The sequence below is a fragment of the Lampris incognitus genome, chromosome 11, assembly GCF_029633865.1.
Source record: "Lampris incognitus isolate fLamInc1 chromosome 11, fLamInc1.hap2, whole genome shotgun sequence".
NCBI lineage: Eukaryota > Metazoa > Chordata > Actinopteri > Lampriformes > Lampridae > Lampris > Lampris incognitus.
The window spans coordinates 8,436,113-8,507,503 of NC_079221.1; the positions used below are offsets into that span (position 1 = coordinate 8,436,113).

The 71,391-nt window shown below is 45.5% G+C and overlaps 5 protein-coding genes across 11 annotated transcripts in view; 2 read left to right on the forward strand and 3 right to left on the reverse strand.

Annotated features, from left to right (window-relative positions):
• The window catches only part of casq2 (calsequestrin 2), a 14,059-nt gene extending 13,161 nt beyond the window's left edge, over positions 1-898 (reverse strand). Inside the window, exon 1 of the mRNA XM_056289228.1 lies at positions 402-898. Coding sequence (XP_056145203.1) covers positions 402-638 — 237 coding nt within the window. The 5' untranslated portion in view covers positions 639-898. The remainder of the gene's footprint in view (positions 1-401) is intronic.
• Positions 899-8,165: 7,267 nt separating this feature from the next.
• Positions 8,166-38,070, reverse strand: LOC130121255 (potassium voltage-gated channel subfamily E member 2). 3 transcript variants are annotated; one of them, XM_056290132.1, is made up of 5 exons: positions 37,937-38,070; positions 25,641-25,688; positions 11,054-11,122; positions 9,517-9,559; positions 8,166-8,684 (listed from the first exon to the last, which is right to left on the reverse strand). In XM_056290132.1, the coding sequence occupies exons 2-5, from the start codon at positions 25,679-25,681 to the stop codon at positions 8,352-8,354; spliced, it is 486 nt and encodes a 161-aa protein (XP_056146107.1). In that variant the 5' UTR covers positions 25,682-25,688; positions 37,937-38,070; the 3' UTR covers positions 8,166-8,351. The 3 variants fall into 3 exon arrangements, with proteins under 3 accessions (XP_056146107.1, XP_056146108.1, XP_056146109.1); XM_056290133.1 differs by lacking the exon at positions 11,054-11,122; XM_056290134.1 differs by lacking the exons at positions 9,517-9,559; positions 11,054-11,122.
• slc5a3b (solute carrier family 5 member 3b) lies at positions 29,232-38,075 on the reverse strand. The gene is made up of 2 exons (XM_056290131.1): positions 37,937-38,075; positions 29,232-35,787 (listed from the first exon to the last, which is right to left on the reverse strand). The coding sequence occupies exon 2, from the start codon at positions 35,487-35,489 to the stop codon at positions 33,354-33,356; it is 2,136 nt and encodes a 711-aa protein (XP_056146106.1). The 5' UTR covers positions 35,490-35,787; positions 37,937-38,075; the 3' UTR covers positions 29,232-33,353.
• Positions 38,076-40,299: 2,224 nt separating this feature from the next.
• Positions 40,300-56,024, forward strand: LOC130121087 (ATP synthase subunit O, mitochondrial-like). Of its 3 annotated transcripts, none has more exons than XM_056289923.1 (7): positions 40,300-40,365; positions 43,509-43,559; positions 44,082-44,192; positions 51,421-51,550; positions 54,707-54,819; positions 55,383-55,469; positions 55,790-56,024. In XM_056289923.1, the coding sequence occupies exons 1-7, from the start codon at positions 40,339-40,341 to the stop codon at positions 55,898-55,900; spliced, it is 630 nt and encodes a 209-aa protein (XP_056145898.1). In that variant the 5' UTR covers positions 40,300-40,338; the 3' UTR covers positions 55,901-56,024. The 3 variants fall into 3 exon arrangements, with proteins under 3 accessions (XP_056145898.1, XP_056145901.1, XP_056145899.1); XM_056289926.1 differs by having other exon boundaries at positions 40,330-40,393; XM_056289924.1 differs by lacking the exon at positions 40,300-40,365 and adding an exon at positions 40,376-40,414.
• A 12,352-nt stretch (positions 56,025-68,376) lies between these two features.
• dop1b (DOP1 leucine zipper like protein B) overlaps positions 68,377-71,391 on the forward strand; it is a 41,225-nt gene continuing 38,210 nt past the window's right edge. For 2 of the 3 annotated variants that reach the window (XM_056289175.1, XM_056289177.1), the window contains exon 1: positions 68,407-68,470. The gene's annotated coding sequence lies outside the window, so the exon portion shown is untranslated. Of the gene's footprint in view, positions 68,887-71,391 lie in introns of all 3 variants that reach the window. The other variant, XM_056289176.1, reaches the window with a different exon arrangement.

Consider the following 71,391-nt stretch of genomic DNA (forward strand, 5'->3'; position numbering starts at 1 on the left):
GGGGAAGGGGAGGGGGGGGGAGCTCCCTTGAGTGACAGACCTCACCGTTAGGCTATGTGCCTATCGGAGTACCACTGTCCATCTACTGTACGGTAAATCAGTGTTATGGGTCTGGTTAATGGGCAGAGATGACCTATTCACCCAAGACTACTAGTCTCCACTTCGTGTCACCCCTCCAACCAACCAACCAGTGCCTAGACACTATCATACCTCCTGATCGTATTCAGCCCTCTTTCCTCTCCCTTATTTGGTGGCATTCCTCTCAGACTAGCATTCATTGTCATCCAGATTTGTCACATCACACAGCTCCGACCCCTCTGTCCCATTCCACAAACCAGCATCTCTTCTCTCCCTCTCCTCCACCCCTGCTTCTGTTTCAGTTCTTTGCCCCAATATCTTACCTCCAGCACCAGCTCGGTCATCTGGTGTTTTTTTTGCAGCTCCTTGCCCTCTGGTATGGGCTCGTGGTAAAGAAGGCACAGCATGCTGTGCTTCTTCAGGACCTTCTTGTAGTTCTTGTCATTGATGTCCACAACGCGGTCCTTTCCGTCGTACTGGGGGAACTCCAGGCCTTTCTCAGCAGGGCTCAGCGGCAGGAAGCTCAGGCAAGGGAACAGGAACAACCACAGGGAGCGCATGGTCCACACCCCGGCAAGTCAGAGGAGTATACGGTTGATTTCGCAGTGCACACAGCCGTACCGCCGGCAAGGTCACGAGTAAAAGTGAAAGGAAGTGACGGCGCAGCAGGCTGTCAGACGAACGCTGTTCCTTAAGAGGGACGTCCACTTAGTCGCCCGTAGTCCAACTTCCAAAATGGTGGAGCCAGAAACCCTGTCTCCCCTGTCTCTCCGGCAGAGACAAAGGGGAAAAGAGGAGCAGTGTCAGGGCCTGTGACAGTGTCTGGGCTGGATGCCGTGTCTCACCCCCCCCTCCCCCCGCCTCCCAATCACTCATGCAGGACAGGACCATTTTTAGGAGACCAGTTGTTTGGAGGCTAAAAATAAAAGGGTGAGCACAAAAAGTGAGAGAGAGAGAGGACAGGAGAGGAGCCGATAGTCATTTGCGCAGCCCTTAAGCACATTCTCTCTTCATCTCTCCCAGGCATCCGCTGGTGTGTGGAGGGGAGTTGAGCCCCAGAGATTTGGGGGGGTTCAGTTATTTTGGGTCGTGTAAGTCTTTCTGGAGCAACAGGCGAAGCGGGTAGGAGGTTGGTGCCGGAGTGGAAAATGATGCTATATTATAAGTGACAGCTCGCAGAACAATCTGCCAACAGGTGTGCAAAGGGCAACAGCAGTATCTCCACGCTAAGGAGTGTGCGAGTGACAATAGGGCGGTTCTGCTGCAGACGTGGCCTCAGACAGCTTCTCGTGGACATACATGAGCGTTTACAGCGTGCTATCAGAAGCAGGCCTCGGTCGGTTGTAATTTGCTCCGAGAGGAGTGGGATGCCCGATATTTTACGCCATCTGAAAGCCCCTTTAACATGTTTTCTGGGAATTCATTTGACACCACGTTGATCGCCCTGATGCAGTAAACTCCACCCCACGTGGCGCCCTAAGTATTTTATATGAAACGCAAAGTGTTGTGCTTATTCTCATTAGCAGTGATTGGAAGAACGGTGTATTTTATCCCCTTGGCACCTTTCGGCACACTCAAGGTCACCTTACAGAAAGAAGAAAAACAACAGCCAACAATTAACACGGTTAAAACGCAATCAAATTAATGGTGAGTACACGGGCGTCGGGGTAGCACGGTGGTCTATTCAGTTGCCTAGCAACACGGGGATCGCCGGTTCGACTCCCCGTGTTGCCCCCGGCTTGGTCGAGCGTCCCTACAGACGCAACTGGCCGTGTCTGCTGGTGGGAAGCCGGATGTGGGTATGTGTCCTGGTCGCTGCACTAGCGCCTCCTCTGGTCGGTCGGGGCGCCTGTACGGGGGAGAAACTGGGGGGGAATAGCGTGATCCCCCCCCCCTTCACTACGCCCCCCCCCATATCCTCGCTGTCAGATGGAAAGAAGCGGCTGGCGACTCCATGTGTATAGGAGGAGGCATGTGGTAGTCTGCTGCCCTCCCCGGATCAGCAGAGGGGGCGGAGCAGCGACCGGGACGGCTCGGAAGAGTGGGGTAATTGGCCAAGTACAATTAGGAGAAAAGCGGGGGTGGGAGCAGCTGATGAGTGCGCGACGCACGAAACAAGCTTGTACTGCTATGCATTAAAACTTTTATTTCCTGTATCTGTGTTGATATATATATATATATATATATATATATATATATATATATATATATATATATATATATATATATATACACTACCGTTCAAAAGTTTGGGATCACCCAAACAATTTTGTGTTTTCCATGAAAAGTCACACTTATTCACCACCATATGTTGTGAAATGAATAGAAAATAGAGTCAAGACATTGACAAGGTTAGAAATAATGATTTGTATTTGAAATAAGATTTCAAATACAAATACATACATTTCGATGTTTGTGCTGTCCTCTGAAGGGAGTAGTACACACCGGTGTAGGAAATCTTCAATTTCTTAGCAATTTCTCGCATGGAATAGCCTTCATTTCTAAGAACAAGAATAGACTGTCGAGTTTCAGATGAAAGTTCTCTTTTTCTGGCCATTTTGAGCGTTTAATTGACCCCACAAATGTGATGCTCCAGAAACTCAATCTGCTCAAAGAAGAGCCCATCCAACCAATCCAAGTTGTGGGAGCTGCTTCTGGAAGCGTGGGGTGCAATTTCTCCAGATTACCTCAACAAATTAACAGCTAGAATGCCAAAGGTCTGCAATGCTGTAATTGCTGCAAATGGAGGATTCTTTGACGAAAGCAAAGTTTGATGTAAAAAAAATCTTATTTCAAATACAAATCATTATTTCTAACCTTGTCAATGTCTTGACTCTATTTTCTATTCATTTCACAACATATGGTGGTGAATAAGTGTGACTTTTCATGGAAAACACAAAATTGTTTGGGTGATCCCAAACTTTTGAACGGTAGTGTATATATATATATATTAGTGGTGGGACTTGATTAAAAAAATTAATCGAATTAATTATGGACTTTGTAATTAATTAATCGTAATTAATCGCATTTTAATCGCATATCGATATTTGACACCAGAAGCAACATTTTTCAATTCAAACAGGTCTTGGTAGATGACTAAATCAACGAATAGACACGTACATACGTTTAAACAACAAAATCCTGTTTGTTTTGTTCAAAACAAGTTTGTTTTGTTAACACTGTACTTTTTGTAACCCCTGATCTTCTACCACTGAAAGGGGTCTACAGTCCACAGCGATCCATTTGGCCAGTGAGTTTGTTAATTTATCAGACGTGGGCTTACTCATCTTGGCTTTGAACCCCGTCACCTGGTGGAGAGTCGGTGGGCTACTCTGCTTGGTTGTACTAGGAGCGTTAGCGTTAGCGTTAGCTCCGGTGTTGGTACTAGCTGCAACGTGTTTCGCATTCAGGTGGTACCGGAGGCCTGAATCACTGCGGTGGAATGCAAACCCTTTGTTGCAGAGTCTGCACACAACAGCGCTCTTATCTGGGCTTCCATCCGACCGCTTTTTAAACGTAACTTTCCCCTCCACGGAGCTAAGCAACGCGGTGTCGTCCTTGTCGTCCATCGCATCTGTTGTTAGCATACTAAGTCGTTAGCCTGACCTACTCCGCCTTCCGCTTGACTGACGTCACTCGGTGCATCGGTATAATCCGTACGCCAGAAACGAGTGCACTGAGAGGCGTTCCGTGTTGACTGGAGGGTAAAAATAAAATGCGATAAAATACGTTAATTTTTTTTAACGCCGTTATTTTTCCTATAATTAATTATCGAATTAACGCGTTAAAGTCCCAACCCTAATATATATATATATTGTGGTGACCCGCATCTATATAACGGGAGACATTCACCTAAGAGGACGGTGTACCTTTAAGGGAAGAGGTGAGGGGTCAGATAATGCACTTCCGCTTCCGGTTCAGAGTTCAGTATCGTCTAAATGTATGACATCCTAAGTTGGAGCTAGTAAACTACCTCGACTACGTCTACTCTCACGTCTCCTGTCTCGTTGTTTTCTAACTCCACAATATATATATATATAGTGGTGTGAAAAAGTGTTTGCCCCCTTCCTGATTTCTTATTTTTTTGCATGTTTGTCACACTTAAATGTTTCAGATCATCAAACAAATTTAAATATTAGACAAAGATAACACAAGTAAACACAAAATGCAGTTTTTAAATGAAGGTTTTTATTATTAAGGGGGGAAAAAATCCAAAGCTACATGGCCCTGTGTGAAAAAGTGATTGCCCCCTAAACCTAATAACTGGTTGGGCCACCCTTAGCAGCAACAACTGCAATCAAGCGTTTGCGATAACTGGCAGTGAGTCTTTTACGACGCTGTGGAGGAATTTTGGCCCGCTCGTCTTTGCAGAATTGTTGTAATTCAGCCACATTGGAGGGTTTTCGAGCATGAACCGCCTTTTTAAGGTCATGCCACGGCATCTCAATCGGATTCAGGTCAGGACTTTGACTAGGCCACTCCAAAGTCTTTATTTTGTTTTTCTTAAGCCATTCAGAGGTGGACTTGCTGTTGTGTTTTGGATCATTGTCCTGCTGCAGAACCCAAGTGTGCTTCAGCTTGAGGTCACGAACAGATGGCCGGACATTCTCCTTCAGGATTTTTTGGTAGACAGCAGAATTCATGGTTCCATTTACCACAGCAAGTCTTCCAGGTCCTGAAGCAGCAAAACAGTCCCAGACCATCACACTACCACTACCATATTTTACTGTTGGTATGATGTTCCTTTTCTGAAATGCTGTGTTACTTTTATGCCAGATGTAATGGGACACACACCTTCCAAAAAGTTCAACTTTTGTCTCGTCAGTCCACAGAGTATTTTCCCAAAGTCTTGGGGATCCTCAAGATGTTTTCTGGCAAAACTGAGATGAGCCTTTATGGTCTTTTTGCTCAGCAGTGGTTTTCGTCTTGGAACTCTGCCATGCAGGCCATTTTTGCCCAGTCTCTTTCCTATGGTGGAGTCATGAACACTGACCTTAACTAAGGCAAGTGAGGCCTGCAGTTCTTTGGATGTTGTTGTGGGATCTTTTATGACCTCTTGGATGGGTCGTCGCTGCGCTCTTGGGGTAATTTTGGTCGGCCGGCCACTCCTGGGAAGGTTCACCACTGTTCCGTGTTTTCGCCATTTGTGGATAATGGCTCTCACTGTGGTTCGCCGGAGTCCCAAAGCTTTAGAAATGGCTTTATAACCTTTTCCAGATTGATAGATTTCAATTACTTTGTTTCTCATTTGTTCCTGATTTTCTTTGGATCGCAGCATGATGTCTAGCTTTTGAGGATCTTTTGGTCTACTTCACTTTGTCAGGCAGGTCCTATTTAAGTGATTTCTTGATTGAGAAGAGGTGTGGCAGTAATCAGGCCTTGGTATGGCTAGAGAAATTGAACTCAGCTTTCCAAAGATGTGATAAACCACACTTAATTTATGTTTTAACAGGGGGGGGGAGATCACTTTTTCACACAGGGCCATGTGGCTTTGGATTTTTCTTTCCCCTCAATAATAAAAATCTTCATTAAAAAACTGCATTTTGTGTTTACTTGTGTTATCTTTGTCTAATATTTAGATTAGTTTGATGATCTGAAACATTTAAGTGTGACAAACATGCAAAAAAATAAGAAATCAGGAAGGGGGCAAACACTTTTTCCCACCGCTGTATATAAGGCGAATATGTGACAGTAGACATCGGTGAGATTTTATGTGGAGGATGCGTGACGAAAGATGACATGTCAGACAAGACTAAAATTCACAAACCAGGCACAGGACCCAGTGTGGGATCTCTGCAGACCTCGTTCGTCCATGTAAACTGGGCTACTGTGGATGTGTGCGTGCGTGTGTGAAGGCAGCCCAGAGCCCCTCTGTGCAGGGTTTGTTTTTAGCCGGTCATATTTAGTAACACGATCTGTTGACTCGCCCATTGTCACTTCATCCAGAAGGGGTTGGCCGGTGCCTCCGGTTCTCTGTGGCGTTGTGAATATAATACGTTTGTACCTGAAGCTTCAAACTGTGCTAGCTCTTATTCCAATTTCAGCCCCCCCCCCCAAATTCTAAATAAAGAATGAGAAAGGTATTCTGGGGGATGGACGTTTCGCAGCATGTTTTGAAGGTGTGGGCTGTGACGCAGAGCTTTGGCATCCTGGAAATCTCTCTCCATTCAAGACTACACAAACCCTCTCAGATCTGACGCCCTCGAGAGCTCAAAGTGCACACAAACACTTTGCCGCTGGGCCGCAGTGTTTATGTCCCTAATCACTCCACATTTTCATCTCTCCGGTTCTCTCGTCCTCCCTGCTCGCCTTCCTTTGCCTGGGCCTGTGGAGGGGGCCTGCGGCGCCCTCTATGGGTAGGGTAATCTTCTGATAGGCCATGTAATTGGACTACTGCCGTTGTCCCTGTGTACAAGAACCGGGGGAGAATCGATTTATTGACGGAAGTATGTCCCACCCCGGTACGGTAGGTGGCGATATGCCCCCTTTCAGCTGGTTGCTATTGGACCGCGGGAGCTATGGATCATGCGCAGAACGCCTGGGCCAGTTCAGGGCCGATTGACGCGTATGCCAGAGTGAATCGATCCCCAACCCATAGACGGAAATCTCGGGGGGGACACGACCCCGCCCCCCCATCCTGGAAAAAATATGATGTACCCCCCTCCCAATACTGAGACACACTTTGTGACGTTTCTCAATGAAGATTCGTTTAGATGAGCTCACATCATGCTAGTTGCATTTACGAAAACTGCACCCATACAGTGTACAGTATCGTTGCCACCTACTGGCCTTTCTTGGTATTGCTGGTTGTAAATACAAACACCTGCATACATACTGGACTGATAAGGAACACTGCTATAACTAGTAGTAGTAGTAGTAGTAGTAGTAGTAGTAGTATAATGATTTAAACATTTGAACAGGTTGGGACAACCCTTTAGTTAACTATCTGTCAATTATCCAGCAGTAGTAATTATGGTTCCTCAGTATACATTTAACATATTACAATGTAGGTTATGTGTTACAGCACTACTTTTGGTGTGCCCCTCAGGAATTGCACTTGAGAATATTTCATGTAGGTGTCCCCTCCAAAGTTGATATCAGATTTTCGCCCCTGCCCCAACCGCATTATCTAGGTGTGTTAGTCCAACTTCGAGAAATTCAGTTTAGCACGATTTCAGTCGGACTAACACGTTTACATGTATTTCATGTAGTCCAGTTTTAGTCGGACTAACAATAAATCGACTTTTTCTAACGTCATGTAAACGTACTGTAGTAATGCCCCTCCAGGAGCAAGACAGAATACTTATGCATGAATGAGAGGGAGGACAGCGGAATGGTGAGGATGCGAGGAGTTGAGGTGAAGAAGGCGAATGAGTTTAAATACTTGGGGTCAACTGTCCAAAGTAAGGGGGAGTGCAGAAGAGAGGTGAAGAAGAGAGTGCAGGCAGGGTGGAGTGGGTGGAGAAGAGTGTCAGGAGTGATTAGTGACAGAAGGGTACCAGCAAGAGTTAAAGGGAAGGTTTACAAGATGGTTGTGAGACCAGCTGTGTTGTATGGTTTGGAGACAGTGGCCCTGATGAAAAGACAGGAGGAGGAGCTGGAGGTGGCAGAGTTGAAGATGCTGAGATTTTCATTTGGAGTGATGAAGAAGGACAGGCTTAGGAACGAGTATATTAGAGGGACAGCTCAGGTTGGACAGATTGGAGACAAAGCAAGAGAGGCAAGATTGAGATGGCTTGGACATGTGTGGAGGAGAGATACTGGGTATATTGGGAGAAGGATGCTGAATATGGAGCTGCCAGGGAAGAGGAGAAGAGGAAGGCCAAAGAGGAGGTTTATGGATGTGGTGAGGGAGGACATGCAGGTGGCTGGTGTGGCAGAGGAAGATGCAGAGGACGGGAAGAGGTGGAAACGGATGAGCCGCTGTGGTGACCCCTAATGGAAGCCGCAAGACGAAGAAGATGAAGATGAAGATGAAGAGGAGGAAGAAGACAATGCTACTCCAAAAAATAGGGCTGTCCCCAGTCCAACTGTGAACCAAATGAAAGAACCAGAAATCGACTGATCAAGAATGATGTTGCGTCACATGTCAGGTGATCACACCTCTTTATTCAAATCATCGTTTCTTCAAGTGTCACTAATTATCAGTGGCCCTGCGTAAATCTGGACAAATGACACATTTGGTGGAGATACACATGAGGAGAGTGAAAATTACAATGTTAATGATCACGAAGGTGAGGTTGATGATGTGCCATGTGTCTCACGTCTTGGCGTCAGTTAGCCGTGAGGTTGTTGATGACGTAGCTCTGCTGAATCTCTGCGGTCCATTCATCCTTGATGTATTTGTGGTAGGGGTCGTTCGAGTGCTCCCTCCTCTTGGATTTGACTGTGCTCACCAGGATGGCAACGATGATGAAGGCGAACATGCCGATCACCACTGCCAAGTACCAGATGACATTCCTGAAGTTCTCCTCGACCAGCCGTTTGTCCAGCGCCTCCTCCGCCCTCGACGCGTTACGCCTCCAGTTGTCCAGGTAACGACCCAGGGCGCTGGTCAGGGCATCCTCCAGGTGGAGGGTCCGGTTGGACCATTCGGACGTGCTCATCTAGCCGGAGGGACGAGAAAGTTTGTTTTTGCTACAGTGATCGGCGTTTGTGTTGTTCCTGAGCAAATGAGCTACGATGTCAAAGAATTTAGTCTTATTCATGGAAGTAAAGTACATTAGTACACCTCTCTCTCTCTCTCTCTCTCTCTCTCTCTCTCTCTCTCTCTCTCTCTCTCTCTCTCTCTCTCTCTCTCTCTCTCTCTCTCTCTCGCTCTGTCTGTCTGTCTGTCTGTCTGTCTCTCTCTCTCCGTCTGTCTGTCTGTCTGTCTCTCTCTCGCTCTGGCTGTCTCTCTCTCTCTCTCTCTCTCTCGCTCTGGCTGTCTCTCTCTCTCTCTGTCTGTCTCTCTCTCTCTCTCTCTCTCTGTCTGTCTGTCTCTCTTTCTCTCTGTCTGTCTCTCTTTCTCTCTGTCTGTCTGTCTGTCTGTCTGTCTGTCTGTCTGTCTGTCTGTCTGTCTGTCTGTCTCTCTCTCTCTCTCTCTCTCGCTCTGGCTGTCTCCCTCTGTCTGTCTGTCTGTCTGTCTGTCTGTCTCTCTCTCTCTCTCTCTCTCTCTCTCTCTCTCTCTCTCTCTCTCTCTCTCGCTCTGGCTGTCTCTCTCTGGCTGTCTGTCTCTCTTTCTCTCCGTCTGTCTGTCTGTCTGTCTGTCTGTCTGTCTGTCTGTCTGTCTGTCTGTCTGTCTGTCTGTCTGTCTGTCTGTCTGTCTGTCTGTCTGTCTGTCTGTCTGTATGTATGTGTGTGTGTCTCACTCTCACACACACACACACCAATCAATCCAACAAGTTTGCACAGCCAAAACAAAGTGAGTCAAGTTGAAAAGAAACATCTTGTACGCACCTTCTGTGGTCTCCAGAGTCTGCGGCTGGATGTGTGTCTGGTTCTTGAGAATGAGAGCAGAACAGAGAGAAAGAGATGCTCTGGAAGAACAGACTTGCCCTGGAAGAACAGACTTGGCCAAAATAACAAGGATCCGACATCAGCTCACTGCCTCGCAGCAACACAGAGGAACACCGGCTGCATTCATGTACATTTTATCGTTTCTGTTTGCCCAGTGTGCGTGTGTGTGTGTGTGTGTGTGTGTGTGTGTGTGTGTGTGTGTGTGTGTGTGTGTGTGTGTGTGTGTGCGTGTGTGTGTGTGTGTGCGTGTGTGTGGTGACCTTGAAGAAGGTTCCACGTCAGCCTGATAAAATTTGAGTGTTGTGAGCTTGGAGGTCATTCAGGCCCCGACACTGACTTACATTCACTCCCAAATCTCCCAGAAACACGCGTTTTACCAGTTAACACAATATCCTGGCTTTCCAAAATACACGATTCTGGAAAGCCAGGAATGCGAAGTAACTCACACACACACACACACACACACACACACACACACACACTCGCTCTCTCATGGATGGGCAGTTTAATCCACGTGTAATTCACATTCTCGCCACACGGGGGCAGTGCAATACAAGAAAAGATAGTCAGAAGCGTCTATTTAAACTGCAGCTAACGTCTTTACCTCCACATGGTTCAGCGGGTTGGTACGTTTTTTGTGCCACCCTAATTAGGATTACAGTAACATTTCAACTTGTAGGCCTGAAGGCAGTGGCGGCTGGCCAGCACAGGGCGCTGGGGCACCGCCCCCCTCAAATACCAAGAGATGAAAATCTACTTAAACATGTTAAGTATGATTTAGTTGTTTATAATTTAAATAATTATGAAATAAAAGTGTTTCCAGTCTGTGAGCGCCTGTCAGCAGCCATTAAATATTGGTTCAAATGGTATCTGGTTGATTTCTGTCTGAATACATGTACTTCCTGTCTGAATACATGTACTTCCTGGGTGAGGGGCGCCGGCCAAACGACACCTTATGTAAGCCCTCAAACTTGTGGCGAGCAGGTGACCTGAGGCTGCTGCCTGATTGGTTGCTTCAGATTTTCCAGGGGGCGCAGTTCTGCGCTGCCCCAGACACCCCTACTTTTATCGGCAGCGAATTGGTATCGTTTTGATGGTTTTTGATCTCATGTGATTGGACAATTCTCGTGGCTGTCAATCATGTTCACACCCACCACCACTCCTCGTCTCGACTGTCAATCATCCACGGTCTACGAACCCTGATTAAAATCTATAGTCTACACTGTCCTTCTTAATAACTCGGTGACAGCGTGGGCATTAAAGCAGCTGCCGGGTGGGCTGCGCCAAGGTAAACTGCCCCCCCCCTCAACTTTAGCACCAGCCGCCACTGTTAATGCTCGACTTTCAACTCCAGAGCAGGACTCCCTTCTGTGAGGTGAAGCAAGACGGATTACAACCGTTGCCTACAGAAATGCAGATCGGAAAGGAGACAAACTGGTCGTTCAAAGGGGAGACACACCCAACCAGATTCACCTACTCAGTCAGCGCTGTCAGTCGTCCACACGCAGAAGTGGATCTCAGGAATGAGCTGCCACCATCCGGTGATCTGAATCAGAGGCAGAGAGACGGCGCAACAGGTGAAGCACCGACTGAATAACTATAACTGGAAATCTGCCTTGGGGGAATACACTTTAAATATCCGTGCGTACAATAGAAAGATGGGAATGTGGCCCTCGTTGCACACGGCAACGCTTATTTCCCCAACCAGGTTGCCTCCAGTGCACACGAGCGGCAGAATCAGAATCAGAATCAGGTTTATTGGCTGTGCAGGTTTACACACACACACGGAACGTGACTCCGGTTTCGTGGCTTTCTCAGCGTACTTAACATGGAATAACAACACGACAACACAACAGGCTTCGGATATATACGCAAGGATTGGCTGATACAGGCGAGATAAGAGGTGATAAAGTGCAATGGTGCAAGAGACTACATCATCCATCCATTATCCAAACCGCTTATCCTGCTCTCAGGGTCACGGGGATGCTGGAGCCTATCGGACGGCAGGCGGGGGAGACACCCTAGACAGGCCACCAGGCCACCACAGGGCCAACACACACATTCACACACCTGTAGGGGCAGTTTAGTAAGGCCGATTCACCTGACCTGCATGTCTTTGGACTGTGGGAGGAAACCGGAGCACCCGGAGGAAACCCACGCAGACACGGGGAGAACACGCAAACTCCACACAGAGGACGACCCCCCGCCCAAGGTTGGACTCCCCCGGGGCTCGAACCCAGGACCTTCTTGCTGTGAGGCGACCGCGCTGACCAGATAGACGTGTCTCTGATTAGTGTCCACGGATACAGTTCCCTCACTAAATGTCCCTTTCATTTCCTCATACCACGGTTTCACCTAACAGTCTGTCTCTTTCCCAGCCTCCCCCCGGTGTGTTGACAAATGGTCAAAATCAATTTTCTCTATCTGGGAGAGATTGCAAGCGAGATGAGCCACAGATAGGGAGTTAGAAAAATAAATTTGGTTACCATTTTCCTCCTTTTTCTGAGGGAGGACTTTGTTGGCACAGTATGATGACACGGGTTCGGATAAAGTGCGGGATAGGGGACAACGCACATAGGTGGTAACGACTAGAAAGCAATGGATATTTGGTTATCTGCTCATTCCTAAACATTCTATAGCCATAGCCCAGTCAGTGTAGGGTTAGCTGAAATGAAACTGGTGTAAACTGGTGTCTGAACCGTTTTGGACCTCCTAAAATCAACAATTGTCTCCTCTGTTGTCTCAACATTTAGGAAGAAGTTGCTATCCTGACACCATGTGGATAGGTGCCTCACCTCCCTCCTATAGGCGTCTCCATTGTTATTTATCAGTCCATTCACTGTGGTGTCATCTGTGAGAGTCACTATGGTGTCATGATGTTTGACAACACAGTCATGTGTGAACAGACTGTAGAGTAGGGGACCAAGACAACAACCCTGTGGTGCTCCTGTGTGGAGAACTGTGGAAGAGGAGTGGCTGGTACCTGCTCTCACTGTCTGAGGTCTGCCCATCTGAACTTCCATCCATCCATCCATTATCCAAGCTGCTTAACCGAAGTCAGGTCGTGGGATGCTGCAGCCTATCCCAGGAGCCATTGGGCGGCAGGTGGGGAGACACCCTGGACCACCGCCAGTCCATCACAGGGCCCACACATTCACACCTAGGGACAATTTAGTACGGCCGATTCACCTGACCTACATGTCTTTGGACTATGGGAGGAAACCGGAGCACCCTGAGGTAACCCACACAGACACGGGGAGAACATGCAAACTCCACACAGAGGACGACCTGGGACGACCCCCCCAAGGTTGGACAACCCCGGAGTTCGAACCCAGGACCTTCTTGCTGTGAGGCGACCGCCCCTAACCACTGCGCCACCGTGCCGTCCCATTATAACCACTTACAGATGGAATTATAAAGACCCAGCTTTAGATGGTACGTGGGTATTAAATGCAGAGCTGTAGTCGATAAACAACAATACGTGTTTTTCCTTCAAGGTGTTTTAACACAGCATGCAGAGCCACTGACACGGCATCTTCCACACGTCTATCTGACCGATAAGCAAACTGTAGAGCATCAGGGTTGGCAGGACAACACGTCTGTGGTCATTAAGACAGGATACAGGTGATCTTTTTTGGAAACAGGCACAGTAAGGGTTTTCCTAAAGCATGTAGGAACCACACACACTGACAAGGACAGGTTAAAAATGTCTGTAAAAACATTTGATAGCTGACTAGAGCAGGTCTCAAGGACACGAGATGGGGGACCGTCTGGGCCGTCGCGTGCCATGACAGATTTAAAAACCTCACGTCACATGATGTGGTACCTCGTTGAGTGACAGCCCGATAAGGTTCTGTGTGTCGTCTGGTGGTCCCGGGTCCCACTCAGAGCGGGCACAGAACCTGTTCAGGTCATCCAGGAGTGAGGCGGGGGTGTTGGAAATAAGGTGACCACTGTTTGACCATGCAGAGACACTGCAGCTCCAGAGTCCCTCAGTGAGGCTGTTGGTCTTTATTTTTAATTTCTCCTCGTCAAGTTGCTCCTTTGATTACTCGAGACTAATCTGTAGCACTAACGTTGCAATTTACCATGAAAACTGTTTTTTTAAATATATATATATATATATATATATATTTGTCTTTGGGGGTATTTTTTTCTTTTACTACACACAATGTGTGTGTGTGTGTGTGTGTGTGTATATATATATATATATATATATATATATATATATATATATATATATATATATATGTTTCAACTACTGTTTTTGCCATATACACAATGTTTATATGCCATTATTATTATTATTATTACTATTATTGTTATTATTGTATCTTTTTAAAAAAAATTGAAACAATTGTTTATTTACAATGTTAACAAACAATGTTATTTTTTTATTTGCTAGTCTTTGCAGGGGGGTATACATATTTTTTTCTTTTACTAAACACAGTGTTTTTATATATATATATGTATGTATGTATATGTTTCTAACTACTGTTTTTGCCATTTACATAATGTTTATACACCATTATTATTATTATTATTATTATTATTATTATTATTATTATTATTATCATTATTATTATTGTGTTTCAAAAAAATGTGAGACAATCGTTTACAATGTTAACAAACATGAATAAAAAGAGTTTGGAAAAAGGAAAGAGAAACTGCCCAGCTTGGGTTTGTAGTCCCCCCGGTTGTAAAGCGGTCCTAGTTTTACCGCTTTCTGGCTGACTAGGATGGATGTTGTTCACTTGGTATTAAAATAAGTGATGGGTGATATGGAAAATATAGCTGTCGTAATAATGATATGGACTTGTACGCCATGTAGATGTACACCACAATCTCTGCTTGCACAGGCAAAAACTCAGTGTTTAAGAAGCCGAGGTTCATCACCCTGAACTATCAGTAGTATAAAGAGTAATACCAAGCCAAAACTAGTTTTCACATAACACACATAATTATTAAATTAAATTAAATTAATGATTTATATATAATATATATATATATATTATATATTTATATCTTTTATATAAATATATTTATATTTTTTATATAAATATATTACTATATATGAAAATAACTATATATAATACTTTATTCATGTGTATACTGTATTTAATGTGAAGCGCTTTGGGTGTCTAAAAAAGTGCTATATAAATGTAATGATGACGATTATTATTATTATACCCCCTCAAATATTTCAGATTTAATTTTGTGAGCAATTTCAGACGTCAAAATTGTGCATCACAACATAGCAATATCTGACACAATACCTTTGACGGACAAATGAACAGTCATACTGAATTATTGCCCAAACCAACTTGGAATACATGCAAAACAACAACAACAACAACCAACAAAAAAAGCCCCCTGCAGTGGCAATATTCAGGTGAAGTAAAACGCCAGCGCCTCAAAATTGCACCCGCGTGCACTTCAAGTCAAGGAAAGCATCGCCGTGTCTGAAGTGACCAACGGCTCTCTCCCGTCACCACCAGCCGGACGGGACTGCGGGTCAGAGGTCAAGAGCTGCGCGGCACAAGTCAGGAAACCTGGAGGCAATGCCGCCTGCAAGGGAAGAGCACCGCCACTGAAACAAGTGAACCGTTACCATCCTGTTAGACGCACACGGTTACACAAACTCTGAAATACACGCCTCATGCATGCATGTGTGTGTGCGTGCGTGTGTGCACGTGCATTGAGGGGTAACGCCATTCCACAGCATGAAAAGCAAACAACTGTGCGGTCGAGCAGCTCCGTGAGTCATGAGAGTTATCATGAGTTCATTACATAAACGTGGGAAGGCTCGTGTGCTTGTTTGCTGGTTGCTTGGTTACTTGGTGGATGTGCAGCATTGTAGTCCTTCACCCAGGCCACTGTAGCGACGGCTTTGCCTGTAACGGCTTACGCCGTGCAGGCAGTGTGCATATTGTACATGCAAATGTGGCGATAGAGAACGCTCAGTGCAGCCAATAGGTGGTAATACGTGTCTAGAGGGGAGTGCCGTTAATCTGCACTTATTTGTGCGCTCACATCGTCGCCATTTGCTCGTACTTCCTACCACTGGAAGAGGTGGAGGATCTGTCACGGTGGTGCCAGGCCATCAGCCTCTCCCCCTGAGCATCAGTAAAACCAAGGAGCTTATTGTGGACTTTAGAAAGACACAGCGAAAGACACCCCTACACCCCTCGCTCTAACAACGGGGTCCCGGTAGAGAGGGTGAGCAGCTTCGGGTACCTCGGTGTCCACGTCACTGAGGTCACATCACACAGACACTTTGGTGAAAAAGGCGAGGCCGCGTCCTTTACTCTGCTGTCGCTGAGAGCATCCTGGCAGGGTGCATCACCGCCTGGTATGGGAACTGCACCTCTCAACCAAAAAAGCCCTGCAGAGAGTGGTACGGTCAGCTGAGCGGACCACCGGATCCACACTCACCCCCCTACAGGACTTATACCCCAGGCGGTGCAGGACCAGGGTTATTATGGATCCCAATAACGGACTGTTTCAGCCGCTGTGGTCAGGCAGATGCCTCCGCAGCCACAAGGCCAACACAGAGAGACTCAGAAGGAGTTTCTTCCCCCAGGCCATAAGGACACTAAACACAACGTAACACCAATTACATCTGTAATACTGCTGCCACCTTTACCACTCTGCCTCAGACACTTTCTGCAGACACTTTACGCTTTACTCAGTCAAGGCAAGGCAACTTTATTTATACAGCACATTTCATACACGAGGCAGACTCAACGTGCTTCACAAAAAACGCAATATGCAATAAAACAGGATCGAAAAGGATGCATAAAAGGAATTTAAAGAATAAAATCAAAATGCAGTGCAAGGTTTGTGGTTCAGCAGAAAGCAGTGGTGAACATCAGCGTTGTTAATGTTGATGTAAAAGTAGTCCGCGTTGGAGCAAGTCTCAGATCTTCTGCAAGTTCATTCCAGCATTTGTTGCACAGCAGCTAAATGCTGCTTCTCCATGTTTTGTTTCGACTCGGGGACCGGTTAACAGACCGGCCCCAGATGACCCGAGGGGTCCAGAGGGTTCACTTGGTTAAGAGCATCTCAGTGATGTATTTTGGCCCTGTAGCCAAAATACAATACTAGTTCTGCGGTAACGGGCAACTGCACCGTTACAGGCCCTAAACCATTTAGTAGTTTATAGATGAGCAGCAGCATTTTGAAATCGATCCTCCGACACGCCGGGAGCCCATGCAGGGATTTGAGAATCGGTGTGACGGGTTCAGGTTTGTTGGTCTTTGTTGGACCTCTAGCAGCAGCATTCTGAACAAGCTGCAGGGAGACCTGAGAAGAGACCATTACGATAATCTGACCTACCAGTGATCAAGGCATGAACAAGTTTTTCTGTCCCACAACCCTGAGAGCAGGATAAGCGGTTAAGATAATGAATGAATGAAAGTTTTTCTGTCTTGATTGGACACGAGTCCCCCCGAGTCTTGCTATGTCTTGCTGTGTTTTTAAGGTGACGGTAGGCTGATGTTGTTACGGACTTGATGTGGCTGTTGAGATTTAGAGCCGAACTCATAATAACACCAAGATTTCTGGCTTGGTTTTTCTTCTTTGGCACCGAAGATAACTGTCTCAGTTTTGCCCTTATTTAGCTGAAAGAAATTCTGGCCCCGTCCGTCCCAGATGGCAAAATTGCTGTGGCCCCGTCCCACACCCGACACTTTCATCCGGCCCACATACCGCACGGAATGATGGCTCTTGGGCGGTTCACTCCTGTTTGCCAGATCTGGGCCAGAACCAAGCCATGGCAATGCCACATGTGCCACATATTTGCCAGAGGTGGCCCATATTTGTTTTGTGATATTTGGGCCATATTCACCATTTACCACACGGGCCGCTTCAGGGTCACATCCAGATCACATGTTGCCGAGAGCACCGGATCTTTGCCAAAAAAGGCCCACATTTGATTTGCCATATTTGGGCCATATTTGGTATTATACATGTGGGCCACTTCAGGCTCACATCCATTTTGTCAGGGCCAGAAGAAGGCCGTCAGTGCTGCATCACTGCCTGAAGTGGCCCACATCCAGATGCTGTCTGGGATGGTTCCTTAGATTGTTACATATTAAATCCTGTCCGTCCTGTCTGTATGAATCCGTTTTTGTTTTTTTTGCCCCCCCCCCCCCGAGTCTGTCCTTGGTACGCTGCAGTTTCAAAGCCGATCTGCTCAGCCATGGCCTTGACTGCTTATTTTGCTCCAGATATGTCTTGCATCATTACCCTAACGCCACAGGGACACATTAACAAGGTTAAAAATTGATTTTTCTTTTCTTATCGGCGGGGTCTGTATGAAATTCACACTGTCAAGACAAGGCAGCCCAAAATAGATGCGGGTAACCCCATTCGATTCATAGATCTCCAGAAATGAAGTTACAGTGTGGATGCATTATTCGGCAGGTTTTTGTCTTTACTTGCCAAGAACGGAGAATCAGCTGCTCAGCATCATTATTTAGGTTTCCCTTAACTTTCCCCTTCAGGAACTTCAACATCGTTCCCACCATGAACCAGGCACGGCGTTATGGGTGGGTGGGCCTGACGGTCCTAGGCCCGCCCACTTTTCACCAGGCCCACCCTACAATTTTCCTACCCAAAAAAATATATTATGTATATTATTTTTTACAAATTTTCATTTAGTCATAAATGATTCGAAATCAGCCATATGATTTTGTGCTAAAAAAAAGTTTTTATAAACATAATTTTATATGTTGATGTTCATGCGCAAGCGAGTTCACGAGACACGTGATGTGACGTTCGACGCCGGCGGGCTAGGCTAGGCTAGGCTAGTTCCAACTGCCATACCAAGCGTTGTTTAAGTTCTTTAAACGTGCACGAACGGTGTCAGACTCGGAGTCGTCACTGCAACCAGGAGATGAGCAAGAGTTGGTATCCACAACTCCACGCTCTTCCTCTCCGCCACCGTCTTGTGATCATAGAGATGTGTAGTGTTGAGATATGACACCAGTGTATTTGTATGACTATGTGTTACTGTGTACTATTATTTTGTTTACGACTTTGTTTGTCCACAAGTGGGCGGTGTTGCGCTTGCATGCGCGGATTGATAACGTCACTGAGACGCCGTTCATTTTCTTCTTCTCCCAAAACTACCGAATAAACGGAGGCTGCATTTTTCCCTCCAGCAGAAGTTCGGTAGTCAGTACGATTCTTTATAACGGTTTAATAATCCACTTCATCTGCGCAGAGATAGACATAAAGTATTAGTCTAGTCTTCTAACAGGTTATGGGCCCAGATAACGTTGGATTATTTAGTAGTTTGATAAAAGAAGTACACGAAGTGTGATAACCGCGGATGGCGGGATGCGCGCAGGTTAGCGCGGAGTAGCAAGTTAGCAAGTGTGAAGCTAGTTAGCATCGAGAGAGGCTATCGGGAAGCTAACGGAACGCTAAGCTAAGCTAACGCTACCTAGGGAGATGGAGCGAAAGAAGAGCAGGTGGCCCACATTCAACGGACAGGCCGATGAGTATGAACTGTGGGAAGAGCGAATGCTCTGTTGCATGCATGGTGTTGGGTTGAAAACCACCATTCTTACCGAGCCCGCGGGACCTTTGACAGTGGAAGAGCAGGCCCTAGACGAGGAGCGGAACGCGGACGCCTACTGCGCATTGGCGCCTTTATTGGACAACACAAGCTTGGGACTGATCTTCAGAGAAACGAAGAACAACGGTAGAGAGAGTCTACGGGTGTTGCGGGAACATTACATTGGTAAGGGCAGACCCCGGATTGTCACTCTGTATGTAACATTGACTGGTCTAAAGAAAGCTGATAATGAGACGATAACCGAATACATTATCCGAGCTGAACAAATCATTACGGCTCTCAAAGGGGCGGGAGAAGCACCGAGTGAGGGACTAATGATGGCCATGGTGATGAGGGGGTTACCCGAGAGATATAAGCCATTCACTCTAATGGTGACACATGGCGACAGTGAGTTGACATTGGGACAATTTAAGGCCAAATTGAGAAACTTTGAGGCGGCTGAAGATGTAGATAATGCTACAGCATCGGACGAGACGTCCGAGAGGGTGATGAAGGCCCGCGCAGCGCCTAAGAAAAAGCCAGTGAAACGCTGTGAGGGAGATGATGAACAAACGGTGTGCTGGCGATGCGGTGACAAAGGCCATCGGAAATCGGACTGTTCACGCAGCGTGTGGTGCAGCTTCTGCCGGATCAAGGGTCACACGGACAAAGTGTGCAAGAAGAAGGACCGCGCTGATGGAGCCAGGTGTGCACGCGAGCAAGGTGGTGGCGGCGGTGGTGGTCACGGAGCAGGTCAAGGTCAGGGACCGGGGAATACTGCGGAAGAAGAGAACTACATCTTCAGAGTGCAGGCTGGAGAGACCAGCTCAGCAGGACCAGGACGACGGCAACAGTTCAAACCAGGATTGATTGTGGACTGTGGGGCTTCTTCCCACATAGTCAATGATAAGAAGAAGTTCAAGAGCTTTGACAGCTCGTTCGAGCCAGAGAAACACTGCATGGAGCTGGCGGATGGTAAGCGCACCTTTGGTGTGGTGCAGGGCAGGGGAGATGCAACGGTATGTCTGCTCGACAGTGAGGGGCGACAGTGTAGAGTGACACTGCGGAACGCACTATGTATTCCATCGTACCCCCAAGAGCTCTTCTCTGTGAAGTCTGCGACAGCACACGGAGCCAGTGTGTTCTTCGAAGAGGGCAGAGATGCCCTGATGTCACCGGATGGTACCAGGTTTGACATTTTTGTACAGGGGAAAATGTACTATTTGCAAACTGAATGTGTTGTTGAAAAGTGCCATGTGAGCCATGATATAGAAACTTGGCATGAGATAATGGGCCACTGCAACTATGACGATATCATAAAGCTACAGGATATCACTGATGGTATGCATATAAAGGGTAAAGTGTGTAAACCTGACAAAGAGTGTGCAGTATGCATAGAAGGGAAGTTTACCCAAAACAGGAACAGGAAATCTACAGACAAAGCCAAGACACCACTGGAGTTGGTAAACACTGATTTAGCCGGTCCTGTGGCAAACGAGTCCATTAATGGTTTCAGGTACATGCAATCATTTACAGATGTGTGCACAGGGGCTGTGTGTGTTTATTTCTTAAAAACAAAGTGACACAGTGCAAGCGACCGAGAAATTTCTGGCAGATGTAGCTCCCTATGGGACAATGAAATGCATAAGGTCAGATAATGGAACTGAGTTTACAGGCAAGGGGTTTCAAACCCTGTTGAGACGGAACAAAATAAGACATGAGACGTCCTGCCCATACTCTCCCCATCAAAATGGCGTTGCAGAGAGAGAAGGACGCACACTATTCGAGATGGCAAGGTGTATGCTAATAGATAGTGGTCTACCAAAGAGCCTCTGGCATTATGCTGTACAGGAGGCAGCCCACACCAGAAACAGATGCTTCAACAAGCACACAGGCACTACGCCATACACGGCAATGACAGGAAAAAAGTGCAACATGGCTAGAATGCAAAAGTTCAGGACAGAATGCTATGCTTACCAGCAGGACAAGGAAAAGTTAGATTCTAGATGTGAGAGGGGGCGTTTTGTAGGACACGACAAGAACAGCCCGGCCTACCTAGTCTACTACCCTGACCAAGAGAAAGTACAGAAACACAGACTAGTTAAATTTGTACACAAGGCAACTAGTGAAAATGAGACTCAGACACCAGGTCTGCACCCAGAAGACTGGGTAAGAGAGAGAAAGTCTGTTGAGACAGCTGCAACTCAGCCTAGAGTACAGAAAAATGTACAGACTGACGGTACACAGTCAGCACCCGAGGATGATGACGAGGAGCACCCAAGGGTGACATCACAAGCCTCAGCCAGTGGGAGGTACCCCCAAAGGGAATGCAACCCTCCGAGATACCTGATTGACTATAGTCAGGGCGACAGTGGTGACAGCTCACTCACTACTGTAGATTATGCATACAGGGCAGTGTGCGGTGTCCCTCTGACCTTTAAAGAGGCCATGGAATCGCCAGAATCAGAAAAGTGGTCCAGGGCAATGGACGAGGAAATGGAGTCTCTAAGAGACAACAAAACATTCACCCTTACGAAATTGCCAGAGGGCAAGAAAACAGTGGGAGGAAGGTGGGTGTATTCGATAAAGACAGATATAGATGGACACGACAAGTACAAGGCTAGATTTGTAGCAAAGGGATATAGCCAGAGAGCTGGGGTGGATTATGGGGAGACATTTTCGCCAACAGCCAACCTAACAAGTGTTCGAGTGCTTCTACAGAAGGCGGCTCAGTATGACTTGATTTTACACCAGATGGATGTAAAGACGGCCTATCTTCATGCCCCCATAGACTATGACATATACATGGAACAACCTGAGGGTTATATTGAGAAGGGAGAAAAACTAGTGTGTAAACTAGAGAAGTCAATCTACGGCCTCAAGCAGTCTGGCCGCAATTGGAACTTACTGTTACACGAGTGTTTGACAGGTGATGGTTTTACACAAAACCAATCAGACCATTGTGTGTACTCCAAGGAGTCAAAGGAAAGGATGTCATTGGTGTATTGCCCTACAGACGAAATGGTTGCGGATGTAATGACGAAGCCCGCATCCAAGGTAAAACTGAAGACATTTGCTAAGGCAATGTTTGGTGTGTGAAATGTGAGTGGTATGGGTTATACCAAGTTTTTTTTTTTATTTTGTTCTGTGAATATGAAAAGGTATAAAGTAAGCTCATGATTCATAAGTGGGAGTGTTGAGATATGACACCAGTGTATTTGTATGACTATGTGTTACTGTGTACTATTATTTTGTTTACGACTTTGTTTGTCCACAAGTGGGCGGTGTTGCGCTTGCATGCGCGGATTGATCACGTCACTGAGACGCCGTTCTTTTTTTTTTCTCCCAAAACTACCGAATAAACGGAGGCTGCATTTTTCCCTCCAGCAGAAGTTCGGTAGTCAGTACGATTCTTTATAACGGTTTAATAATCCACTTCATCTGCGCAGAGATAGACATAAAGTATTAGTCTAGTCTTCTAACATGTAGACTGTGATTGACAGTGACTGATAATGAACTCTAGTAGCATGTCTTTACATGACAGATGATAACGTTATGAGCGAGTTCTGAATACTGGCTCGCTGCTCTGCTCGCGTTACTCAGGCGTCCCAATTCAATTCATTTAAACCTCCTTCCCAAAGGGGACTTCGCATGCCCTACGCAGCGCTGTAATATCAAACTGCACCACTCTAGGTAGCGCGTAGGGTGGGTATTGGGACAGGGACGTTTGATTGGGCTGTGGTTGCTTGGTCACAGACCTGTTGCGCCCTCTATTGGTCGGTCAGTGATAGAATTATAGTTCAAAATGGTCACTCACTGGCTTTCAACGTTGGCAAGTGATGGTACTGCTGCTGTTCAAGCAATATATATATTTTGCACTGAGTAATTTTTAACATTTTGGCTCATTTTGTCAATGTTGCATGAATTATGAGGGGTTTTTTTGTGATTACATTTGGTATTCTATCTAGCTCGATTTTGGTCTCAAAATGCACCAAATTGATGCATTAAAATTATCAATATTGAAAATTTTTCTCCCGGGGGACCATGCCCCCGGACCCCCCTAGGGAATTCCAGGCCCATCAATAATGGGCCTGGCCCACCCAAAACTGAAATCCTGGAGCCGTGCCTGCCATGAACTTGAAGAAATTATAGAAATGATGTCATGTTCGGCATCGGGGGCGCTCGTCTTCTTGAGACCGCAAGAGGTACTGGGTATGAAGGCCCAGCGCCCCGTTTCCACTACATGGTACCGGCTCAACTCGACTCGAATCGACTCGCCCTTTTTTGGTTTTCCATACTGGAAAGTACCGGCATTTTGGTAACTGTTACCACTTTTCTGGTACCAACTTTGTCGAGAGTCCAAAAAAAAACCGGGGCGGGTACCAAAATCAACGCCGACCCCTGATTGGTCAGAGAAACGCGTCACTGCGTCATTTTGCGTAATGCGTCATCAAAGCGCGCATGGGCTATCGCCCGGCCTAAATAAATACCGAAGCGGTCGAAGCGGAGTTATCCTAAAAGTACGTTTTGAAATTTAAAACCAGCTACGCTGAGGGGGGGGGGTACTGTTACGGTAATGGAAAACGACACAGAAGCGAGTCGAGTTGAGCCGGTACCATGTAGCGGGAAAGGGTCGACTGGTTAGCGTAGCCGCCCGTGGTGCGGGAGACCCGGATTGGCGTCTCGGCTGCGGCGGTTTCCGGCTGAATTCTCTACATATACATTCTGAAATGGAGATGGAACAAAAACAAGTAGAGTTATGATGAGCAAGCAAGGAAGTCTTCGTGGAAAGAGCTCCGCATGTTCTGCAAGAAACATCCGCGCTTACGCTGTTACATCTCCCAGGACCCCCCCCCCCCCCCAAAGGTTTGCTCTCTAGCCCTCTGTGATGTTCAACACGTGTGTACACACGCACCTGGCTGCACCTCCCCTCATAGAATGTGGCCTTACGGGGCGTATAACGTTTTGTCGTGAGAATGACTGACAAGGAATGTTTTTCTTCTCACACGCATTACCCACTTCCAAGAATCGACGGCGGTTGATAAGGCATGTTACATCAAAGCACCGACACGGCAGCCATCACCTCCACCGCCTCACAGCTCCCTGTTTCACAACCCCCTGCGTGGAGGCTTCCACACCAGCGGCCTTTTTGTCAACAGTTTACACATGACACTCGGGGGAGGAGTCACACTGTGGATGTGTCAAGGATCCGGAAAGTCATTGTCCCTGGAGGGTTTGACTCAACAGTATAAAAAAGATCTTGCTGGCAAGTGGGATCAGAGCCTTGGTGACTTCGACGCTTTCCCATGTCCCTAGACAAGCCTGTTCGCCTGCTGTTATCCCTGGGGGAGGTAAATATTTCCCTTGGCCATTGAAGCCCCTATTCCATGGATTAATGCCGTGATCTGCAGAATCCCAGGCTCGCCGCCGTAGTTCAGGCGGGGTCGTGAGTGGGGAATGACAGGAATGCATCGGCTATGTGTTTGCTGTATATTTGAGAGGTCACACCACATTCCCGACACGGGTGCTTCCGTTCCATCACCCCAATAGTTGTGAATTACGGTGACGTGTTTAAGCATTTCCAGTTGGCTGGTGGGCCAACAGTTTTATTACTGTGGTCAGGGGAAAAAAAAAAAACACACATTACCCAAGGTTGTTTTTTTTTTTGGCCAATTTTTTTTTCTTTTTTGATGCGGGAGGGTGCTGGATTTTAGATGCATTTAGCCGACGCTCCAGAATATAACCGGCATGCAGGTACAATGCAGTGCCTGGCTCAAGGGCGCTGACAGGACATGGTGGCTGTTGATGGGCCTCTCTTTGGTTGTTGTAGGTTTCACACACATAGACCATGTCCCAGATAGCATCCGGATTTCGGCCACTTCAGGCGATGATGCGACACTGATGGCCTTCTTCTGGCCCTGACAAAATGGATGTGAGCCTGAAGTGGCCCACATGTATAATAGCACATATGGCCCAAATGTGCCAAATCAAATGTGGGCCTTTTTTGGCAAAGATGCGATGCTGTCGGCAACATGTGATCTGGATGTGACCCTGCAGTGGCCCGTGTGGTAAATGGTGAATATGGCCCAAATATCACAAAACAAATATGGGCCACCTTTGGCAAATATGTGGCACATGCGGCATTGCTATGGCTTGGTTCTGGCCCAGATCTGGCAAACAGGAGTGGACCGCCCAAGTGCCATCATTCCCCACGGTATGTGGGCCAGACGACGTGTCGGGTGTGGGGTGGGTCCGGGCCACAGCAATTTTGCTATCTGGTGTCTTTCAAGTCACTCACCAAGAAGTCTTAATTTCCTTCATAATATAATGTATTGCATAACTCGCTGGAATACATAAAAGTCATTATCAAATGACTTGTTATTGAACAGTGATGTAATCTGTGTATATGAGGAGCAGAATGCTGAGGTCCTAGCGAGGAGGACGCCGCCGTGGATGGTCAGCAGCAGGTGTATGTAGCAGGTCATTGGTGGATACGTACCCGGTCTTCTTCCTCTTGTCGGTGTTCTCTATTTTGTCCATGGTGACTCTGCATAAAAGATATAAAGCAAGGTCGTGTGAGGCCATGAGTGGAACTGCACATTAATGCTTCTACATGGGCTTTCCTAGAAAAGAAATATGTGATAGATTAATGTGGAAAAAACAAGGCAGAAGATTTCATTCATGGCATCTAGTTTCAATATCCTCAGTGGATACTGTTCACTGCTGCATAATTTGCTGAGGACTGCGAGTGGGAGCTAAGTCTTTCGAGGGGTGGGCCTGTATGAGCCTTTCATGCCATATCCATCTTCTTTCCGTCCATCCATCCACCTATCTATCTATCTATCCATCCATCCATCCATCCATCCATCTCTGCAAGCTCATTTTGATAGCGTTACATTATAGTAAACTAATCATAATGTTGTAGATGTCTCATCTCTGGACAGATGGGCATATTCTGTGACTTTCATTGAGAGTGTCTCAGTGGCAGAATGCCGAGGTCGCAGCGAGGAAGAGGCCACCGCGGATGGTCGGCAGCCAAGCATATTGTGCTTGGTTCATCACTGCATGTGACTATAATTTTGTCACCGTCTTTTCTCAGGCGATTTAACACTTGTCACCACGAGACAGTGAGAGCGGAAGGCTGACGCCCCTCAACCTCAGCTGCTCGGACAAAAAAGCAAGACGTTTAGACACGCGTTCAACCACCCCACTTGTCCCTGTCTGACCCAGCCTTGACGCGATTGGTGCTTTTGTTGCTGCCTCTCCTCTGTCAGAATCAGACCTTGACTGGATTTCCCCCCTCCCCCCTCTGGAGCATCTCCATGACAACTGTGTATAACTCTGGCTATGAGATGGGGATGGCGAGAGGCATCTTATCTTTCCCGGAGAGTAGGCCTTTGTCTCAAGTCGGTTCGGTGCAATGATAGAGGGAGCGTCGTGGAGAGATAAGCAGTCTGTGCATATCTGTATGTGTCTTATTGCACACATTTCTTTACATTTCACAGAATCATTGGACAGCTTGAGTTTTTGCATCCATACTGCAGGCCCACTTAATATGGAGTTGTGAAAAAGAGACCCAATTTGTTTTGCAGTGTTTTTGGCACGTAAATTGCAGTTGTTGACCAAGATGAACATACCCGGCCTAAGTCCTCACATCCAAAAGTATAACAGCGGTGCAAGGCCATTTGGGCCACTGGTTTCACACTATTGCTCTTGTTTTCGCTGTCCGAGAGACAATGAACAAAGCGAGGCCTGAATGCCAGTACTTTTCCACAAGGACAATATCATTAGTTTCCTCTTGGGAAAGCGGGGAGGCATGAGTTGGGAGGGGGTTGTTGGAGGAGAAGATAATGTGTGACAAGTGCTAAAGAGGGGGGCAGCGGAGGAGAAAGCGAGAGAGACGAAAGCTCCAAACCAGTCGCAGCAAATATGCTGTCGACTTCTCTGCCCCTTTTGCAGCGATGGGAGGTAACGGATAGGTGAGTCGGGGTGGTCCCACAGCATGGACAATTGGGTCAATCAATGAAAGCAGGCAGAGCGTGTGATACCGAAGAGACACCATCATTGTGATTCATTGGGTAAATTTGGCCTGATCTAGGTATAGGACAAAGTAATTAGACCTATTGATGCAAAATTATGAGTAGAGTATGATCTGACAGTGAAACATTAATGGCAATGAAACTACGACACAACCCAGATAGCATCCGGATGTGGGCCACTTCAGGCAATGATGCAGTACTGATGGCCTTCTTGTGGCCCTGACAAAATGGATGTGAGCCTGAAGTGGCCCACATGTATAATAGCACATATGGCCCAAATATGGCAAATCAAATGTGGGCCTTTTTTGGCAAAGATGTGGTGCTCTCGGCAACATATAATCTGGATGTGACCCTGAAGTGGCCCGTGTGGTAAATGGTGAATATGGCCCAAATATCACAAAACAAATATGGGCCACCTTTGGCAAATATGTGGCACGTGTGGCATCGCTACGGCTTGGTTTTGGCCCAGATCTGGCAAACAGGAGTGGGCCACCCAAGTGCCATCATTCCACGCGGTATGTGGGCCGGATGAAACAAAAATGAAAGTCGGGTGTGGGACGGGTCTGGGCCACAGCAATTTTGCTATCTGGGAATCTGTTAGTTGAGTTTGAACAAAATCAAACCCTGCAAAATGTTCTGTTCCGCGACATGTCAGTATAGGCAAGCTTGAGACGCGAGACTCCTGCTCAGCTGTGTTGCCCTCATCGTGTGTTACAGATGCAAGGACAGTTGTAATATATTGTTTCAGCAGTCAGTAGCTTAAAAGCAACTAAGGTGGCGCGGCCTCACAGCATAAGGACCAAGTGTACACAGTAGAGGAGATTTTAAGGAATTCATTTTACAGCCAAGGTTATTATTTACCTGTTGACGATAAAGTATTGATTTGTTATCTGTATATCGCACAAAGGTCAAGTTGAACCCAGTAAATGCTTGGACACAGATCTGTTTATGATGCATTTCAGTTGTATGATATGGGATGGGAAGTCATTGGACATCACTGATATGAGTCATTATCTGGTTTGGGAATATGGGTCATAGCAAAGCGCTGAACAACAAGGCTCTTCAGCTGGAAGAGTTAGAGATGAGAGCAGCTGTCAATCTGAGGGTCAACACTTTGTTCGACCCTTAAGTCATGAAGTATTGATTTCAAGATGTTGCGTCCTGGCCCATTACATACACACGGCTTTATACCTATTCACTTTTGGCATTTTATCCGAGTTACTTTTCAATAAAAGATTATCAGCAGGGGCGGCAAGGTGGCGCAGTGGTTAGCGCAGTCGCCTCACAACAAGAAGGTCCTGGGTTCGAGCCCCAGAGTAGTCCAACCTTGGGGGCCGTCCCGGGTCATTTTCCGTGTGGAGCTTGCTTGTTCTCCCCGTGTCTGCGTGGGTTTCCTCCGGGGGCTCCGGTTTCCTCCCACAGTCCAAAGACATGTAGGTCAGGTGACGCGGCTATACTAAATTGTCCCTAGGTGTGAATGTGTGCCTGTGTGCCTGTGTGTGTGTGTGCACCCTGTGATGGCCTGGCGGCCTGTCCAGGGTGTCTCCCCGCCTACCGCCCAATGACTGCTGGGATAGGCTCCAGCATCCCCATGACCCTGAGAGCAGGATAAGCGGTTCAGATAATGGATGAGTGGATTATCAGCAACGGTTCCCCATTAATGGCGCTGAACTATGGAAAGTTACCAGAGTTAAGTACAACATGGGGGGGGGGGGGGCTGGAGTGACACTGATCCTGGCTGTTTTATTGGCTGGAGGGACACTGATCCTGGCAGTTTGATTGGCTGTATCTTGTGTGAATAAATTAACGAATAAATAAACAAACAAAAAGGTCCTGGACCTCCCAGCCGTCGCTTGCCTCTGAGCAGATTAATTAAATGCCTCGCTGGGATTTATGTAACCAGGGGTAATGGTAACACACAGCCCCCAAGATGTAGCTTTACATGAAAGGCAACGCTTCATTAGAGGATTGCTGTGATAAAGCCTTGGTGCGTGTGCTCATGTCGGTTCCTGCAAATTCTACAAACACTGAGAATCAGAATCAGAAATACTTTATTCATCCCCGAGGGGAAACTGGGTTCTATTACAGACACTCATGCTCTAGTAAAGAAAAACTAACAAGATACAAGATAACAAGAAAATAAAAATGAAGAATAAGAAAAGTAGAAATAAAAGATAAAATAAGAAATAGAAATAAGAATAAAATACGAATAAATAATATGAATAAATAATAATAAAAATAATAATATATGAATAATATATCGATATCCTTTACGCAAGAGTATTATATCCAGTAATATATGTATATTTTTTTGTTGGACTTTGCATGTTTCATAGTTTAGTGATAAGAATAAAAACACATCTGCCATCTCATCTGCACAGAAACTTGACTTTATTGATTTACAATCTCTAAGAAATAAAATCCATAAAATAACAATGTATTTTCTCTCTCTCTCTCTCTCTCTCTCTCTCTCTCTCTCTCTCTCTCTCTCTCTCTCTCTCTCAAAAAAAAAAGGAAAACCAAAGTTCTAAAACTCTCTAATTAGGTATTTTTATCCAAGTCCTCCATCCGTCTCTCGTATCTGACACTGGAGACGCTGGACCTACCACACAAAGATGGCGACTCTATGGCATAAGGAATAAGGACTCTATGGAATAAGGAACAAGGACTCTGGATTCAGGAACAAGGACTCTGTGGGATCTATGGAAGAAGGAATAAGGAATCTATAGACTAAGGACTCTCTAGAATAAGGACTAAGGACTCTATGGAATAAGGAATAAGGACTCTATTGAACAAGGAATAAGGACTCTATGAATGAAGGAATATGGAAGAAGGAATAAGGACTCTATGGAAGAAGGACTATAGAATAAGGAATAAGGACAATGGAATAAGGACTCTATGGAAGAAGGAATATGGAAGAAGGAATAAGGACTCTATGGAAGAAGGAATATGGAACAAGGAATAAGGACTCTATGGAAGAAGGAATAAGAACTCTATGGAATAAGGACTCTATGAAAGAAGGACTCTAGAATAAGGAATAAGGACTAAGGAATAAGGACTCTATGGAACAAGGAATAAGGACTCTATGGAAGAAGGAATAAGAACTCTATGGAATACGGACTATAAGGAATAAGGGCTCTGTGGCAGAAGGAAGAAGGACTCTATGGAACAAGGCCATTCAATTCAACTGCCCTCCTTGAATCCACCAGGTTTGCTTTGCCTCTTCCTCTGTGCATGAACTCGATATCTGGAAAACATGCGTTGTGTGTAAGGGGTGATGATAGAAGTACTGACATCAATCCAGAAGGCTTCCAACTACCCAGGGGCTGAATATAATCCTCCTTGTTTGAGTCCCATCACAGAGAGATGTGCTAATCCTACAACAGCGACAATAACCGGAAAAAAACAGCCAAACGCCTGAAATGACATTCCCAACCTGGCGGGTATGATTCTGTCAATAGGCAGCTCAAGATTAGCTGAAAACCTGCAACATGACTAAGCTAAATTGGAATTCACTGTACAAATTTTCAAGACGCACAACTCAACTGATATCTTTATTTTTTGTTTTTTTGGGGTTTTTTTTGTTTGTTTTTTTTTGTTTGTTTTTTTTTGCTTTAACATTTTCCACTAAGACACATTTGGTAAAAAGGTTTATAAAGGTGATGCGCTTTAAAAAAAAAACAAACTATTATGGCATACCACCACCACCTGAAGTGCACAAAATATGAAACACACACACGTGTAGATACACCAGAGACAGCCAAATATATCAGACATGTATATCATGGGTGAACCAATGAACCCTGAAAAAAATAATAGAAATATAAAAGAAATGTAAAAAAACAAAAAACAATTGCTTTAACAATGAAACTCAAGACATCATAAGCAAAAGTTCATAAGAGAGATTATTTCAGATGCATGAAATATAAACTGATGCAGGACCTCGAGCGTCGGTGCTTGTAAGTATCCACAGTAACAGAAACTGTGATTCATCAGATGGTAAAAGGCCGATAAAGCAACAGCAGATGTAACTGGAATTTTGCGTCAGCAGCAACAGCAACTCCCCACTGAGCAGCCCGCTGACATAAAAAGGCTACATGAGATGGTAATAATAATAATAATCATTACATTTATATAGGGCTTTTCTAGACACCCAAAGCAATCACACTGAAGGGGGTAACTCACTTCAGCCACCACCACCACTGTGTAACACCCACCTGGGTGATGCACAGCAGCCATTTTGCACCAGAACGCTCACCCCACATCAGCTTGAGGTGGAGAGGGAGGAGTCATTGAGCCAATTACATGGGGGGATGGTTAGGTGGCCAGATGGAGAGAACTAGGTTGGGGATTTTGCCAGGACACCAGAGAACCCCCTACTCTTTGCGATAAGTGCTGTGGGATTTTTAATGACCCCAGTGAGTCAGGACCTTGGTTTAAGGTTTTATCCAAAGGACGGTGACTCCTACAGCACCGTGTCCCCGTCACTGCACAGGGGCATTGGGATTTGATATTTGTTGATTTTATTAGGCCCAGAGGGTAGGCTGCTCCCTACTGGCCCACCAACACCACTCCCGGTAGCAACTCCGTTTTCCCTGGGAGGTCTTCCATCCCAGTACTAGCCAAGCCCACCCCTCCTTAGCTTCTGTCATCTGGCAGAGCCAGGGTACATGTTGCTATGGCGTGGTATGTGTGGTGATGCCAATTATTCTTTGTGGATGGGAAGTAACTCGTTTTGGGGGAGGACACAAAGGCTAAATGAGCAACATCAGTTCTTGTGCTTTTTTTTTTTTTATCTATGAACCTCTAAACACATTTTCACATTTTCTAAATACCAGATATATAACCTTGAATGTAACTGATGTAATGCATTTTCTAAGACTTAATCAAACCGATCCATAAATATATGTAATTACCTTAAACACCATAAGAGTCATATATAATACAAGCAGAGTGAGACTTTTGAGTACTTTCAAAAGCAGCGAGGAACTAAACACAGTGAATAGAGCAAAGGCGTCTTTTCCAGGAAAGGAAAACTTTTTTTTTTAAGTGTTCCCAGTATGGAGGAGAGGCTAGCATTTTACATCCACAAGTTCTTCTCCCAAGTCCGGGACATCAACAGCTAATTGGCCGACCAGTTTCAAATGACATGTCAGTGCACTTGGAAATTATAAGAGAAATAACCAGCGGCCTATTCCGTTGCCTACCAACACAGGGATCGGCGGTTCGAATCCCCATCTTACCTCCGGCTTGGCCGGGCGTCCCTACTGACACAATAGGCCGTGTCTGCGGGTGGGAAGCCGGATGTGGGTATGTGTCCTGTTCGCTGCACTAGCGCCTCCTCTGGTGGGTCGGGGATCCTGTTCGGGAGTGGAGGGGGAATAGCGTGATCCTCCCACGTGCTACATTCCCCTGGTGAAACGCCTCACTCCCAGGTGAAAAGTAGCGGCTGGTGACCCCACATGTATCGAAGGAGGCATATGGTAGTCTGCAGCCCTCCCCGAATCGGCAGAGGGGGTGGAGCAGCGACCAGGACGACTCAGAAGAGTGGGGTCATTGGCCGGATACAATTGGGGAGAGAAAAAAAGGGGGGGGGGATTCCCCCACCCAAAAAAACCTGACAATTTACACAAAGAGCTATTGACATTATGCAGAAATGATCAAAGTGCGAATAGAGAAACTTGTACAAAATGGTCATGACCAATAAACTAGAGAAACACATTTACCTCTATTTAGACTTTGTGAGGAATATTAATGCTACTACAGGTGCAAATGGATCTACTGCTGCTGTCATTAGGCGTAGTGATTTTAGAAAAAAAAATATTTATTACCGTAAGGTTACAATTCTGAAAATCAAAGACAGCTTTTTATGCAGAATTAATAAGCACTTTACAAAATTGACTTGACAATGCCAAATAAGGTTTATAATCATAAAAGGAATAGTATTTTTTTTATACGGTAAAGCTTCAATCATTTAAAAAAAATGATTAGAATGAGCTTTAATCCCAGTTAGCTACAATAAACAACTGTAAATATTACAGACAGAGCTTGTCAAATCTTAACTGTGCCTTTTCAAAACATCCCCCAAATCCATACATCATCAAAAAGACTTTAAGAAACCACGTAAACATCTCCCACCCCCATCAGCCCCTTAAGTCCAGTGCCGGGTAAAACTATAGAGAGAAATAAATAAACATGAAGATGCCTAAGGAGCAGACAAGTATCAGGCCCAGGTTCAGTAGCAGTTTGATTCTGGGTGGTTCATATAGCATTTCCACAATGACCCTCTGATCCTCCTCCATAACTTTTGCCTGGATGTTCTGTGCTCCCGCCTTATAACCACAAAACCAGTCCAGCAAGTGCAGGCACAGGTCATTTGCCTTGATACAATGACAGCCTCCCTCTGCTTGGACCAACTCCACCTTTCCATTACCAACCCGTCCTGCAGGGTCAGTGACTGGGGTTGATTCTGTGCTTGGGGTCACCGGGTCATGGTCGGTGGATGCAACCAGGAGCTTGATATCCGCCCCATCCAGACACCTGTCATGTCGGACATCTGGAGGCAAATTCTTGCAGAGACCTCTGTCACCATTACACTGGTTCTTCTCAGTCAGTCTGTAAGCTTCCTCTTGGTCTTTTGGGGGAACCATCTCAATGTTGCGCAGCCCCCATACTGTGGTTGTACGAACTTGCTCCTTATTTGGCGGGGAGGTACAGAGACTGACTACCACTGCCACAAAACCCGAAAGCCAGAACAGCCCCGCAGCCACATACATGTAGTGGACATGTGTGATGAAGGCTGGTCTATCATCAGGCTGGTCACAGCGAGGCTCACGGTAAATAAATGCCAGGATAAGGCGCAAGGTACCCAGCGAAAAGCCCGTCATGCCACCCCAGAATGCCCCTTTCTCATTGCAGCGTTTCCAGAACACACCCAGCAGGAAGAGGGCAGCGATGGGTGGAGTCAGGTAGCCGGCAACTTCCTGTATGTAGAGGTACATTTGGCCACCCTGCATTTCAATAATAACGGGGACCCAGGCAATGCTAATTGCCACCATGAACACTACAAACAGCCGGCCAACGACTAGCAGCTCCCACTGGGATGCACCCTGCCGAGCGCTCTGATAGATGTCCAGGGTGAAGATTGTGCTAGCGCTGTTGAATATTGAGTCGAGATCACTCATCAGGGCAGCGATCATGACTGCCATCATCAAACCCCTCAGTCCCACAGGCATCACAGACATGACCAGACGTGGGTAAGCGATGTTGGAGCAGCCAGCCTGAGAACCACACACAGCCAGGCAGTGCTCTGGTCCAATGCAGGCTATCTCGTCTGTGAACAGGATACGGGAGATCATACCTGGAATCACAATGATGAACATGGGCAGGACCTTGAGAAATCCAGCCATGAGTGTGGAGGCCTTGGCGTGAGCAATGTTCTTTGCTGCAAGTACCCTCTGGACAATGACCTGGTCTGCACACCAGTACCATATGGAAGCTGGGGTCTGACCAAGGAGGAAGCCAGGCCAGGGTATGTCCTCATCCAGAGGACCCCGAAGGATGCGCAGAGAGTTTGGCTTGGGATCAATGCGGCAGGAGGGAGAATAGGAGAAGTTTCCACTGGCCACTATAGCAGAAACATTGGGAACTGACTGCATGTACTTTGTCCTGACACCCTCAAACCCACCCACCTTGACTAGGCTAATTACCGTCAAGCTGAGGGCTCCACCAATCATCAACACTGCTTGAAGGGCATCAGTGTACATTACTGCCACCAATCCACCGGTGACTGTGAGCAGAGCAGTCATACAAACGAGCAAGATTATGGACAGATACAAGTTCCATCCCAGTGATTCCTGAATGAAGAGAGCTCCAGCGTACAAGTCCACAGAGAGCTTGGTGAAAATGTAAAGTAACACAGACAAGGCAGCAAAGTAAACCTTCAGCCTGTTGCCTCCATAGCGTTTTGACAGGTACTCAGGCATTGTGTAGACCCCAGAATGGATATACACAGGGATAAATACCCAGCCAAGCAGCTGCAGCAGCAGAAGTGCATTGAACTCCCATGCTCCCACAGCAAAACCACTTGCAGCTCCTGATCCAGCGAGGCCTATGAAATGTTCGCTGCCAATGTTGCTGACAAAAAGTGATGCTCCAATCACCATCCATGTCATGGACCGTCCAGCCAGGAAGTAGCCACTTACCGTACTGCGATTGGCCTTCCACATGGCAAAGAAGCCAATGCCTAGCACCAAAACAAAATAAAATGCTACCACAGCAATGTCAGCCGCCTCCATTCCAGGGCCCATTTTTACTAATGATTGTATTTGAAATTCACAACCATATAAAGTCTTGCAAAAAAAAAAAAATCAAAAGAAAGGACTGCAAAGAGTCAATGCTTAAGAGTCAATGATTAAGATTTAACAATAGAGCAATGGAAATGCTCTCCTTTGGTTTGCTGTCTGGATGGAAGCTGTTATATCCACTGTTCAGGTCAAATTCACTAGGGTGTGCTTCGGGGGGGTTATCCACCAGCACTGAGGTCGTTCTAGTTTTAGAGGAGGATGCTGCAGCCCTCTGGTCTAGTAAAGCCTAGAGTTAACATTCCTGCAAGACAGCAAAGACAAAGAAAAAAATATACTTTATTAGACTCCTGGTTTGAGTGGAAAAGAATTCCACACCCACCAACACAAATGCAAGGCTGATCACTACACCCTAAATGTCTAAATATTATAGACAAATAGGATTTTGATGAAACAAGCATGAAGAAGATTGAAAACGGATTTATTTAGTCATGATTGGACATTACAACAGCTTCCAATATGCACAACACAACAAAAGATCCCAACTTTAATAACTGATGAAATAAGGTAGGATGACATGTTTTTTTACATTTCCTAAAGCCAGTTATTGGGTTTTAGCCTACAACCCCTCACATTTAATCTTTTAGCTCTTTTAACTGCAAATGAACGAAAGCCGTGCCCCTGTGAGAACAAGGCGAGATTAATAATATTATGTAAGAAAGCAAAGAACTCATCAAAAAAAAAGGCAAGAAGGATGAACAGTGTTGGCTGCGTCTACACAGTTTCTACATGACCTTACAATTATAGACTGAGAAGCAAAATCAAAATAGTCATAATCCAACATTGAAAAAAGACAACACTTATAAACCTATCTACATTAAGACTGACTGGTTAACTCTATATTATACAAACTTTTCCTACAGTTATAAAAATCTCCCCCTAAACAGATTGTGTTTCTACGTCAATTACAAAATGCCCATGTGATGCAATGTGGCCACAGAAGAAAATAAGAGACCAATAGCTCAACATTACATAACTTAATTAAAAAGAAATGTGAACAAAGTTCATACTAGGCTACGTTATTCACACTACCCCCCCCCCATCATAGCGTTTCATCAAAATTGACCATCAACTCAATACATCACACAACACAGGACATCTTCAAAAGCTCGCCCATAACAATCCTGAGATGGAGATGAAGTAGTTTTGGAGCCTTCAAGAACACAACCTCACTTACATTTACTCATTTAGCGGATGCTTCTATCCAAAGTGACATACAAGAGAGTCAGCTACCGTCTGATAAATGTGAATGTTACCAACCGGCATCTTCGACTCAAGATATAGAAAATCAAATTCAGCGCATGGTCGGTGCATTTCACATCGAAATTGATCTCATCATATACGGAATTCAGTGGCAAGGCGTCGCGATATTGATTTGTCAGTTAACAGCTCCAGAAAACAGGTGCATTCCGCTGTAGGTGGAATTTACCCCAGACCCCCTATTCTGAACACAGCCAATGTACTGAAATACAAGTTTACTTGCAAAGCTGTAAGAGATGAGATTCGAACAGAACCACCATATCGTCTTGCAGGCTAGGCACATGAGGATAATCCCATAGAACTTTGCTAAAAGAAACACTCAACGGTAGGGGAAGTGCTCCACAAATAAGGAGCAAAATAGTCCAGTGATTCAAGTAAATTCTTTATGAGACGGTACAAGCCTGTTTCATGCCATCAGCAATCATCAGCTGTCAAAGTGTCAGTCAGTTTGACAGCTGATGATTGACAACTGATGATTGCTTATGGCATGAAACAGGCTTGTACTGCATCATAAAGAATTTACTTGAATCACTGGATTATATATATATATATATATATATATATATATATATATATAGGGGTGCCTGACTAATCCTACTTGAATGGGTTTAAAAAAAAGAGGTCACCAAGCAGGTGATTGACTCAAATCTACAGTTTGTAAGCTTATAAATCTATTTGGTTCTCAGTAGTGAAGTGGAAAGTCAACAGCTTCAGCGGACACGACCGGCGCTCACGCACGCACGCACGCACGCATAAATACGCGCGCGCGCGCACCTGGAACGTTCTAGAACTGCCGGCGATTCGGGGCCGCGCGTCTTTCGCGTCTTCGCGGAGCGCGCGCATTTTTTGCGATCGCCTCCCAGAAACGTTTGGCCGACTTCGACGCGCCGTACCACGCGGGGATGACGTCATCGCCAAGGGAAACGTTTGAAACGCGTCAATTCCGCCTCTTTGTTCCGCTGCGCCGAATTAAAACGCGTCTACGCAGGTGACGTCGGCGACCGAAACGCAGCCCGACATGACGCCGGTAACCACCCGAGCACCGCGGATCGGTTGCCATGCCAATGGGAAAGAAAAGGCAAGTCGACGAATGAGCTGACGACGTGGTGGGACGCCGGCTGAATAACACTCACCAGCTCCATTGTTTTACTGGAAGTGATGGAGGAGGAGGAGGAGGAGAGGGGGGGGGAGTTTGTGTCGCTTGCTTGCTTGCTTCCTAACAATGACAGCCGAAGGGACTACAGCGCATTCCTCACACGCCCGGAGCAGACAGATGTGGCTGGAAAGATGAGCATCTCTCTCCCCGTCCGTCCGTCTCCCTCCCGGTGCGCCCCTTCCGTCCGTCTCCCGGTGCGCCTTCAACAAACTGACGTCGTCGCGAGCACCCCCTCCGTTATGAACCCTCCGCGCGGCTTTTAGAGGGCACTGGCTACAACCGCTGCCAGATAGTGATGCCTCTTCCTCTTATAGACTCCAGTTCCATTCCACGCCCCGCACGTGTAAGCCACTCGTGACGTCTGAGGATGCTACACACCCACTGGGACTTGTGTTTTGACCCGCATATTTAGGACCTTAATCCCACAACCCCCCCCCCCCAAAAAAAATGTTTGTTTTTTTTTTGCCCGCATTTTTATTGTTTGAAATCAGCCTTTGACCAGAGACTTGATAAGGACGTGAATGTGGAATGGGTGGATTTCTCGGCGACTTGTTGCAGCTTGATGGAAACAACCAGAAACCCTTCTTTGGCTAATTACAGGATTGTGGTTATTGATCTGGTTTAAGGGGGGGGGCGCTTGTTATCTGGAGGGATCCTTAAACTACGGACTGTTGCCTCGTTGAAATTTAAATGTCCCTCTTGACTAGTACTGCTGTTGTATATGAGTGCCGAAGTCCAGAAGAAACAAGTTATTCGTACGTTTATTACTGACGCTCCTGGTCTGTGAGCGCGTGCACGCCACTCAAAGGCAGTGGGTCATGTGGAAATCACGCAAGGAAGCCCGCCCTCACAAACACAACCAAAACGCGTCTGGGTTACTCTCGTATATGGCGGCTATTTACTTAAAATGAACCAATCCCCCCCCCCCCATCTCTCTCTCTCCCTCTCACACACACGCTCAAAAAAAGAGCACGTGATACGAAATACGTGGGAAAACACTAATCCAATGAAAATACTAATCTGGAGTTTTGATCGGTCAAACCCTCTGCTGATCCGGGGGGGCGCTTCGGACTGCCGCGTGCCTCCCTCCGATGCATGCGGGGTCGCCGGCCTCTTCTTTTCGCCTGGCGGTGGGGAGTTTCGCCGGGGGGACGTGGCGCGTGGGAGGATCGCGCTGTTCCCCCCCGGTTCTCTCTTCCCCCGCCGGGTGGACGCCCCGCGCCCGCATCCGGCTTCCCACCCACGGACACGGCGGGTTGTTTCTGTGGGGATGCCCGGCCGGGCCGGGGGTGGCACGGGGATTCGAACCGGCGATCGCCGTGTTGGTGGGCAATGGAGTGGACCGCTACACTACCCGGACGCCCCATCGTGCAAAATGTCTAGAGGAAATGTACAACCTTTATCTGCACCTTGGGCTGATACGCTCATACAAAGACTATAAAACGTTATAAAGGCCCTGTTACATGTACGGTTGTGATGACTCACAATTAGACTGTTGAACTCATTACTTAAAATTAAATACTTGAAATTACACAGGCTGAAGTACGGAATGCCCTGCGATGGCCTGGCGGCCTGTCCAGGGGGTCTCCCCCCGCCTGCCGCCCAGTGCCTGGTGGGATAGGCTCCAGCCTCCCCGCGACCCCGAGAGCAGGATAAGGGATTTGGATGATGGCTGGAATGGAAATTTAAAAAAACTATGGAGTTTAGGCTTCTGCCTTCCAAATGCGTCATCTACCGCATCCATCGTGCATTTGGCACTCTTGCTGCAAGCAGACACAATTGAGATATTCAGTTTCTTAAAATATTCAAGCTACATCATTTGGCGTCATGTGCCTGACCGCATACTGTTATGTAATAAAATGCCCTACATCACAATTACCATACTATACTAACTCTGCGTGTGTGCGTGTGTGTGTGCGTGCGTGTGTGTGTGTGCGTGTGTGTGTCTCTCATTGGTTTTGTTTTTGCTCGTTTGTCGGCCTATGCAAATCCATAAACACCTTTCAAGTGCAAATGTGTCTGAAAATCATTATAGGCCTCATTACAATATGTGTGCGCGCGTGCGCGTGCGCGTGCGCGAACAAGCTATAGTAGTCAAACAAGGTCAAATAAACGTTCACCACGTTAACCACTTCCGACAAAACATCTTCCAAGGCAGGCACAACTCTCCTGATAGGGGTTGGGGATGCGGGGTGGGGGTGGTGGAGTTGGGGGGGGTGTTATAGTAAATTTCCATTCACTGCCTCAGTCAGAGAGGTCGGAAATTTCCACTGCGTGAAAAAACGACGGATCCCACAATCCCGCTCGGCTGAAAGTGACGTCACATTCGCCCGACGCGGACGGCGTTTGACCTACACGGTCGCACTCCCGCAGGAGAAAATGGCGTCGCGGTGTCTGGGGCTACAAGTATGAAACCTTTATTTCTGCTGTCATGGTGCGAATGCAAACTCCTTGGGTAATTGTTTCGGGGGATTCTTTTAACACCTGTAGAACGGTGTTGTTGCTTTTTTTAATTTATTTTTATTTACACGTATTCGTCCTTTCAGACCTATTCGATACTGAACGCTTGTTCAGAATTTCCAGCTCCGTTGCAGGGTATTGGTCCTTTAAAACGTACTATACGTTTTAAAGGACCATACCTGTGTGTGTTTATATGTTTTTTACGTGTTAAAGCCTATTCACGATATATTGCGTACGCCTCATATTACTCCCGACCCCTTTCTGAATCACCACGGTCACCACGGTGTACCATCCAGCCGTCTGCTTTCGTTCATTTCACTTGGCCCACGGTAGGAAAATCAACTGGCAGAGACTAGACCCTTCGCTTCAGGGGGTGATCCGTCACATTGGACATTTAGACAACTTTATTTCTCGAAGTGACGCTGCTTTTGCGGAATGATACAGCTGAAAGCGCGGATATATTTGACAAAATAGTCCCCCGGGGGGGGGGGGGCAAAACATCTGTTTTACAAACCAGGAATCAAATGACGCCCTCCTGGTAACACGGGTGATCATTTTAAAATGGGTTCATCGCCTGAACATTTGCATAGAAAAGATGAGGGGAAAATCTGGTAATTTCTCAGATCTAATCTAGAACACTACAGAATTCTTTGGAAATAGTGTGGAGTAATGTCAAGTATACTCCTTTTGTAAAACGTGCCAATACCGGTATTGTCCTTTAACACAATGTCATGTTCTATTCATTGGCAAAGAATGAAGTACTTTGTCAAACGGACCTCAATTCTCCTCTGTTTGGCCATAGACGAGACTTGCATGGGTTCAAGTCAAGTCAAGTGGGTTTTTATTTGTCCCCAGAGGGGCAATTGTTGTGTAGCAGGAGCAGCATTCAAACACACAAACACAGAACACATAAGACAAATAAATACAACATGTAGTGAGGAGAACAAAGCCAACAAAAACCAGTGCAACAGTAAAGAGTGTTAACCGTGTTTATCAAGGTGGAGCTGGTATTACCTCTTACTATTGGGAGTTTAGCAGTGAATTGGCTGAGGGAATGAAGGAGTGTTTGTATCTATTGGTTTTGACTACTGGTTATTTGAAGCAGAAACCAGAAAGCAAGGTCTGAAACTCTAGGTGCAGGGGGATGGGTGCCATCAGACAGGATGGATTCTGCTGTCCTTAACATCTGTTTGTTACATACCAGCGCGGGTAAACCCCAATGAATTTCCAATCCATCAAATCTGTGAATCGATTGGAAATTTGACCAAATGTGTAACTCCTGTAAATTCACTTGATTCAAGAATTTATCGTACATGCAGTAATCATCTGTAAAAGGGGACAGGTCTTCTTCATGTGGACACATTGAGCATTGTTGACCCATAGCTAATTGGCAGCTGTCGCACTTGTTTTCAGTTTGATTCTCAGGCACCACCTGTACTGCTGATTTTCTGTTCTGCCAGGCAGTTCTTTTCATTCACCTGTCATTTCAAGCATTGCAGCCTTGAGTCAGGGAGGTTTCTGACCTGGAACAACAAATTTAATTAACTTATGTTCATTAAGCTCTTATGTGTATTCTGATTCTGATGTATTCCACCCTCCTTTCAGGGAGATCTCAGACCTGGAGCAATAGGTAAATGTAATGAACTACCTGGTAGCATGGAGAAATTGATTTGTGCAGAAGGGAACAAATTTGGATATGCAAATGTTTTTTTTTCTACTTGCCTTGCAAAGTTTCCATTATTGAATATGTCAGCCAGCCACTGACATCTTGGTTCTGTTATGTTGAATATTTGAGGCGAATATTTACTCCTTAACGATCCAGAAAACATCCTGTCTGCCGTTATCCACCTCACCATCACATCCCTTGTGTTTTCCGTTCAGACCAGAGTAATGCCTGTTTCTTTTTTTTTGGGGGGGGGGGGGTTTCCCATTCTCCCCAATTGTATCCAGCCAATTACCCCGCTCTTCCGAGCTGTCCCGGTCACTGCTCCACCCCCTCTGCCAAGCCAGGGAGGGCTGCAGACTACCACATGCCTCCTCCGATATATGTGGAGTCGCCAGCTGCTTGTTTTCACCTGACAGTGAGGAGTTTCACCAGGGGGACATAGCGCATGGGAGGATCACGCTATTCCCCCAGTTCCCCTTTCCTGCTGAACAGGCGCCCCGACCGACCAGAGGAGGTGCTAGTGCAGTGACCAGGACACATACCCACGTCTAGCTCCCCACCCACAGACACGGCCAATTGTGTCTGTAGGGACGCCCAACCAAGTCGGCGGTAACACGGGGATTTGAACCGACGATCCCCGTGTTGGTAGGCAACGGAATAGACCGCCATGCTACCCGGACACCCTAATGCCTCTTTCTTGACCTCTGTTCTACAAACCCCTTTTCATGATGAAAGGTCATTCATGTATTACATGCATGGCCTTTTCTTAACAGCAAATTAAGTGTTGTCCGACCTTTCTTTGGGTTCCATAAACCACCTCACAATGAGATTACTGTTCAAATGAATGGAATAGTGCAAGTATCTGAGTTTTTATTGTAAAGCAGCACAAGGAGGCTGACGCTCAGTTTTGTTAGCAAAATATACAATGCAGCATGTAAAATCTCGAGCTTGGAAATGCAAGGCTATATCTTTGTGCTCTGCATGTCTCCTCTAGCTCACATTCCCTGTTTGATATCCATGGCCCGGTGCCATTTTTTTTTTGCATACTGCCTGTGGTTGGCTCACTGCCAATTATTTCAATGACAGTTGACATAAATAATGCATGAGAAATGTGCTAAATAAGTTGTGAAAAGTTAGAGGCCTACTTGCTATGATTTGTTGCTTTTCATAGTATAAAGTAGTTGCACAGTGAATATGAGAGGAAGAGGCACACTGCCCATACAGAGTGCACGTGCGATAGGCACGTTATGGGGGGGGGGAAACCCCAAACAAGGTCATTGGCACCAGGTCACTGATAACTGACTAGAAATGCTGGCTAAATGAGACATGTGGATTAGCAAGATGCAGAGGGATAGATGAGGGGCATATCAATTGTTCAGCAATGCAGTCCTTGAGTTTCCACCATTTTCTTTTCCCCCCAAAGGTGCGGCGGTTCAGCACATCGGTCATCAGGCCAGCAGCTAGACTTGTCAAGGTAAAGCATGATGGGTTTTCTCATACACACTAGAATAGATATTGAGACACTAAGGAAGAGCTTTAGATCAGACACACAAACCGTTAATTTGTGTGGGATTTTAGTTAACCTTCCATCTCTTGCATTTTGGTGCCTTGTGGGAATAAAGTGGGTCAATTTGAGAAGCGTGTTCTCCTACTTTGGTGGCATACTTGGTGTTTAATAGGTCTTTCTAAAACTTACAGCCTGAGTGTGCCAGACATTGTATGGGATATCGATCACAATTGTCACTGCCTGATCATAGCAGCGAAACTCTTCAAACAAGCATGTTGGACCATTTTCTAAACCAACTTTGTATTTTTTAATTTCTTCACACATCCTTGCAGAACGCCATAACCGGATTGTTCCCACTTGTCATTCTGTCAGTTAAAAACTGTCTTTATCTATTTCCTTGGTTGTGGTGCAGGCCCGATTCACCACAGCATCCACTAACATGGTAGTCCAGCGTTCATGTTAACAGCTTTCCATTTCGTTTTTATCCAGCCGCCCATCCAGGTCTATGGCGTGGAAGGCCGCTATGCCACTGCCCTGTTCTCTGCTGCCAGCAAACAGAATAAGTTGGATCAAGTAGAAAAGGAGCTGACACGAGTTTCAGTGAGTTATATTCATATTTTTTTCATAGATGAGCGTTCGCATGGATGTTCCTAATTCTCTTTCGTCAACACCCTCATGGGCTGCAGCTCCCTCAACTGTAAATTAAATGGTTTTTAGACTGTCGCCATGTTTTCATTTCGGCGGGTTTCAGTGTTCAGTGAATGAAAAAAGAATGAATCACATCATTTAATAACAGCAACCAAATTAAACTATGAAATTAATTTAACAGGTTTCATAAACTGTATGAAGTCAGTTGTGCACATGACTGAATATGACTGTGTAAAGGTTTTTAAAAAAAAAAAAATTCTGTGAAATAAGCATGTGACCTGTTTTCACCTCGCCCCTCAAAGAATCAGAATTGAGAATCGTTAAGAACCAGAATCGATAAACGGAATCAGAATTGGAGTCAGAATTGTTTAAATCCAAACAATACCCAACCCTACTTGTACAGGAGTTACACATGCAACCGGCATTATTTCTTTACTTCTGAATTTTAAAAATAAAATTTGTCACATAAAGTATTTTGAGGGATTTTAACAAACCCATCAACATGACTGCCGCTAGACCAGGTGGAAGCTGTGGGATTTAAGATGCCTTGCATCAGGGTCACATACTAATGGATAAACTCAACAATATGTTAAGTTCAACATTAAGAGCTGTCAGCATAAACAGAGTAAGCAGGGCTCCAGGGTGCAAACCAAAAATCTGTTAAATGCGACTGAACGTCTTCATTGGTTGCACCAGTGCGCCTGAAATTTAGCGGGTGGTGGGGGGGGGGGGTTATTTTTTCCACCCGCATTCTGCGAAGGCATCCTACCTGGCCTCTGATTGGCTCTGAACCTGATATTCTTTCTTTTTCCTTTTTTTGTGTGGATTTTTCCCTGTTTTTCTCCCCAATTTTGTCCAGCCAATTACACCCGCTCTTCCGAGCTGTCGCGGTCATTTCTTCATCCCCTCTGCCGAGCCGGGGAGGGCTTCAGACTACCACATGCCTCCTCCGATATATGTGGAGTTGCCAGCCACTCCTTTTCACCTGACAGTGAGGAGTCTCGCCAGGGGGACATAACTGGTGGGAGGATCACGCTATTCCCCCAGTCCCCCTGCCCCGAACAGGCGCCCTGACCGACCAGAGGAGGCACTAGTGCAGCGACCAGGACACATACCCACAACCGGCTTCCCACCTGCAGTTATGGCCAATTGTGTCTGTAGGGACGCCCGACCGAGCTGGAGGTAACACGGGGATTCGAACCGACGATCCCTGTGTTGGTAGGCAATGGAATAAATCACTACGCTACCCGGACGCCCCTGAACCTGATATTCTTACCCTAACCAACTAACTCCTCGTTCCTAAACCTAACCAATCTAACAAACGAAGGCAACGATCACTACCCAATCAGAGGCAGATTAGGGGTGGGGGGGTCTTCGCGGAATACAGGTGGGAGGGGGATAAGGCATGTGTGTATGTGTGAGATTGGCCCTATACTCCTTCTCGAGCGACATAACAACCTTAAAACATACCGGTAATTCAAAATTAGATCTATGAATTATCTTATTTGTCAAGAAAAATGCTGCGGTGCCCGACACACCTGTCCCCTGCCCTGAAAGGCCCAGCCTGCCTGTGGAGGTGCACCGGTGCAACCAATTTAAAAAGTTAGTCTGGAGCCCTGATAAGTGCTAATGTTCATATGACTGAGGCCCCGACATAAACCTACACAAAATGGACTTCATACTGTCACACAGCGAGTCAAGTCATTGTGTACTTGGATGCTGTTGGCATCTACGAGCCTTTGGAAACAGCAAGGTGCCATATTTCCACATGACGGTGTTGTAAACAAAAGCTCAGTCAGGACAACAAGCATTTGAAAAAATGTATTTGATTGCTTTAGAATGTCAGTCAGTACGTTTACAGGATGTTAGAAAAAGTGGATTTATTGTGTTAGTGCAACTAAAACTGGACTTTTGAAATACATGTAAACGTGTTAGTCCGACTGAAATCGTACTAAATCAAATTTCTCGAAGTTGGACCAACACATCTAGATAATGCGGTTGGGGATTGATTTACACTGGCGTGTATACGCTTCAGTCGGCCTCGAAGTGACCTAGGCGTTCTGCGCATGAGCCATAGTTCCCGCGGCGGTCTTTCACCCGGAAGTCGAACAGCGTAGTATCAACAGTATCAACATGACGAGAGCGAGAATCATGCATTTCTGGACAGACGAGGAGAGAAACTTTATGTTGTGTCAGCTGAAGGAGTTGAATATCCTAAAGTACGTGGCCCGCTCACTTGTCTGTTGCTTGTTTGGTATGTGACGCAATAGGTCAACCAGAAGAAGGTCCAATAGCAACCAGCTGAAAGGGGGCATAGCGCCACCTACCGTACCAGGGTCGGACATACTTCCGTCAATAAATCGATTCTCCCCCGGTTCTTGTATACTGGGACAAGGACAGTAGTCCAGTTACACGGCCTAATCGAGCTGTAACCGTAGCTCGACTCAACTGTGCATGTAAAGGCAGTGAGTAGGACTTTTGCCGTGTTTCGAAAAGCAGATGTGACATGGTTTTTGACGGTTTTAGTGGTTGTCAGTTGAAGTTTCTCAATACTGACGCAATCGCTGAAGTTTTTGTCTTTATGATTCAAAATGATTGCGTCATTTCAACCGATCCTGAGTTCGACTAGTTCAGTAGTCGGTGCACATGTAATAATAATAATAATAAATTAAACTCATAGAGCGCTTTTCTAACACTCAGAGTCGCTTTACAATAAATGTGGTGAAACGAGACAACGGATAAACATAACGCAGACATACAGGGGTGGATGGGAAGGGGGGCTACGAGAGGGAGAAGCGGCAGCCACACACGACGCCAGCAGTGCTCTCCCACTTAGACGCATACAAAAGGGGAAGAAAAGCAAACATAAATCGCATAAATCACAGACGAAGTCTGAAGAGGTGAGTGCTGATTAATGACCTGAATGTGGGCAGATCGCAGCAGTGTCCGGTGCGGTTGGGGAGGGAGTTCCAAGAGGAGGGGGCAGCAAGTCGAGTGCTCGGTCCTTAGTCTGCCTCAGATTAGGGGAGGACGAGGGGGCACGAGAAGGCAGTGGAGAAGAGGTGTGTCTTGAGACGGGATTGGAAGAGTGGGAGGGATTCTGAGTAATGATTTGGGGGGTGAGCTCCAGAGCCTGGGAGCTGCCCTGGAGAAGGCTCAGTCACCAAAGCCGCGGAGGTTGGACCTGGGGGTAGAGAGAAGGGAGGCTGAGGTGGATCTGAGGGACCGAGAGGGTTGGTAGGGGGAGAGGAGGTCGGTGAGGTATGGGGCAGCCAGTTTGCGAAGGGCTTACATGTAGCGAGTACTCTCTGTGTCTCTTGGTCTCTCCATCTCTCTCTCCATGGGAAGTCACCAGAGATGCCTTTCATCCATTAAGTGGGTCTTCACGGTGATCTTTGCTTCACCTCGCATAAAAGTAACGAGTTAACGTTAACCAGGTAGTAAACTCTGCCAGGAAAATATATGCTGGACTTGGTTATTGGATATCAAACAGTACATGGGACCAATTAACGACCTTTTCAGGTTATCTTTACCATTGATCACAGGAAGAAAAGTCAATCCCATCTCCACACAAGACTAAGAGCCCTTTTCTTTTTAGATGATGACTTTCTCAACCGAGGTTAATGGTGTGTTCGAGGTTCTATACGTTCTCGTTTATCAGGACAATGACTTGAATTGATGAATTCAAATCTCGTTCCTTCTCTCTTCCTCTGTCTCAGAATCAGAATCATGTTTATTGGCCGTGTAGGTTTGCACAAACAGGGAATTTGACTGCGGTTTCGTGGCTCTCTCGGTGTACTTAACATGGAATAACAACACAACAACCTTTAGCTATATACACAAGGATTAACTATATACAGGTGAAATAAGAGGCAATAAAGTGCAGAGAATAGATCAGAGATGCTGAAATAAGTTTTAGCAGGTTACTTACATACAAGCCTGAGGTAGCTGGACATGACAGAGCGTACCAGTATATACTAAATGGTTGGATTTATTGACAGTGTTAAGCGTTCTTTTGAATGACAGCCCGCGGAAAGAAACTGTTTTTATATCTGGTTGTACAGTGCTCTGTAGCGCCAACCACAGGGGAGGAGTTGGAACAGGTTGTGACCAGGGTGTGATGGGTCTGCAGTGATGTTGCCTGCCCGTTTCCTGAGTCTGGAGGTGTGTGAGTCCAGAATGGAGGGCAGCTTGGCACCAGTGATCTTCTCTGCAGACCTAACTGTCCGTTGCAGTCTGTCCCCATCCTGTTTGGTGGCCGAACCAAACCAGACTGTGATGGATGTGCAGAGGACAGACTGGGTTATTGCGGTGTAGAACTGAATCAGCTGCTCCTGAGGCAGGTAGAATTTCTTGAGCTCGCTCTCTGTCTCTCACACACACACACACACACACACACACACACACACACACACACACACACACACACACAACATCGCATAAACCCCCCTCAAACCCCCTCTCTGGACCTTGCCAAATGCTGGTAACCTTATCTTAAGGGCATAAATCCCAACATTCCTTAGAGGCCTCGAGCCTGCAGCGTTGCTCTCTTTGTTTCTTGCTGGCCATGTCTGAAAGGATGTGAATCAATTCAGTTAGTTAACCGTCTCGTAATCCATCTGATGTTACTCAGCAAATTTCATGAACAACGATCCTACTCCCATGGCTGCAGCTATACTGCCATCTAGTGAGCTTAGGTGGTTATATCGCTCTGGTCAAACTACTCTGCTCACTATTTTTTTATTTCATTTGATTTTATTGATGTCATTTAGTTATTCATCTTATATAAGATTGTATTCTTACCATATGATAATCAATGAGTTCTTATTTAACTTCTTTTTCGTCTAGTAATGGTATAGGAACTCGTCTCGCTAGTAATTAGTTGGGAGTATCATTTTGGATGAGTATTTGTTTTACTGTTTAACTAGCTGTTCGCTTGGTATATTATGGAAGACACTGTAATACACTTGCCATGTTTAGAATCACTATCGATTGACCATGGGGTTAAGCTGGGTTTGTGACACTTGCACATATAGCCTGAATTAAATAAACCATCCATCCATTTTCCAAACCGCTTATCCTGCTCTCAGGGTCGCGGTGGATGCTGGAGCCTATCCCAGCAGTCATTGAGCGGCAGGCGGGAAGACACCCTGGACAGACCACCAGACCATCACACAGGGCTAACATACACACACACACACACACACACACACACACGGACGCACACACACACTACTCCGGGGCTCAAACCCAGGACCTTCTTGCTGTGAGGCAACCGGCTAACCACTGCGCCACTGTGCCGCCACGAATTAAATGATCCTCTCCCCTAAAATCATGGCATGAATATCAAAAAGGAGATTTATCTCGATTCAGGCACGAAAGTCCACCATCCCGCCTCCGAAATGCCCTGGGTGAGAGTACCCATAAAAAGGGCGAGGTGGCCCTTGTTGGCAAGTTAGTTAAGTAATTTTTTTTTTCAGTTATTCTTTTTCTCAAGGTAGTTTTTCCAAGTCTTTTCTTCTATTTCTCTAATTTTCTTACGCTTATTATTTTTGTGTTTATTCTTCTCACCAAGTTGTGCGCATATCAACTTTCTTTTCTTTTCTTTTTTTTTTAACAAGCCTCCGTTCGTATCTCCTTTCTACTGAGTAAGCCAAGCTTTATACTGCAAAGAAAGGCTGCTTTTGATTTATTTATTTATTTATTTAATTATTTTTGACGTTCTATCGTCCAGCCAACGAAATTACTTTCAATTTATTTCAACCAAGTTGGGTCTGTGAAGTCAGTGTAGCAGATTACTGTTTGACTGTCGCCCAAACGGACCAACACAGCAAAGATGCCATCGCCTACCAACATCTGACTGTTGCCAAGAACTCCAGGCAGCCTTGACCAGGAGCCAGGAAAGATTTCATCACCTAGCAACGCCTGATTGTTGCCAAGGACCACGCTACCAACCTCGCCCACCAGCGTCTGACGGTGCTAAGGGTCCCTGGCTGCTCCAGCCCAGGGTGCGCTACATACAACACGTAGCGGAACACCAGCGGCGAACTCGCCGAACCTTGACACCGTCGCCAGGTAACCTCGGCTCCTCTGTGGGGGAAACTTTGTGTGAAAGTAGTGAATCACCCGGCGCTGATGACCACGGCAGCCTGCAGCTGAGCTGAATCGTCTCTGCGGCGGTGTTCCATATGAGTCTAATCTGCTGCCTTTGCTAAGAGCTGGTGTCAGATAGTCATCTGAAATCTTAACTTTAAGCCTTAGAAAGATTTTAATTACTTCATTGGGTCCCGCCTCCTCCGGCAGTTCTGAAAACCACAGACTACTTACACAATCGCCAGCTGTGATAAGTTCCAGCTCGCCAGTTGAAAAGGAGGATTTCATTCATCTATTTGATTTTGATTTTCCATTTATTCATCCATCCATTATCCGAACCGCTTATCCTGCTCTCAGGGTCGTGGGGATGCTGGAGCCTATCCCAGCAGTCACTGGGCGGCAGGCGGGGAGACACCCTGGACAGGCCGCCAGGCCGTCACACAGGGCCGGCGCGCACACACACATTCATACCTAAGGACAATTTAGTACGGCCGATTCACCTGACCTACACGTCTTTGGACTGTGGGAGGAAACCGGAGCCCCCGGAGGAAACCCACACAGACACGGGGAGAACATGCAAACTCCACACAGAGGACGACCCGGGACGACCCCCAAGGTTGGACTACCCCGGGGCTCGAACCCACCTCCTTCTTGCTGTGAGGCGACCGCGCTAACCACCGTGCCGCCCCCATTTGTTCATGTACTCATTTACTGTATTGTTGGCAGACATTCAGCCGTTGATGAATGTCTCTGTTCTTGAAAGTCGTTGTATGTTTGTGTCTCTAAAAGCAAGGACAGAAATCCCTGTAGTCAAGAATGTACAACTTCAGATCCGAAACTGATTAATTTGGTTTATCGTAATTTCCCACATCATAGGTGGTGTCCCAAAATGTGTAACGACAGCGTAATTATATTGTGGCCGTTACTGCTACACATGTTTCCTAACTGAAATTGCTGCGCCCATAAAAACCACTTCCTTTGGTATCATTTTTTTTTGTTGTTGTGTTCTCTGGAAATGTTTTCAAGCCGTGACTACAACTTAAACGTAGGGAACCTCTCCATTTAACGATGTCTTCTTTTCCCCCAGGCTCTGATTAAAGACCCAAAGCTGTCCGGCATTGTGATGAACCCTCATGTCAAGCGCAGCCTCAAACAGAAGACGTTCACCGACACTCTGAGGAAAGAGAAGCTCTCGCCCATCACCATCAACCTCATCAGTGAGTTGTCCAGTTTAGCACGAGAACCACCAAGGCGGTCATTTGGACCGTTTTGGATTTTCAAAGTTTAATAACTTTGTGGAAAAAAAAAGACACAGACCCGCCGCTCCCCGAATACCCCTAAAATTGCATATATTTGCATTAAAATTAGTTTTAGATCAGTTGCACAAAAAAAAGTTACGATTTAGATCTACCTAAAACGACCGTGGGCGGTTCCAGTTGTTGTTTGGGACCGTTTCATTGGTTATTTTTGGTTATTTTTTTACATTTCACATTTTATAGGCCTTGTTACGTTTGTTAGATCAGCAGTATGTGTTTTCCGTTGTGTTTTTCAGGTCATATTTTCCCTTTTTCAATGTTGCTATTCAAGTTCGACCATGTCTCTCTGCAGTTTACATTGTTTAAAATAGTATTATAGTTGTTAAAATGTTAATTTTGGTGTCAGTCGTTTCCTAACAGACATATTAACATAGGCAGTGCATTAATATCTCAATTGGGTATTTATCTTGACAGAATATAGCGTTTATAAACCGGCCGTGAATTTGACGCCTGTGGTCGTTTTAGGTAGGAGTGAAATCCAGGTTGCTCTAGTGTTAACAACGATCCAAAAGCACCGCAGGATGCTGCTGATGATGTATAGTATTTTGAACCATGGCTTAATATTTGGTGTGCCGGATGTGTTTGAACATCTGAGCATGTTATTTCTTGAAGTTGCAATCCTGAAGCTCGTTGTTTTTGCTTAACTTACTGATACTTGTTGTGCTACGTGGTAACTGCAGCGGTGTTGGAGCGCTCAGAAGCCCACAGATCTGTTGGACATTAAACAAGCTGCCCGTGCTGGGACGTCAGCATCTCCTCCACCGTTGAACAAAAAAAAATCAATACTGAACCCGAGTTTTAGTGGTTGGTGATGTAGTGGGCGGCACGGTAGCCCAGTGGTTAGCTCTGTTGCCTCACAGCAAGAAGGTCCTGGATTCGAACCCCAGGCCGTCCCGGGTCCTCTCTGTGTGTAGTTTGCATGTTCTCCCCGTGTCAGCGGTGGGTTTGCTGCGGGTGCTCCAGTTTCCTCCCACCATCAAAAAGACATGCATGTTAATACTCCTGTCTGTGCCCCTGAGCAAGGCAGTGGAAAGACGAGCTGGAGTTGGTCCCCGGGTGCTGCAGCTGCCCACTGCTCCTATACAATAGGTTGGGTTAAATGCAGAGAACACATTTCCTTGTAACCTGTGTCCTGTAGTATCTGCTGGTAAAGGTTTTCTATGATCTTCCATGTCTGCTTGTCAGCCACAGCAGCCTGGCTGCTTCTTTGGTAATGCTTCATAATGAGTAGCTGTAAATATTGATTAATAAAGGAGCAAAAGGGCACTTAAGTCCTGGGTACGATGTTAAACTGCAGCCATCGAGTCGTCGGCGACTAAACCGGCACGCCCCACATCAACCCTTGGGTTGTTGTGAGGAGGGTGTGTGGACACCCAGCTGGACTAAAAACAAAACCTGTCAGAGGGCGGATGAGTTCCTCTGTGAACCAACAGCCATCCATACCTAGGGAGGGGTAGGCTTCGATGGTGTTTTAAGCCCCCAACGTACTCTTCCAGGCAGCGCTGCATGGAAGGCATTCCCCACCCCCAACAGTTTCATCCAATCACAGCACTGGTTAGGGTTAGGGTTAGCGCCAGTGCTGTGATTGGCTGAAACTGTAGGGGGCGGGGAGTGCCTTCCATGCAGCGCTGCCTTGAAGAGTATGTTGGGGGCTTAAAACACCATCGAGCGGAGATAGGCGCCACCAGGTACTCCCCCTACTGAAACACAATATTGACTCAACCTTTGAGTCATCAGCTGTGCTCCTATGACCTCCCTAGGTTACGGAACTGATGATTATGATGATGTGGAATAGGGCACTTACTCACAGCACATTTTTTAATAATTACCATTGGATTAAAAATATTAACCGTCTTGTTGATAAAGTCTGGAATGTATGTAGTGCTCCCCCCCTTTTTTTTTCTCCCTAATTGTACTTGGCCAATTACCCCACTCTTCCAAGTTATCCCGGTCGCTGCTCCACCCCCTCTGCTGATCCGGGGAGGGCTGCAGACTACCACATGCCTCATCTGATACATGTGGAGTCGCCAGCTGCTTCTTTTCACCTGACATTGAGGAGTTTCGCCAGGGGGACGTAGCGCGTGGGAGGATCACGCTATTCCCCCCCCCCCCCCATAGGCGCCCTGACTGACCAGAGGAGGCGCTAATGCAGCGACCAGGACACATATCCACATCCGGCTTCCCACCTGCAGACATGGCCAGTTGTGTCTGTAGGGACACCCGACCAAGCCGGGGGTAACATGGGGATTCGAACTGGCGATCCCTGTGTTGGTAGGCAATGGAATAGACCACTACGCTACCCGGACCTTTTTTTTTATTTTATTTTTTTATTAAATCTAAACTTAACCTCCTCCTACCTAACCAGAATAAACAGTCTAGACCAAAAGATTTGCCCCAGCCTTAGCAGTTAAGGACTTGGTGCCAAATTAAACTTGCAGGCTTTTAAATGTCAGATGTAAATTCAAATTTAATGTTGTTTTTAAAGGCTGTGTTATAAGAGGTAAGTCCCCTATTGCTGATTTATGAACCAGTATTTACAGCTAGTCATAAAGCATGTCGGCCTCTTCACACATGCCGCTACCTGCCTTCTTTTTTCACATTCGGCTGCTCCGGAAAGGTCGTAAAACCCTCAGCACTGTTCTTTTTTTCTTTTTAATCCATTTTGAGGGAAAAGTCCTACCAGACAGTAACTATCAAGTCGAGCAGCTACAAAAGCCTTCGTGATTCGGATATTAGTGGATTAACTGTTTTCCTAAATACAATAGAAATAGAGAGCATCAAAAAGCATGAAAACCTGCAGGATTGTGACTATAAATGCAACAAAAAAAAGGCAAATGGTATCCAACATTAACAAATATACCTTTTCTTACTATGGAGAGACTCCATCGGGGGAAATGGCGTACTGTCTTTGTTCAAACGTTCGCCCCTCAATTTTTAAACTCACTCTTCAGTACAGATGCTTATCTCATTACATTGAGATCTTACACTTTCACTGCACGCTGTCTTCCCCATGTGGTGCTAGTTTAACACTTCTTACCTGTATCATCTCTCTCTCAGATGTACTGTCAGAGAATGGCCGCCTGACACTGACCCCTGATGTCATCAGTGCATTTGGGAAAATGATGAGCGCACACCGCGGTGAGGTCATCTGCTCCGTCACTACTGCACAGGTATGTAACTTCTCATACCACACTATGCTGCTACTGGTGCTTTGTAAATGGTAGGGGAAGGGCGTCCGGGTAGCATAGCGGTCTATTCGGTTGCCTACCAACACTGGGCTCGTCGGTCAGAATCCCCGTGTTACCTCCGGCTTGGTCGGGCGTCCCTACAGACACAATTGGCCGTGTCTGTGGGTGGGAAGCCGGATGTGGGTATGTGTCCTGGTCGCTGCACTAGCACCTCCTCTGGTTGGTCGGGGCGCCTGTTCAGGGGGGAGGGGAAACTGGGGGGAATAGCGTGATCCTCCCATACGCTATGTCCCCCTGGTGAAACTCCTCACTGTCAGGTGAGAAGAAGCAGCTAGCGACTCCACATGCATCGGAGGAGACGTGATAGTCTGCAGCCCTCCCCGGATCGGCAGAGGGGGTGGAGCAGCGAGTGGGACGGCTCGGAAGACTGGGGTAATTGACCAAGTGCAATTGGGGAGAAAGGGGGGGTGATAAATAAATAAATGGTAGGGGACATTATGCTATATGTTGTCCTCAAATGAATTGAGAACGTATATGTCCTTCAGCCCCTAGATGAGGCCAACCTGGCAGATCTTAAAGGTGCTTTGAATGGTTTCCTGGCAAAGGGAGAGACACTCAAATTGGAGACCAAGGTGAGCATGCTTTAAATATTGTAAACATTTTTCAAATATATAATATAGTGTAGTAATAGTAATAATATAGTATAATCAGGTTTTCTATATATGAGTTGTTCTGGGCAGATCCTGAATAATTCTGCTTTGCTTTGCAGAGTGCCCAAAACTCCAAGGATAAATTCAATTATTTAGTGAATGCACCATGAAAATGAAAGTGTACAGTTGCATTTGACATTACTACTACGCTATAAATCACCGTGTGGACATTTCTGCTTGGCATTTTCATCACTCCGGGTTTGGTTATTCATAGCAGTGATTTGCTTCTTTCTCTCCCCTAGTCGGACCCTTCCATCCTGGGCGGGATGATCATTAGCATCGGCGATAAGTATGTTGACATGTCCACCAAGACCAAGATCCAGAAACTGACCAAGATTATTAGAGACAGTTAGTCAAAACAACCACCCCAGCCTGACACTGTGTTGGATGTTCCTCTGTTGTGGATGGTACGGTACAGTCATGGCTGCTTAACTCCCGTGTTGCTCTGTTCATAGTAAAAGTATTCTGTGACATTCACTATGTGCACGTGTCTTGTGTGGGGATGTTACCAGTAATGTTTAGCTAAATGCTATTTGTGGTATGATGAATTTATCAAGTTTAAAGTTTGAGGCGGTGTCTTTGGCCCTGTTGTCTGACGGTATTTGATTCAAGAAACGAGACCTTTGAAATGCAGGAAGCGCCATCTTGAGGCACAAACTGGAAATTGCTGCTGTTTATGTCTACGCGTCAACAATCGGTACATACTATTAACACCGGAAAGGAGACTACCACCTGTATTACAGTCAAATAGTATAGACTAATTAATGCACTAGACACCCCTGCAGGATACCAAGTTTTACTGCATACATTTCAAATCAACATTGTTATTATAAACTTTGATGATATTGGTTCAGGTACAGGTAAGAGAGAGAGTCATTTGACAGTGTAGATGTAGAGAATAAACTGGACCGTTATAAATACGAAAATGCCTTGATCACACCTGCTGACATGCAGTCAGTTGTGGCAGTGGAGCTCTACTGGTAGCACAATAGGACAAATGTACTTGCATGAATGACGTCTTCAGAATCACCTTTATTTGGCCATGTATATGTTTGCACATACATGGAATTGGACTCCAGTTTAGTGGCTCTCAATGTACTTGCATGGAATAACGGCACAACAATCTTCAGGAATACATACAAGAAATGACTTTAAACGGCTGACACAGGAAGGCAATAGTGCAGAGTGCAATGATGGTGGAGTAAATATATTAGCAGGTTACTTATACACGTGAGGTCGGTGGACAATGACAGAATATGCATGTATACGTACAGTATACGCTATATACGGCATGCTTAGATGGATTATTCATTCATTCACTATCCAAACCTTTTAAACTTACTCGGGGTCATGGGGATGCTGGAGCCTATCCCAGCAGTCATTGGGCAGCAGGTGGAGAGACACCCTGGACAGGCCGCCAGTCCATCACAGGGCCGACACACACACCTAGGGACAATTTAGTATGGAAGATTCACCTGACTTACATGTCTTTGGACTGTCGGTGGAAACTGGAGCACCCGGAGCAAACCCACACAAGCACGGGGAGAACATGCAAACTCCACACAGAGGACGACCCGTGACAACCCCCAAGGTTGGACTACCCCGGGGTCCAAATCCGGGACCTTCTTGCTACCGTTCGTGAGCGTGGAAACTCACGGAAAGAAACGTTTTATATCTGGTTGTTTTGGGGTATAGCGCTCGGTAGCGCCTACCACAGGGGAGGAGTTGGAACAGGTTGTGACCAGGGTGTGACGGGTCTGCAGTGATGTTGCCTGCCCGTTTACTGACTCTGGAGGTGTATAACTCCTGAATGGAGGGGCAAGGTAGGAGCCTTATTGGGCACGGGCAGATTTACTGGGATTAAGTATTTCAAAAACCTGGACAGTAAGAAGTGCGAGACTGTAAATACCACGAGGTAGCAATAGATGGGTTTAAAATCTGTATTTATTTTGAACACACTACCCTGACTACATGGCCATATAATTGATTGCTTTTAGGTCCCCGCATTCACATGTGTCATACATATGTGTGATTACATTTCAGGTTTACACTTGCAGTCCTATCGTCCTCGAGCTTGCTTGAGTGACCCACTAAAGCCTTTCACATAGATGCATAGATCTTTATATGAAACAGTTTTGTGCAAAGAGCAAAGATAAGAAGGTGGTAGGCAACGGTATACAGGAGACAGATTTGCTGGAGTAGCTGCAGAAGCACTACGCTATGCCAGGAAGCAGAAGCTTGATGACAGCAGCAGATCTCAAGCACGTGTGCAGCTATAGTACTGTGTATTCCATCACTACAGGCGTCCCAGTTAGCAAAATTTCTGTGGCCCAGACCCGTCCCACACCCGACACTTTTATCCGGCCCACATACCGTGTGGAATGATGGCACTTGGGCGGTCCGCTCCTGTTTGCCAGATCTTGGCCAGAACCAAGCCATAGCAATGCCGCATGTGCCACATATTTTCCAAAGGTGGCCCATATTTTTTTGTGATATTTGGGCCATATTCACCATTTACCACACGGGGCCACTTCAGGGTCACATCCAGATCACATGTTGCCCAGAGCACCGCATCTTTGCCAAAAAAAGCCCCACATTTGATTTGGCATATTTGGGCCATATTTGCTGTTATACATGTGGGCCACGTCAGGCTCACATCCATTTTGTCAGGGCCAGAAGAAGGCCATCAGTACCGCATCGCTGCCTGAAGTGGCCCACATCCGGATGCTATCTGGGATGTGTGTCCGATGCAGGAGCTCAGGCTCGCCACCTGCATGCTGTAGAGCCACAACCTGGACTCTACAGCCATGGCACCACAGGGGAGGAACTTGTCTCTGACAAAGTGGTTTGCTGCAGGTTTGATTTCGGGTTCAAAATTTCAGTATCCACCTTCCTCAACGGAGGTACCTCCACTTGTATAAGGACGTCAAAGAGAATCAGAATCAGATTCATTTTGGTCAAGTATTTTGCAAAATACAAGGAAATTCACTCTGTTTTGCTCAGAGACAAACATAACATACACACAATACACAGCAGCAGCAGCAGCAGAACCGTCGGGGTCATGGGAGGTTAATAACAGAGGTTGGTTGGGATTAGGGAATACTGTAAATGAATGAACTATTATGTACGGTAAACAAAGGACTTCAACTGAAGTGCAAGGGATGCACCAATACCAATACTTGTGTTGGATGTTGGGGTGATACCTGGGATAAAATGGATCATTGGTATCAGTAATTTTGTCAAATGGCTTGATTTGTTGAATTTTTGGCACCTGGAAGCTTGTGGGGGGGGGGGGGGTTGATTCTATCACAATTATTTTACCCGTTGATCCCAAATGAATGGCTTAAATCTGCACTGCTCAGCAAAAGTACTGGATCGGGTTGATACTCGGTATCGGCCGATACTCCAAGATTCATACTTGGTGTATACAGACGACACATTTGCATCCTTTTAAACAGCTTGTGGACGGGTTTAAACCGGGTCAGGGACACTTTTTCAGAGATCTACAGCTGTGTTTGGAATACATTTCCATATTTACCTACTAACTCGCCCTTACATAGCGTCATGGGTCCAGGCCCGTCTTTGAAAGGCGAGATTTGAGTCATCCACTCTCAAATTCATCCTCTTCAGTCAGAATTATTGAACTCCATAAAGACTCTCTTTTCTGGTTCCTGTCTCAATGAATTTACCAAGCACTGTTCTGCCGACGAGACTATAGCGGATGTAGATTATTGACTACTGCAAACTGTTCTCTTCTCTCACATGTCTTTTCTCTCTCGCTGAATGATGTCCTCTCCTTTCTCTTCTTCTGTGTGTGTGAATGGTGTGACGTGAGTGTCCCTTGTGTGCACGTGCAGTCTGTCCTCCTCCCAGGGGTTTCGTCCTATTTTTTCTCCCTGTTAAAGGGTTGTTTTTTTTTAGGGAGTTGTTCCTTATCCGGTGTGAGGGTTCTAAGGACAGGATGTTGTGTTGCTGTAAAGTCCCTTGAGGCAAATTTGTAATTTGTGATGTTGGGCTACACAAATAAAGTTGACTTGACTTGACTCTGGGGAAATGATGTAGGGAAAGAAGTTTCAAATGAAGTCTGGGATGAGATTTTGAAGCGGGTACCCTAGTGCTCTTCCATTTGTGCAAAACCGGGGTTTATGCGGCGTAAGTTCATACACCGTACTTATTACACCAAGGCTCGACTGTCCAAAATATATGATGGTGATGTAGCAGCTGCCTGTGACTCCGGCTAATCTTATACACGTGTTCTGGTTCTGTCCGTCGTTAGGTCATTATTGGACGGAAATATGTAACACTTTGTCAGTCATAATCGATGTGAAACTTGATCCTGATATTCTTAGTCTGTCCCCCTCCTTGCCTCTCCTCTCTTCATCTAGAAAGAATGCGATACCTCCATCTCATTCACACTGGGTGCAAGATGGTCTTTATTTGCTTAAACTGGAAAAGATAAATAAGGCTGTCCCTGCGTGGTGCCGCTAATCGGTTAGAAGAGTTTTCGGGACCCCTTTTTCCAGTGTATCAAACCCACTTCCTTTGCAGAAATTCCAGCACGGTGGCCCAGTGGTCAGCACTGTTGACTCACAGCAAGAAGGTGCTGAGTTCGAACCCCAGGCCGTCCCAGGTCCTTTTCTGTGTGGAGTTTGCGTGTTCTCCCCGCGTCGGCGGTGGGCTTCCTCTGGGTGCTCCGGTTTCCTCCCACCATCAACAAGACATGCATGTTAGGGTTAATACTCCTGTCTGTGCCCCTGAGCAAGGCAGTGGAAAGAAGAACTGGAGTTGGTCCCTGCCCAGATAGCAAAATTGCTGTGGCCCGGACCCGTCCCACACCCAAGACTTTCGTCTGGCCCATATACCGTGTGAAATTATGGCACTTGGGCGGTCCGCTCCTGTTTGCCAGATCTGGGCCAGAACCAAGCCAGAACAATGCCGCATGTGCCATGTATTTGCCAAAGGTGGCCCATATTTGTTTTGTGATTTTTGGGTCATAATCACCATTTACCACACGGGCCACTTAAGGGTCACATCCAGATTACATGTTGCTGAGAGCACCGCATCTTCGCCAACAAAAGCCCACATTTGATTTGGCATATTTGGGCCATATTTGCTGTTAACAACAAGAACTACCTGGAATATCTGCAAGAAAGTTGTTTCATTCGTTCAAGCGCTCTCATAATTAACAAGAAGAAAGAAATGGCTACCAAGAAGCTAGCTCAAGAAATGGAAGAGCTCAAAAAGTCCCTGAACTTCATGTCAGGAACTAAGTGAGGTGGCAAAACAACGGATGGGCCTAATGGATTTAATTGATGAAGTGCGACTACTGAAGGCTGTGATCAGAGAAAAAGGACAAGAAAATTGAAGAGCTTGAAAGAAAAGTAGGAGATTTGGAACGGCACACAAGGACGGACGACCTGGTGATATCTGGGCTTGAGACAACTCACCGCACATATGCACGGATCACAGCAGGGGACAAGTGGGGAGAGGACGGGCCAAGAGGTGAACTGTACACACTGGAGCAGCAAGTCATTAAGACATTCCTATGGACAGTAACAATGTAGCCGCTTGTCTGCCACACCGTACCCCAAAAACAAAACAACAGGCCAAACATCGTCATTAGATTTGTGAGCAGAAAACAAAATTGAAGCGCTAAAGCATGCAGAAACACCTGAGGGCCACAGGGGTATATGTAAACGAGCATCTCACAAAGAGAAATGCTGAAACTGCAAGACAAGCTAGAATCCTGAGGAGGGACAAATGAATTCAGGAATTGTAAAGTAAAGATAAGACTGAATGGGACACCAGCACAGGCCAAAGTTATAGCCGTCGGAGACATAAAAGATCTTGAACAAGATAAATGAATAATGATGAATATTAGGGTAGACCGGTGGAATAGTGGGGAAATACCATACATTTATTTTAGTAGCGTTGTTAAGGGGAAATGTATGTTTGTGAGTGACAGATCTTGTATAAGAAAATGGGTGAATACACAGATTTTAAGTCTTTTGACTTTAGCGATAGGAGTTAGAACATGACATCGATCCCGAGACCCACTTCTACCAGAACATTAACATTAATTGTGAATATTATTCTGAAAACACGTTCACTTCCGATGTGGAAATGGAGGGGTTTTCGGTGATGCATTTCAGCAGTAGGAGTCTCTACAGTAACTTCTCCAAAATTAAAGATTACCGTCAACAGTTTCAGCGAAGCTTTACCGTAATAGCAGTTTCAGGGACTGGGTGGAGTGATGATAAAGAACTGCAGGATGGATTAGAGGGCTACGAAATGCTTTGGCAAAACAGGGTCAATAAAAGGGGAGGGGGGGGGTTGCCTTATTTGTGATGTCTGCTCTTAAATGTAGGGTTATTGGTAATATGACAACTGCTATTGACAATTTGATGGAACGTGTAACCGTTGAAATTAAGGTGGAAAGATTCAAAAAACATATTAATTAGTTGCATCTATAGAACACCGGGGTCATGTATTGATCAATTTAATATGAAGATTTCTGAATTATACGAAAAATATAATGATAAAGGGATTTTTGTTTGTGGTGACTTTAACGTTGATTTGCTGAGATCACATGATCATATGAAAACTACAGAATTTGTTAATATGTTTGGTTTGAGTTTCTATCCGTTAATAGTGAAACCAAGCAGAATAACAAAGGAAAGTGCAACTTTGATTGACAATATTTTTACAAATCTAATTGATGGAAAGATAAAAAGTGGTGTATTAGTGACTGATGTAAGTGATCATTTGCCCGTCTTTACAGTGTTAGAAATTAAGTTAAAATTAGGAGCAAGTAGGCAGACTAACAATTTGATTAGAATAAAATCACCAGAGGCAGTTATAGCCCCTAAGGCAGAACTTTGGAATCATGATTGGCAGGAAGTTTATGTGGAGGACACTAATGAATCATATGATGCATTTTTGGACACATTCTTGAGAATTTATGACCAGCATTGTCCATTGAAAGAGTATAGACAAAATTCAAAAAAGAGGGGAAACCATGGTTCATGAAGGGGTTGGAAAAAGCTTGCAAAAAAGAAAAATAGGCTCTACAGGGAATTTATTAAACATCGGACAAAGGAAAAGGAGGACAAGTACAAAAAATATAAAAACATCCATCCATCCATTATCCAAACCACTTATCCTGCTCTCAGGGTCATGGGGATGCTGGAGGCTATCTCAGTAGTCACTGGGCGGCAGGCGGGGAGACACCCTGGACAGGCCGCCAGGCCATCACAGGGCCAACACACAATTGGATATATGGACGAGGTAAATTTGGAACAAATAAAAAAACAGTTAAACATTTATTATGGGATCACAGCAAAAAGACTATTATAATCAGCTGTTGCAAAAGCATAAATATAATATTAAGGCTACCTGGAGTGTGCTTAGTGACATGATTAAAAATGGTAATAAAAGGAATTTCCCATTTTGTAAAAAAAAAAAAAAAAAAAGAAAAGATAATTCAGTTATTGAAAATATAGAGGAAATTGTAAATGAGTTTAATGATTTTTTTGTTAACGTAGGCCCAAATTTGGCAAAGGAAATTAACCTTCCTACAGATGAGGACAGTAATTTTGATTTTGATTTTGTATTTGACAACAGAAATTCAGTGTTCCTGGGTGGAGTCTGTGAGAGTGATGTGGTAGAAGTGGTTCAAAAGTTTAAGAATAAAAATGGTTATACTATTGATATGTCACTAATAAAAGAGGTAATTGACTGTGTCCTCAAACCGTTTACTTATATTTATAATAAATCTTTTCAAACTCGTATTTTTCCTGATAAAATGAGGATGACTAAGGTGGTTCCAATCTATAAAAATGGTGACAAACATATTGTATTAAATTATAGACCTGTGTATTTGCTACCTCAATTTTCTAAAATACTTGAAAAATTATTTGTAAATAGACTTGATGACTGTATTAACAAATTTGAGTTATTGAGGAACCATCAGTATGGGTTTAGGAGCAATCGATCGACATCTTTAGCAGTGATGGGTTTTGTAGAAAATATAGCAACAGTAGTAGATAAGAAACAAAATACTGTGGGTGTTTTTATTGATTTATGTAGAGCATTTGACACAATCGATCATTCCTTACTCTTAAAGAAATTGGAGTGCTGTGGTATAAGAGGTGTCACACAACACTGGTTAAGAAGTGATTTAAATAATAGGTTTCCATGTGTGAATATTGAAAACACATCCACTTCTAAGAAGAGTAAGTTGTGGTGTGCCACAAGGTCCAACATTGGGACCTAATTTGTTTATACTTTATATAAATGATATTTCTATGGTATCTAATATGTTGAAATGTGTTATGTTTGCTGATGATGCAAATGTATTTGGTTCTGGGGGGGATATGAAATAATTGCTGAAAACAGTAGAAAGGGAATTGAGAATGTTAAAAAATGGTTTGATATCAGCAAGTCACCACTAAATGAAAATAAAACAAAATTTATGGTGTTCGGTGGATTTAGGGTTAATTGTGAAATAAAACTGAAGTTAAATGGAGTTGAAATTGAAAGAGTATTTGAAACAAAATTCTTGGGATTGATTATAGATCATAAACTCTGTTGGAATCCACATATAGAATATATTAAACAGAAATGATCTAAATCTATTGCTATTCTTTACAAAACAAGGGATCTGCTGAATAGGAAATGTTTCATAATGCCGTATCTGTCATACTGTGTTGAAGTTTGGGGAAATATTTATGAAATAAATATAGACCCTATAATTAAACATCAGAAAAGAGCTATTAGAATAATAAATAAATCTTGTTACCGTGAATCTACTCATCTATTATTTATACGGTCCTCTACTTTAAAATTCTTAGATATTGTGTATTTAAAAACAATGGAAATACTTTATCGAGCTAGAGGTAAAAGCCTTCCTGTTCGTATCCAACAACTTTTTAAACTGAGAGAAGGAAACGATAATTTAAGAGGGTTTGTGTATTTTTGAAACATGTAAAGTGAGAACCAGTGTAAAATTACAGATGTGTTTCAGTTCTGGGAGTCAGGCTATGGAATGGTCTTGATGATGAGTTGAAATTGGGTAGCTCGCTGTTGAGTTTCAGAAAATCTTTAAAATGTAAAACAAGTAAGGATTACAACTTAGTATACATTTTTCTTTTTTCTCTCTTTTGTAACTTTGATATTCTAGGTTAACTTAAGGCTGTATTGGATAGGCAACAATAAGCCTTGGGCTTCAGTCTGTTCCTTTTTCGGTCATTGATTGTTTGATTTTTGTTGTGTGACATGGACTGATGTAGTAAACATGTACGATGATGTTTTTCTTTTTTTCTGTCTGTCGCATATGAACACAAATGTATGACCGAAATAAATCACTCATTCATTATAGATGTGGGCCACTTCAGGCTCACATCCATTTTGTCAGGGCCAGAAGAAGGCCAACAGTGCCACATCATTGTCTGAAGTGGCCCACGTCCGGATGCTATCTGGGGGGGGGGGGGCGCTGCAGCTGCCCACTGTTCCTAGTGTGTATAGAGGATGGTTTAAATGCAGACAACGAATTTCATTGTATGTATGTACAATGACAATAAAGTATCTTCTTCAGACTGAGTTGTTCCTTATAATGCTGTAAAACAATAATGTGTGCAATAATGTGGATTGTGTTGTGAATTTCACTGTGTGGCTCCCTGTTTTGTTTTTTGGGTTTTTTTTTCATAGATAATACTACGTGAACATATAAATATAATGTATATTTTGCACAATTAATGTACATTTTATGTGTGTATGTATGCGCTTGTATACATGGTTATATATGTGTGTACATTTGTGTGTATGTGAGTATATATATATATATATATTCAATTCAGTTCAATTTTATTGTCATTAAAAACAATGTGCAGGCACATGTTAAAAATGAAATGAGGGCTGTGGCTTCACCAAATAGTGCAAGACAGATACAGACAAACACAGCAAACACAATATGAGATATACACACATGAAGACCAAAAGCTAAACATAAGTTAAAAAAGAGTTGGAGTACAAAATATTTAAAAATGTCCACAGACATATATATATATATTATCTGCTAATGTGGTTTTAGCAGATGTGGTTAAACCACATAACCACACTCCTCTGCTGCTCATGTGGTCAGCAGCTGAGGAGTGTGTGATGCATGAAATAGGCCTGTACTGCAATGTATTAAAACTGTTTTCCCCTGTATGTGTATCGATATTCCGCCCCTCATTAGCTGAGTACTTATAACAGCACCATTGACGGTTTTGGAAAAAAACGTTATATATATATATATATATATATATATATATATATATATATATATATATATATATATATATATATATATATACACTACCGTTCAAAAGTTTGGGATCACCCAAACAATTTCGTGTTTTCCATGAAAAGTCACACTTATTCACCACCATATGTTGTGAAATGAATAGAAAATAGAGTCAAGACATTGACAAGGTTAGAAATAATGATTTGTATTTGAAATAAGATTTTTTTTACATCAAACTTTGCTTTCGTCAAAGAATCCTCCATTTGCAGCAATTACAGCATTGCAGACCTTTGGCATTCTAGCTGTTAATTTGTTGAGGTAATCTGGAGAAATTGCACCCCACGCTTCCAGAAGCAGCTCCCACAAGTTGGATTGGTTGGATGGGCACTTCTTTGAGCAGATTGAGTTTCTGGAGCATCACATTTGTGGGGTCAATTAAACGCTCAAAATGGCCAGAAAAAGAGAACTTTCATCTGAAACTCGACAGTCTATTCTTGTTCTTAGAAATGAAGGCTATTCCATGTGAGAAATTGCTAAGAAATTGAAGATTTCCTACACCGGTGTGTACTACTCCCTTCAGAGGACAGCACAAACAGGCTCTAACCAGAGTAGAAAAAGAAGTGGGAGGCCGCGTTGCACAACTGAGCAAGAAGATAAGTACATTAGAGTCTCTAGTTTGAGAAACAGACGCCTCACAGGTCCCCAACTGGCATCTTCATTAAATAGTACCTGTTAGAGCCTGTTTGTGCTGTCCTCTGAAGGGAGTAGTACACACCGGTGTAGGAAATCTTCAATTTCTTAGCAATTTCTCGCATGGAATAGCCTTCATTTCTAAGAACAAGAATAGACTGTCGAGTTTCAGATGAAAGTTCTCTTTTTCTGGCCATTTTGAGCGTTTAATTGACCCCACAAATGTGATGCTCCAGAAACTCAATCTGCTCAAAGAAGTGCCCATCCAACCAATCCAACTTGTGGGAGCTGCTTCTGGAAGCGTGGGGTGCAATTTCTCCAGATTACCTCAACAAATTAACAGCTAGAATGCCAAAGGTCTGCAATGCTGTAATTGCTGCAAATGGAGGATTCTTTGACGAAAGCAAAGTTTGATGTAAAAAAAATCCTATTTCAAATACAAATCATTATTTCTAACCTTGTCAATGTTTTGACTCTATTTTCTATTCATTTCACAACATATGGTGGTGAATAAGTGTGACTTTTCATGGAAAACACAAAATTGTTTGGGTGATCCCAAACTTTTGAACGGTAGTGTATATATATATATATATATATATATATACACACACACACACATATGGGTTTTTCTGTTTTGTTTGGGGGTTATTGTACTACTACTACTACTACTAAATACTCAGGATATGTTCACTTCAGTATAACTTTCTGTCAGGGTCTGGGGGTATAGCAGATCACCCTCGACCAGAAACGCACTGCTATGCGGACGTGCCCTCTCCCACAAGGAATTCCTACTGTCCCCAAAACCGCCATGCAGTTGCCATGTAACCGTGACCCTCGCATTGCATGCTGGTACACCTGCACCACTGGCCCTGTTAAACCCTGCTGGGTCCGTCGGCATGGTGTAGTGCAGTGTTTCTCAACCGGGGGTCCGCGGACCCCTAGTGGTCCGTGGTGTAATTGCAAGGGGTCCGTGAAAATAAAACATCTTTAAAAAAAAGATCCTATGACATTTATAGAAATAGGATTATTTTACTCAAATGTGACTGAGACCTTTATCTACCTAAACTATAAAGGGTAACAGGACTTTTTTCTCTAATTACATCTGTTTCACAAGTGTAATGTATTGTATTTTAATAAGAGATCTCGCTCCCGTTTGCATTGTTAAAAGTTACTGCATAAAAATGCTGTTGTTACATATATCTGCAAGTTACTGAATACATATTCTCTTTTGTTACATATATCTGAAAGTTACTGAATCCATATTCTGTTTTGTTACATATATCTGAGAGTTACTGAATACATATTCTGTTTTGTTACATATATCTGAAAGTTACTGAATACATATTCTGTTTTGTTACATATATCTGAAAGTTACTGAATACATATTCTGTTTTGTTACATATATCTGAACGTTACTGAATACATATTCTGTTTTGTTACATATATCTGAAAGTTACTGAATACATATTCTGTGTTGTTACATATATCTGAAAGTTACTGCATAAGAATTCTGTTTTGTTAACTATATCTAAGTTACAACTGAAAGCTCTTATTTTTGCCCCAAAGAGTGAATAAATGCTATAATGCAATTTAAAATGCAGTTTCTACTGTTTCTATCAAATTGCAACCCCCCTCCCCCAAGATCAGGTGGAGGGGTCCTCAGGGTAGATCAAAAATGCGCAGGGGGTCCAGGACCCCAAAAAGGTTGAGAAACACTGGTCTACTGGATACAATAACAACTCGTCACTCCGAGGAAGGAAGTCTCGTTGTGAAAGCGATTAGAACATACATGGGGGAGGGGGGGGTGAAGGTGTGTGTGTGGGGGGGCAAGTGTTTCCGGTGGGAAGCTGCTTGTGGGAAACACAACCCAAGCGGAGAGAGACGGTGGAAGACGCGTGGTAACGTCCTCGGCTCTTCGGTGCCCAAATATCTGGCAGCCAAGTGAGAGGTTCGTAAACGTCGCAGGTCCTGGACGATACCAACTGCGCGGATTAAAGCGGGGGGGGGTGCGAAGGGAGAAAACCCGGCGTTTCTAACACGCGTCCAGGGGGAATACCTGCTTTATTTCTGCTTCTCTTTTTCTTTTTCTTTTTTACTCGTCGCTCACGAGAGGGTCGGAGGCTCCGGGCTGCGCTGACTCGGCGAGTCATATTTGGGGTGTCCCCTCCCCTCCAGCTCCGGGAAGCGCTCCCTCCTCAGTTTGAGGCTTCCTTACCCCGTCCGCGGCCGTTCCCCGCGACTCCGGGACCTCCCGTCGGACGTGCGCTAGCGGAGCAGAAGATGCGCGTGTAGGAAAGCGGGCGCAGCGCGACCATTGGAGGCGCGCGGCTGTGTTGCTGTGGCGCGGGCTCGTCTCGCGGCTTGGTGAGTCACCGATGCGGCGCTGCGGTCGGCCGACTTGTTCGTTCGCCTCACCGCCGATTTCATCCTCGCCTGCGCAGGGACGCGCCCGACACCAAACAGGCCGTGTCGCTCGCTTCAGCCTTTATTTGAATAGCGCCGTCGTGCGGCGTATGACGGCGCTGCACCCCGGAGCAATATCCATCTGCCATCTTTTAAATGTTGATTTTTTGTTTTTCGCCATGCAAATACACACACGTGAGGTTCCCCCCCCCCCGTTCCGTCACATGCAGTTGTTTAGGGTGGTGCTCGGCGTGCGCCATGGCCGGGCTCTTACGTAACGCTCTCTGCAAAACAGAGGGGGGGGGGGGTTGTAGTGAAGTTGCACGCCGGGGGCCGGTGCCGAAGCCCCGGCGTGACTTGGCAGTCTCTGGTGGCACGTGCACTGCCGTCGGGCAAAGCGCCGCCGGCCGGCGTCCAATCCCCCTAATTGGCTGTGGTGACGCGGCGGCTGCGACGCCCCTCGCGTCTCCGACTGGATCTGTTTGTCCAAGTCGGCTTTTGAGCAGTGCGTCCACCTTCTTAGCACACAGTCGAAAGCCCCATTTGCCTACAGGCTCAATCAGCCCTCGGGAATGTTCTATCTATTCACCCATCAGGATGAAAGATACCCCCCCCATCCATCCCCCCCTGTCTCTCTCCCTCCCTCTCCTTGCTTTCACTCCCCCGTTTCCTCCTGTTTGTCTCCCTCGCACACGCGCTTACTCAGCAAGAGCTGCGGGCGGCCCTGCTTGCCCCCGTATCGCTTGTTTAAACGGCAGCAGTCGTCGTCGTGTTTGCGTTGGGTTCGGACGGGATTGTGCCTGACGAGCCTGCGCTTTTCCTGCTGCAGGCAATATTCTCTCCCTCCCTTATTGGTGGGGGATGTGTTGCTGCATACTGTGCAAACTCCACCGCCAAGTCTGTATCGTTCACCTTGACACGGGTAGATTTTGGATCCATTTTGTTTTCTTCTTCTTCTTCTTCTTCTTCATTTGTGTTCAGTCTACTCTTGTTTTGGCCCTGCTGCTGACAGAGGGCGTGTTGATTCGCTGATATGGACGTGTGATTGTTAAACCTGTGAGAAGTCGTGGGCTGATATAAATCTGTCCTGTTCAGTGTTTGTGAGTTACTCGCTGGGCTTGGCTGAGATCACAAGGTAAATGATGCAAGGCCCTCGATCACTTGATCTCTTTAGCTTACCTATCAGACGAATTATCCCTCAAATGCCTGTCTGTCTGTCTGTCTGTCTGTCTGTCTGTCTGCATGTGTGTCTGCATGTGTCTGTCTGTCTGCATGTATGTGTCTGTGGCATGTATGTGTCTGTCTGTCTGTCTGTCTGTCTGTCTGCATGTGTGTCTGTCTCTGTCTGCCTGTCTGTCTGCATGTGTGTCTGTCTGTCTGTCTGCATGTATGTGTCTGTGGCATGTATGTGTCTGTCTGTCTGTCTGCATGTGTCTGTCTGTCTGTCTGTCTGTCTGCCTGCCTGCCTGCATGTATGTGTCTGTGGCATGTAGGTGTCTGTCTGTCTGCCTGCATGTATGTGTCCATCTGTCTCTCTCTGTTTGCATGTATGTCTGTCTGTCTGCCTGCATGTATGTGTCTATCTGTCTCTCTCTGTCTGCATGTATGTGCCTTTCTGTCTGTCTCTGTCTGTATGTATGTGTCTGTCTGCATGCATGTGTGTGTCTGTCTGTCTGTCTGCATGTATGCGTATGTCTGTCTGTCTCTGTCTGCATGTATGTCTGTCTGTCTCTGTCTGTCTGCATGTATGTGTCTTTTTGTCTGTATGTGTGTCTGTCTGCATGTATGCGTATGTCTGTATGTGTGTCTGTCTGCAGGTATGTCTGTCTGTCTGTATGTCTGTCTGTCTCTCTCTCTCTCTGTCTGCATGTATGTGTCTTTTTGTCTGTCTGTTTGTCTGTCTTTCTGCATGTATGTGTCTGTATGTCTGTCAACCTGTCTGTCTTTCCATCTCCTGTTTTTATAGTCACTCTATCTCTTAACCCCCCCCCCCCGACACACATTAATGGTATATTTGATGAGGCAGGAAGTCATTAGCTTCATCTCGCAGGGTGAGTTTCCTCCTGTACTGGAGGTCTGGTGCACTTGTGTGCGTTTCCTCTCGCAGCACGTGTTTTGGGGCTTGGCTGTGGCGACGATAAAGCCCCTCTCAGCTCAGCCGCAGGGAGTCCAGATGTCCAGATGTCTGTGCTGCTCTAATCCTGCCACCCCGCCTCTGTCCGGCTAAACTCACAGACACGGATCCCCACAGCCCTCGCCATGTGCAGGGGGATGTGGCCGGCTGTTGTTTCACAGTCGGATATTTTTCTGTCACTACATTTTACAGCTTTTTTATTGACATTGCTGCACTTGAATAGTGGCTTTCATGCCTGCTAGACGTGTGTTGCTGAAAGTGAGATGTGCTGTTTTCGTCCTCGCATGTGACCCGAGCCATTTGATTATGCACACAGGATAACGCGCAGCGTC

Coding starts and splice junctions, on each gene's coding strand:
- LOC130121255 (XM_056290132.1), bottom strand. CDS start 25,681: ATGGACAAAATAGAGAACACCGACAAGAGGAAGAAGACCGG. Junction 11,123..25,640: donor GACAAGAGGAAGAAGACCGG/GTACGTATCCAC, acceptor CCTCTGATTCAG/ATCACCGGATGGTGGCAGCT. Junction 9,560..11,053: donor CGACTGACAGCGCTGACTGA/GTAGGTGAATCT, acceptor CTCATTCTCAAG/AACCAGACACACATCCAGCC.
- slc5a3b (XM_056290131.1), bottom strand. CDS start 35,489: ATGGGCCCTGGAATGGAGGCGGCTGACATTGCTGTGGTAGCATTTTAT.
- LOC130121087 (XM_056289923.1), top strand. CDS start 40,339: ATGGCGTCGCGGTGTCTGGGGCTACAA. Junction 44,193..51,420: donor AGGAGCTGACACGAGTTTCA/GTGAGTTATATT, acceptor CTTTTCCCCCAG/GCTCTGATTAAAGACCCAAA. Junction 55,470..55,789: donor CACTCAAATTGGAGACCAAG/GTGAGCATGCTT, acceptor TCTCTCCCCTAG/TCGGACCCTTCCATCCTGGG.